At 28.5% G+C, this 61093-nt stretch overlaps 9 protein-coding genes across 10 annotated transcripts; all 9 read left to right on the forward strand.

Annotated features, from left to right (window-relative positions):
• The first annotated feature begins 681 nt into the window (after positions 1-681).
• LOC149514147 (beta-glucosidase 13-like) lies at positions 682-2983 on the forward strand. The gene is made up of 3 exons (XM_089745842.1): positions 682-1312; positions 1432-1652; positions 1731-2983. Exons 1-3 carry the CDS (start codon positions 1164-1166, stop codon positions 1916-1918), a joined length of 558 nt encoding a protein of 185 aa, XP_089601968.1. The 5' UTR covers positions 682-1163; the 3' UTR covers positions 1919-2983.
• A 5543-nt stretch (positions 2984-8526) lies between these two features.
• LOC149514148 (beta-glucosidase 24-like) lies at positions 8527-10218 on the forward strand. Its single transcript, XM_089745768.1, has 8 exons — positions 8527-8620; positions 8718-8839; positions 8954-9023; positions 9131-9189; positions 9330-9405; positions 9501-9578; positions 9669-9756; positions 9954-10218. Exons 1-8 carry the CDS (start codon positions 8527-8529, stop codon positions 10216-10218), a joined length of 852 nt encoding a protein of 283 aa, XP_089601894.1.
• On the forward strand, positions 9786-12087 carry LOC149514149 (beta-glucosidase 13-like). Its single transcript, XM_089745843.1, has 3 exons — positions 9786-10416; positions 10536-10756; positions 10835-12087. The coding sequence occupies exons 1-3, from the start codon at positions 10268-10270 to the stop codon at positions 11020-11022; spliced, it is 558 nt and encodes a 185-aa protein (XP_089601969.1). The 5' UTR covers positions 9786-10267; the 3' UTR covers positions 11023-12087.
• Positions 12088-17639: 5552 nt separating this feature from the next.
• LOC111284861 (beta-glucosidase 24-like) lies at positions 17640-19331 on the forward strand. Its single transcript, XM_089745769.1, has 8 exons — positions 17640-17733; positions 17831-17952; positions 18067-18136; positions 18244-18302; positions 18443-18518; positions 18614-18691; positions 18782-18869; positions 19067-19331. Exons 1-8 carry the CDS (start codon positions 17640-17642, stop codon positions 19329-19331), a joined length of 852 nt encoding a protein of 283 aa, XP_089601895.1.
• Positions 18899-21200, forward strand: LOC149514150 (beta-glucosidase 13-like). Its single transcript, XM_089745844.1, has 3 exons — positions 18899-19529; positions 19649-19869; positions 19948-21200. The coding sequence occupies exons 1-3, from the start codon at positions 19381-19383 to the stop codon at positions 20133-20135; spliced, it is 558 nt and encodes a 185-aa protein (XP_089601970.1). The 5' UTR covers positions 18899-19380; the 3' UTR covers positions 20136-21200.
• Positions 21201-26755: 5555 nt separating this feature from the next.
• LOC149514151 (beta-glucosidase 24-like) lies at positions 26756-28447 on the forward strand. The gene is made up of 8 exons (XM_089745770.1): positions 26756-26849; positions 26947-27068; positions 27183-27252; positions 27360-27418; positions 27559-27634; positions 27730-27807; positions 27898-27985; positions 28183-28447. The coding sequence occupies exons 1-8, from the start codon at positions 26756-26758 to the stop codon at positions 28445-28447; spliced, it is 852 nt and encodes a 283-aa protein (XP_089601896.1).
• Positions 28015-30316, forward strand: LOC149514152 (beta-glucosidase 13-like). Its single transcript, XM_089745845.1, has 3 exons — positions 28015-28645; positions 28765-28985; positions 29064-30316. Exons 1-3 carry the CDS (start codon positions 28497-28499, stop codon positions 29249-29251), a joined length of 558 nt encoding a protein of 185 aa, XP_089601971.1. The 5' UTR covers positions 28015-28496; the 3' UTR covers positions 29252-30316.
• Positions 30317-35317: 5001 nt separating this feature from the next.
• On the forward strand, positions 35318-37581 carry LOC149514153 (beta-glucosidase 12-like). 2 transcript variants are annotated; one of them, XM_089746691.1, is made up of 3 exons: positions 35318-36923; positions 37014-37101; positions 37299-37581. In XM_089746691.1, the coding sequence occupies exons 2-3, from the start codon at positions 37037-37039 to the stop codon at positions 37561-37563; spliced, it is 330 nt and encodes a 109-aa protein (XP_089602817.1). In that variant the 5' UTR covers positions 35318-36923; positions 37014-37036; the 3' UTR covers positions 37564-37581. The 2 variants fall into 2 exon arrangements, with proteins under 2 accessions (XP_089602817.1, XP_089602816.1); XM_089746690.1 differs by having other exon boundaries at positions 35318-37101.
• Positions 37582-37884: 303 nt separating this feature from the next.
• LOC149514154 (furostanol glycoside 26-O-beta-glucosidase-like) lies at positions 37885-38367 on the forward strand. Its single transcript, XM_089746689.1, has 2 exons — positions 37885-38101; positions 38180-38367. Exons 1-2 carry the CDS (start codon positions 37885-37887, stop codon positions 38365-38367), a joined length of 405 nt encoding a protein of 134 aa, XP_089602815.1.
• Positions 38368-61093: the final 22726 nt, after the last annotated feature.

Raw genomic sequence — 61093 nt, forward strand, 5'->3', positions numbered from 1 at the left:
TTGAAATATTTATGGTTTTCATGCAGAGAAAATAATAGACAAAAGTACCTTGGAGGTAGCAATCGATTCATACAAGCGCTACAAGGTAACACATCCCTCATCATAGGCTTACATGTTTTCATTTGGTATTTCAGGCTATCAGGATTTGGTTCTGATCACTAGAATTAAGAATCCAGTACTCTATCAACATACTCGCATTTAAAGAAATGGTAAATATATTTGCAGGAGGATGCATTGGCTTTGAAGGACCTTGGACTAGACGCTTATAGATTTTCCATCCCCTGGACCAGGATTTTGCCTGGTAATATTTTCTTCATCAAACTCTTTGTTTCTTGGTTCAAAAGTGAACAAAAAAGGAAAAGCATAGTTGACCACTTTACAATTTTTCTCCTGTAGATGGAACTTTGAGCGGTGGAATAAATCGGGAGGGTATCAACCACTACAACAGTCTCATTGACGAGTTGATTAAACATGGTGATTAATTAGAGGCTTACTGCAATTATGTTTAGAATTTCTTTTGTATGGTATTTTGGCTAATTCCTTTTTATGTTTCATCAATTGAAGGCATCAAGCCCTTTGTGACACTAATGCACTTTGACTCACCGGAGGCCCTTGAAAACAAGTATGGAGGCTTCCTAAATCACACTGTCGCGTAAGTTCCACTCTAACATCTAGTACTGTCCAAGGCTCCATTAGGGTGCGTGCTGGCAGCATTCTCACCGAACAAGAGAATGCATTTTATGATTGGACCCTCCTAAATTGAGCCTTAAGTCCATGGCTCTATCCAACTTGTAATTAGTGTAGTTCATGGTCGCTGATCTGTCATTAATGTGTGCTTTCTCTTTTCAGGAAGGATTTCAGGGACTATGCTGAAATTTGTTTTAAAACATTTGGAGATCGGGTGAAAAATTGGATTACAATCAATGAACCGCTAATTATTGCTAAATTCGGGTATACCATGGGAGTGGCTCCACCAGGCAGATGTTCAGATAGAACAACATGTCCTGAAGGTAATGCGGCCACAGAACCTTACATTGCTGCACATAACCTTCTTCTTGCCCATGCAGCGGCTGCGAAGCTTTACAAAGAGAAGTACCAGGTGACTGAGCCATAGAATGCCCTCCTTCGGTGTATTTTAGGACCATATATCTGCTTTTATATATATGTTTACTTATTGTTTGAATTTGGTTGGCCAGGCAGCACAAGGGGGGCAAATTGGATTGACCCTTGTTGGACAGTATAGTGAGCCCTATTCAAACACATTGCTTGATAGAAATGCAGCAAAAAGATCCATGGATTTCGAGTTGGGATGGTTAGTAAAATAACTTTCTTATGAACAATTTCTCAAGTAATTTATCACTTTCCACTTGACAGTGACACTCACATAAACCAGTGATCGAATGCATTGTTATCTTGTCTGGTGGCTTCCAGGTTTATGGAACCACTGCTGCTAGGACAGTACCCAGTAAGCATGAGAAGATTGGTGAAGGACAGGCTACCACTTTTCACGGCTAAGGAGAAAGAGCTGGTCAAAGGATCTTTTGATTTCATTGGCATCAACTACTATACCTCGAGATATGCTAAGCACATTCCAATTAATCCACAAGCTGCACCAGTGAGCTACTTGGTAGATCAACATGTCAATTCCACAGGTAACGTTAAATTTATCTTTACTGAAATAAACAAGGGCTTTTATTCCTCTGAAGGATGATGCTGTGTTGTTGTGGCAGTGGACAAAGATGGAGTTCTTATTGGTCCAAATGCTGGAGGGAGTGCTTTCATTTACGTTTATCCCCAAGGGCTGTACAAACTTTTGAAGTTTATTACGGAGCACTACAATAAAAACCTTACAATCTACATTACTGAGAATGGTTCGGAAATCTGGCTCCTCCATGCTCCCTTTCTGTTGAATTCTTAGACACTATATTTAGTTATCGCTAATACATCTGCATAACCACTTTGAATAGGTTTTACGGAGAAAAATGACGACAGCATTCCAATTCCTCAGGCATTAAACGATCAAGATAGAATTGAATTTGTTCAGAAACATTTGTTCCAAACACGCAGGGCAATCAAGTGAGCTTTTTTACTGTGTTTATACAAGTATTCATTCTTTTGTATCCTTCACACTAGCTTGGAAAACTGATCAATGTGCTTTATGTTGCCTATTACGCAGCAATGGCATGAATGTCAAAGGATATTTCTATTATAGTTTATTTGACGACTTTGAATGGTCAGAAGGCTTCACCATCCGCTATGGACTTTACTATGTTGATTTCCAGAACCTCAAGCGCATCCCCAAGAAATCTGCTAAATGGTACCATGATTTTGTACAAGGTGACCAAAAATAAGCATGCCAAAGATCGAGTTTACCATGGTTATAGCAAATTTATACTATACATTCGTCAACGAAAAGAGAGAAGGAAGAAAAAGGACTCAGCTTTGTGGTTGATAGCTAGCATCCGTTAGCTCCTTGTATCGGCCTTCCAGTATATATAATTGTGCTGTACGTAATTGTAGATTAACTTCTGCAATTTATGTTGATGGACCGAGAACTGTATCTCACAAACTGCTGTCATTATTGCTTCTGAGCTCAGTTCGAGCCTAAAATTTCGTAGAGATTATAGACATGATCTTGCCTCGAGTTCTTACACTTTCCTTTTGTTAGTACCATTCCATTAGTTGCTATATTTTTCGGCAATGACTGTGTAACTTGCAAAATATATGTATTTAAGAAAAAAAAAACTCTGCTTCTAAATTTCTTGGAAAAGATAGATCAAAGCACAAGTGGAATGATATCATTATACTCGGGATTCTTTGATCAACGTTGGACAAGATGGAAACTGGATCATGCTCTAACAAAATAGCAACGGTTGAATGGCTTAGGCAATCACTGTAAGCCACCATGAAAATAGAATGAACAAAATGCTATACAGGATTTTAGTGTAAAGGAGAAAACAACAAATGCTTTTCAGATGTTTTACAATCAAATACTGAAAATTTGTATATTAGAGTAAACAAATGCTTTTCATTGTTTGACCTAGTAATTCATGTATTTGTATAATATAAAATATGAATAATTCATATATTCGTATTATATTTTACAAGAAAATGATATGTCACAATTTTTATCGGTACGAAAATATAAAATATAATTTTTTATTTTATTAAATCTATTTATGATTTTTTTAAAATTTTAAATTATATTATTTTCACATTTTTTATTCATATAATTATTATATTGTGTCATCACATCGTATTTGATATTGTCAAATATAAATATAAATGTGTGTGTGGGACTCGCTTTATGAGTGTAGAACGAGGCATAAAGTTTACTTTGAATCATAGTATAAGCTTTTCCATGTCATGTGAGAATGTGTAAATATTGATTATATAGAATTTTACGATTGTTAGAATTACCATGGTTTTAATAAATGATGTATTTTGATAAAAAAATTAAATTCATACAATTTTCGCTAGATAACAAAAAAATTAAACAAAATAAAAATAATAAAAAATAAATATCAAAATAATTTATATATAAAGTTGAACCTAGAATAATAAATATACTTATTAATTTTTATACACAATCTAATATCTACTCCATATATTTATATATGTGTATATTATATTATATTACAACATACATGATTATCATATAATAATCATTGATGTAGACACTTACGCGAACAGTTTCTTTTTTCGATATATAAGATAATTCTTAAAACTTCTCATTATGATGACACATAAGATATTTATTAATTTTAATTATTTATAAAAAATATATTTTAAAAATTATTAAATTATCTAAAATTTTAAAATTTAATTAAAAATCAATTTAAATTTTAATAAAATCTTTTTCTCCGACATATCACCTTATCTCAATTTAAAGATAATTTTTTAAAAAAATTATCTTTTTCAATTTATGTGGAGTTAGCATGAGTATTTAAATTTATCATAACTTTTAAAAATATTATTTAATATCTTTAATTTTTTTTATAAATAATCTTTACATTATCTTCATCTTTTAAATATATTTCACAATGAAAATGTGAAAAAATATATATATAAATACTAGAACAACTTTAAGAGAGTTTCTCCTATATATAACCTGATGTCAATTTAAAACCAATTTTAAAGTAATATTTCTTTATCAATATATCTGCAGTTAACATGATTATTTAAATTTATCATAACTTTAAAAAATATTATTTAATATCTTTAATATTTTTTATAAATAATCCCTACATTATCTTCAGCTTTTAAATATATTTCAAAAAAGAATGTGAAAAGAAATTTATAAATACCAAAATAACTTCAAAAAAATTTTTCTTATACATGAAATTTCTCTTGTGCATCACATCATTTCAATTTAAAACCAATTATAAAGTAATTTATTTTTTTAATTATATGCAGTTAATATGAATATTTAAATTTATCACAACTTTTGAAAACATTATTTAATATCTTTAATTTTTTATATATATAATACTTGCATTATCTTCAGCTTTTAAATATATTTGACAAAAAAAATGTGAAAAAATATATATAAATATTAGAACAACTTAAGAAAAGCCTTCATTACTGGTAGTTCTTAGTTATATAGCTTTCTAAATGTCCCACTGAGCTAAACATATTTTTCCTTACTATTAATTTAGTCTCTCTTTCTATTAGTCTATTCTTGCTATAGGAATTAACATGCTTTTTCTCATGATAAGTATTATTTTAGTAAACATACTATTCACTTCATCAGGTAGAATATATATTTTTTTCAAATAAGCTGTAATTTTTTACAAAAACTACAAAAACACATATATTCTTATATTTTACTTGTGTTGTTTGCAGACTTTTTATTTTTTATTTTTTTGTGAATTCTTCACTTAATTAGGTAATATATTTTATCTTTTAATTTATTATTTATTCAATATTTTCCATTCATATGAAATAAAAATGATGCTCTGATTAATTGATATAATTAAGTTATGTGCCTTAAACAGAAACTTATATGCCAGTTGTATATTCAAAGAGTGAATAATTTCTCAACTCATATCCCTATTGTGAAACATATAATATAATTTCAAATTAAGAGATTATTTTTCATAAAAAAAATTAAAAAAAAATAATTTAGGGATTGTCTCATCAGTAGTATTAATTTCAAGTTCATTTATATCTTACTTTAAAAAAATCTCAAAACCATAAAAAATTTCACCAAAATTTCTGAAAAAGAAGATATGAATCTATGATAACTCTACAATTGTGGAATAAAGGATTCCTTATTGCCTTCAACAAAATTTAAAAAGAAAACTTTATTTTTATTATGATTTAATATTTTAATTATATTATTTATTTTTGGGTAACTATTTAAATTCAAATCAAACTCTATCAAAAATTAAAAATTTTACATAAAATTTTAATTTAAATATATTAAATCATAATTTATCTTTTCTTTTCAAATTTAATCATTACTTTACACACACACACACACACACATATATATACTTATATATGTATATATGTGTATGTGTAAACTTAATAAATTTTTATTTACTAAAATTAAAATCTCAAAACAAAAATAATGAGCTTATTAAGTGAGATGTTCACGCTCTAACCGACGTTATTTTATTTGTTATTATTAGATTTTGAAATTGAAGAATACAATTTTTTTTATTTGACGATTATGGTTTATGAGTTTTGACAGGAATGGATAAAAGCTGGAAAAAATAATAATCACATCATACTCATGAACAAATAAATTCATTTTGTGCCTTTATTATTATTTTATTTCTTTTAGTTTTATTTTTTAATTTTAAAAATAAGTTTGTGATGGTGTTGGATTTTTTTTATAATATTGATTTTTTTTATATTTCAATAATGAGAGAAAAATAAGTGCACATTTGGATTGGTTTCAATTAGGTAATATGTATAATTCATTATTTTTTTCATATTCTATTTTTTTTATTTTTTTCCTCTGTTTTTTTCTTCAGACTTTATTTGCATTATATGATATATATATATATATATAGTTAGACTGGATATTTATCATGCATAAGTACAAGAGATCTAAATTATATATATGTTTTTAATTTGTATATTTGGTCAAATCAAAATTTATAAAATATTAAAAATTTTACATAAATTTTAAATTTAAATATATTAAATTATAAATTATCTTTCTTTTTTAATGTAATCATAACTCCAAATATATATAGGCTTAATAAACTTTTATCTTTGTCACATAATTTTATTTAATAAATTATATAAATTTAATATTTTTGGATAACTATTTAAATTCAAATCAAACACTATCAAAAATTAAAAATTTTACATAAAATTTTAATTTAAATATACTAAATCATAATTTATCTTTTCTTTTCAAATTTAATCATAACTCTACATATAGCTATACATATATTTATATATGTGTGTGTGTGTGTATGTGTAAACTTAATAAATTTTTATTTGTCGAAAACAAAATCTCAAAATAAAAATAAAAAACTCATAAAGTGAGAGCATCACCCCCTAACTAATGTTATTAGAACAATAACTACATCATATTCATGAATAAGTAAATTCATTTTATACCTTTATTATTCTTTTATTTCTTTTATTTTTTTAGTTTTAAAAAAAAAAAACTTGTGATGGTGTTGGATTGTTTTTTTTTTCTTTTTTATTTTTGTAATATTGATTTTATTTTTTTGGATTCAATAATGTAAGAAAAGTGAGCCCATATTTGGCTTCGTTTCAACTAATTAATAGGTATAGTTCATTACTTATTTTATATTCTATTTCTTTTTTATTTTTTTTCTCTATTTGTTTGTTTCTTCAATTAAACTTATTATTTGGTTTTATCTGCATTATATGATATATACAATTAACTTTGATTTATTCTAAAAAAAATTGTTTCATATGTTTTTATATAAATAGTTAAACTGGATATTTGTTATGCATAAGTACAAGAGATCTAAATTATATATAATTCTTAATTTGTATATTTGGTTTATGTTCTAATAAAAAACAACTATGGATATTAATGTATATATGTAAAAAAAATAAGGAATAAAAAGCAAATGGTTATGACCAAATTAATAATTATGCTTTGTAGTTCAATCAAATATATTATTATTATTATTATTATTATTATTATTATTATTATTATTATTTTATGTTTTATTTCTGGTTTAGCTTTATAAGATTTAATAATTTATGAATATTTTGCTAATATAAATGTTTTTCACAATTTAATCAAAATGATATATTTTTTATATATTCATATCAACATATATATAATTATTAATCTTGACTATTTTCTTTTTAATAGGCCAAAGTAAAATTTTATTAAAAGTAATGAAATGGTTATAAATATCCAACCACAATTAAGGGTATAATAGAGGGTAGAAAGAATATAAACCTAAAGAAATTTTACCAACATCATTTGAGGAATCTAAAAGCATAGATAATAACATCTCTAACACTCGAAAAACCATATAAACCAACAATAAAAATCTTTATTGTTTAAAACTGAACATTGCTTTTTTAATCGAACAAGAAAAAATGAGGAGCAAAATTTTCATTGTTTAGTAAATGAATTGAAAAAATAATTTTTTATGAAAAAAATTTTATAATTCTTTGAAATTTTGCAAAAGTTTAGACTTTGAAAGAGTATTACAATATGTATAAACTCTTATTTAGTTGTATCTTAACATTTATAAATGTATGATTATATATAAAAAATCAATAAAAAATTTACATAATTTTTTATTAAAGTAATATTAAAAATTAAGATTAAAATTATTTAAATTATGAAAATTAATTCAAAAATTTCATGCATGACACAAGTTAAAAAGTTAATTAGATTATAAAATAATTATTTTCTATCTTCAAATTTTATGGGCATATTATCGTTTAAATTTGATCGTCTTTCTCTCAAGACAAATAGATAATTAATCATTTTCTGATGTAAAATTAAATAATTAATCAACTAAAAAAGCGTTGGCTTTTTCTTTTTATCAAAATTTTTTAGTTCAAACGGATTTGTTTCAACATTCTACCCAAAAGCAAACTCGTAGCTGTCCCTTAATGTAGATCTAGAAATTGAAAAAAACTGAATATAATAGGTAACAAAACGGCCTATTTTGGGGACAAATTTGATAAGAAATTGACGTTCAGATTTTATTTGGATCGTCGATGAAAAAGATTGAAGGTCTAATGTCAAAGAAACGCTAAGATAGTAATTTTTTCCTACCGATCATAATGAACATATGATCAGTGGGAATATTGTTTCATTCAGGGTTATCACATTGATATTCTTAGCCAATAATGAACATTAAATTAGATTTCTTGTTAGATGGTTTTGGTGGGTACTCTTGTATATAAGAAAGAGGCGCAATCCTTGTATTTTTACACATTTAATTTTCACTTCGTAAAATTAAAACCTAAGGCTCAGACACCTTCAAATCTTGTCTTCACGAAGTAGCTGAATCTTTTTCTATACTTGTTAAAGAAACAGCAGAGGCTACAAGGTCAAGAATGTTGCCAATTTCATCACCTGGGAATTCTCAGCAGATTCTGATCAGAATCTCTGCCTTTGTTTTGCTTGTTTGCTTGTCTGCGCATGGCCAAAGTTTGTCCGGCTTTCTTGCTTTTCTTATGGTTTTTGTTTTCACTTGTTTTTTGGCTTGTTTTGTCTCTAACACGCTAAAATTTTGATCTATATGCAGTAACTCAAGCATCCCAGAAAAAGGTAGATTCAGCTTTATCAAACTCTACACAATATTTGAATGTTAAGAGATCCAACTTTCCAAGTGATTTTGTTTTTGGAGCATCGACTGCTGCTGCTCAGGTAAGCTAAATCTGATGTCACTGACTATCAAATGATATATGATGCAATTAAACTGATACAAGTAATAGTATTTCCCTCTTATACCGATAACACAAGTAATTAAACTGAGTGCAGATTGAAGGATCAACGAAATCTGGAGGGAAAGGGCCGAGCGTTTGGGACCAATATGTTCGAAAATTCCCAGGTTGGCAACATGCTTCTTTGTTGTTAATTATACTGTCAGATTACTGGAATTTTGATAGCAGCTAAAAATTTGGATTCTCATTTGAAATATTTATGGTTTTCATGCAGAGAAAATAATAGACAAAAGTACCTTGGAGGTAGCAATCGATTCATACAAGCGCTACAAGGTAACACATCCCTCATCATAGGCTTACATGTTTTCATTTGGTATTTCAGGCTATCAGGATTTGGTTCTGATCACTAGAATTAAGAATCCAGTACTCTATCAACATACTCGCATTTAAAGAAATGGTAAATATATTTGCAGGAGGATGCATTGGCTTTGAAGGACCTTGGACTAGACGCTTATAGATTTTCCATCCCCTGGACCAGGATTTTGCCTGGTAATATTTTCTTCATCAAACTCTTTGTTTCTTGGTTCAAAAGTGAACAAAAAAGGAAAAGCATAGTTGACCACTTTACAATTTTTCTCCTGTAGATGGAACTTTGAGCGGTGGAATAAATCGGGAGGGTATCAACCACTACAACAGTCTCATTGACGAGCTGATTAAACATGGTGATTAATTAGAGGCTTACTGCAATTATGTTTAGAATTTCTTTTGTATGGTATTTTGGCTAATTCCTTTTTATGTTTCATCAATTGAAGGCATCAAGCCCTTTGTGACACTAATGCACTTTGACTCACCGGAGGCCCTTGAAAACAAGTATGGAGGCTTCCTAAATCACACTGTCGCGTAAGTTCCACTCTAACATCTAGTACTGTCCAAGGCTCCATTAGGGTGCGTGCTGGCAGCATTCTCACCGAACAAGAGAATGCATTTTATGATTGGACCCTCCTAAATTGAGCCTTAAGTCCATGGCTCTATCCAACTTGTAATTAGTGTAGTTCATGGTCGCTGATCTGTCATTAATGTGTGCTTTCTCTTTTCAGGAAGGATTTCAGGGACTATGCTGAAATTTGTTTTAAAACATTTGGAGATCGGGTGAAAAATTGGATTACAATCAATGAACCGCTAATTATTGCTAAATTCGGGTATACCATGGGAGTGGCTCCACCAGGCAGATGTTCAGATAGAACAACATGTCCTGAAGGTAATGCGGCCACAGAACCTTACATTGCTGCACATAACCTTCTTCTTGCCCATGCAGCGGCTGCGAAGCTTTACAAAGAGAAGTACCAGGTGACTGAGCCATAGAATGCCCTCCTTCGGTGTATTTTAGGACCATATATCTGCTTTTATATATATGTTTACTTATTGTTTGAATTTGGTTGGCCAGGCAGCACAAGGGGGGCAAATTGGATTGACCCTTGTTGGACAGTATAGTGAGCCCTATTCAAACACATTGCTTGATAGAAATGCAGCAAAAAGATCCATGGATTTCGAGTTGGGATGGTTAGTAAAATAACTTTCTTATGAACAATTTCTCAAGTAATTTATCACTTTCCACTTGACAGTGACACTCACATAAACCAGTGATCGAATGCATTGTTATCTTGTCTGGTGGCTTCCAGGTTTATGGAACCACTGCTGCTAGGACAGTACCCAGTAAGCATGAGAAGATTGGTGAAGGACAGGCTACCACTTTTCACGGCTAAGGAGAAAGAGCTGGTCAAAGGATCTTTTGATTTCATTGGCATCAACTACTATACCTCGAGATATGCTAAGCACATTCCAATTAATCCACAAGCTGCACCAGTGAGCTACTTGGTAGATCAACATGTCAATTCCACAGGTAACGTTAAATTTATCTTTACTGAAATAAACAAGGGCTTTTATTCCTCTGAAGGATGATGCTGTGTTGTTGTGGCAGTGGACAAAGATGGAGTTCTTATTGGTCCAAATGCTGGAGGGAGTGCTTTCATTTACGTTTATCCCCAAGGGCTGTACAAACTTTTGAAGTTTATTACGGAGCACTACAATAAAAACCTTACAATCTACATTACTGAGAATGGTTCGGAAATCTGGCTCCTCCATGCTCCCTTTCTGTTGAATTCTTAGACACTATATTTAGTTATCGCTAATACATCTGCATAACCACTTTGAATAGGTTTTACGGAGAAAAATGACGACAGCATTCCAATTCCTCAGGCATTAAACGATCAAGATAGAATTGAATTTGTTCAGAAACATTTGTTCCAAACACGCAGGGCAATCAAGTGAGCTTTTTTACTGTGTTTATACAAGTATTCATTCTTTTGTATCCTTCACACTAGCTTGGAAAACTGATCAATGTGCTTTATGTTGCCTATTACGCAGCAATGGCATGAATGTCAAAGGATATTTCTATTATAGTTTATTTGACGACTTTGAATGGTCAGAAGGCTTCACCATCCGCTATGGACTTTACTATGTTGATTTCCAGAACCTCAAGCGCATCCCCAAGAAATCTGCTAAATGGTACCATGATTTTGTACAAGGTGACCAAAAATAAGCATGCCAAAGATCGAGTTTACCATGGTTATAGCAAATTTATACTATACATTCGTCAACGAAAAGAGAGAAGGAAGAAAAAGGACTCAGCTTTGTGGTTGATAGCTAGCATCCGTTAGCTCCTTGTATCGGCCTTCCAGTATATATAATTGTGCTGTACGTAATTGTAGATTAACTTCTGCAATTTATGTTGATGGACCGAGAACTGTATCTCACAAACTGCTGTCATTATTGCTTCTGAGCTCAGTTCGAGCCTAAAATTTCGTAGAGATTATAGACATGATCTTGCCTCGAGTTCTTACACTTTCCTTTTGTTAGTACCATTCCATTAGTTGCTATATTTTTCGGCAATGACTGTGTAACTTGCAAAATATATGTATTTAAGAAAAAAAAAACTCTGCTTCTAAATTTCTTGGAAAAGATAGATCAAAGCACAAGTGGAATGATATCATTATACTCGGGATTCTTTGATCAACGTTGGACAAGATGGAAACTGGATCATGCTCTAACAAAATAGCAACGGTTGAATGGCTTAGGCAATCACTGTAAGCCACCATGAAAATAGAATGAACAAAATGCTATACAGGATTTTAGTGTAAAGGAGAAAACAACAAATGCTTTTCAGATGTTTTACAATCAAATACTGAAAATTTGTATATTAGAGTAAACAAATGCTTTTCATTGTTTGACCTAGTAATTCATGTATTTGTATAATATAAAATATGAATAATTCATATATTCGTATTATATTTTACAAGAAAATGATATGTCACAATTTTTATCGGTACGAAAATATAAAATATAATTTTTTATTTTATTAAATCTATTTATGATTTTTTTAAAATTTTAAATTATATTATTTTCACATTTTTTATTCATATAATTATTATATTGTGTCATCACATCGTATTTGATATTGTCAAATATAAATATAAATGTGTGTGTGGGACTCGCTTTATGAGTGTAGAACGAGGCATAAAGTTTACTTTGAATCATAGTATAAGCTTTTCCATGTCATGTGAGAATGTGTAAATATTGATTATATAGAATTTTACGATTGTTAGAATTACCATGGTTTTAATAAATGATGTATTTTGATAAAAAAATTAAATTCATACAATTTTCGCTAGATAACAAAAAAATTAAACAAAATAAAAATAATAAAAAATAAATATCAAAATAATTTATATATAAAGTTGAACCCAGAATAATAAATATACTTATTAATTTTTATACACAATCTAATATCTACTCCATATATTTATATATGTGTATATTATATTATATTACAACATACATGATTATCATATAATAATCATTGATGTAGACACTTACGCGAACAGTTTCTTTTTTCGATATATAAGATAATTCTTAAAACTTCTCATTATGATGACACATAAGATATTTATTAATTTTAATTATTTATAAAAAATATATTTTAAAAATTATTAAATTATCTAAAATTTTAAAATTTAATTAAAAATCAATTTAAATTTTAATAAAATCTTTTTCTCCGACATATCACCTTATCTCAATTTAAAGATAATTTTTTAAAAAAATTATCTTTTTCAATTTATGTGGAGTTAGCATGAGTATTTAAATTTATCATAACTTTTAAAAATATTATTTAATATCTTTAATTTTTTTTATAAATAATCTTTACATTATCTTCATCTTTTAAATATATTTCACAATGAAAATGTGAAAAAATATATATATAAATACTAGAACAACTTTAAGAGAGTTTCTCCTATATATAACCTGATGTCAATTTAAAACCAATTTTAAAGTAATATTTCTTTATCAATATATCTGCAGTTAACATGATTATTTAAATTTATCATAACTTTAAAAAATATTATTTAATATCTTTAATATTTTTTATAAATAATCCCTACATTATCTTCAGCTTTTAAATATATTTCAAAAAAGAATGTGAAAAGAAATTTATAAATACCAAAATAACTTCAAAAAAATTTTTCTTATACATGAAATTTCTCTTGTGCATCACATCATTTCAATTTAAAACCAATTATAAAGTAATTTATTTTTTTAATTATATGCAGTTAATATGAATATTTAAATTTATCACAACTTTTGAAAACATTATTTAATATCTTTAATTTTTTATATATATAATACTTGCATTATCTTCAGCTTTTAAATATATTTGACAAAAAAAATGTGAAAAAATATATATAAATATTAGAACAACTTAAGAAAAGCCTTCATTACTGGTAGTTCTTAGTTATATAGCTTTCTAAATGTCCCACTGAGCTAAACATATTTTTCCTTACTATTAATTTAGTCTCTCTTTCTATTAGTCTATTCTTGCTATAGGAATTAACATGCTTTTTCTCATGATAAGTACTATTTTAGTAAACATACTATTCACTTCATCAGGTAGAATATATATTTTTTTCAAATAAGCTGTAATTTTTTACAAAAACTACAAAAACACATATATTCTTATATTTTACTTGTGTTGTTTGCAGACTTTTTATTTTTTATTTTTTTGTGAATTCTTCACTTAATTAGGTAATATATTTTATCTTTTAATTTATTATTTATTCAATATTTTCCATTCATATGAAATAAAAATGATGCTCTGATTAATTGATATAATTAAGTTATGTGCCTTAAACAGAAACTTATATGCCAGTTGTATATTCAAAGAGTGAATAATTTCTCAACTCATATCCCTATTGTGAAACATATAATATAATTTCAAATTAAGAGATTATTTTTCATAAAAAAAATTAAAAAAAAATAATTTAGGGATTGTCTCATCAGTAGTATTAATTTCAAGTTCATTTATATCTTACTTTAAAAAAATCTCAAAACCATAAAAAATTTCACCAAAATTTCTGAAAAAGAAGATATGAATCTATGATAACTCTACAATTGTGGAATAAAGGATTCCTTATTGCCTTCAACAAAATTTAAAAAGAAAACTTTATTTTTATTATGATTTAATATTTTAATTATATTATTTATTTTTGGGTAACTATTTAAATTCAAATCAAACTCTATCAAAAATTAAAAATTTTACATAAAATTTTAATTTAAATATATTAAATCATAATTTATCTTTTCTTTTCAAATTTAATCATTACTTTACACACACACACACACACACATATATATACTTATATATGTATATATGTGTATGTGTAAACTTAATAAATTTTTATTTACTAAAATTAAAATCTCAAAACAAAAATAATGAGCTTATTAAGTGAGATGTTCACGCTCTAACCGACGTTATTTTATTTGTTATTATTAGATTTTGAAATTGAAGAATACAATTTTTTTTATTTGACGATTATGGTTTATGAGTTTTGACAGGAATGGATAAAAGCTGGAAAAAATAATAATCACATCATACTCATGAACAAATAAATTCATTTTGTGCCTTTATTATTATTTTATTTCTTTTAGTTTTATTTTTTAATTTTAAAAATAAGTTTGTGATGGTGTTGGATTTTTTTTATAATATTGATTTTTTTTATATTTCAATAATGAGAGAAAAATAAGTGCACATTTGGATTGGTTTCAATTAGGTAATATGTATAATTCATTATTTTTTTCATATTCTATTTTTTTTATTTTTTTCCTCTGTTTTTTTCTTCAGACTTTATTTGCATTATATGATATATATATATATATATATAGTTAGACTGGATATTTATCATGCATAAGTACAAGAGATCTAAATTATATATATGTTTTTAATTTGTATATTTGGTCAAATCAAAATTTATAAAATATTAAAAATTTTACATAAATTTTAAATTTAAATATATTAAATTATAAATTATCTTTCTTTTTTAATGTAATCATAACTCCAAATATATATAGGCTTAATAAACTTTTATCTTTGTCACATAATTTTATTTAATAAATTATATAAATTTAATATTTTTGGATAACTATTTAAATTCAAATCAAACACTATCAAAAATTAAAAATTTTACATAAAATTTTAATTTAAATATACTAAATCATAATTTATCTTTTCTTTTCAAATTTAATCATAACTCTACATATAGCTATACATATATTTATATATGTGTGTGTGTGTGTATGTGTAAACTTAATAAATTTTTATTTGTCGAAAACAAAATCTCAAAATAAAAATAAAAAACTCATAAAGTGAGAGCATCACCCCCTAACTAATGTTATTAGAACAATAACTACATCATATTCATGAATAAGTAAATTCATTTTATACCTTTATTATTCTTTTATTTCTTTTATTTTTTTAGTTTTAAAAAAAAAAAACTTGTGATGGTGTTGGATTGTTTTTTTTTTCTTTTTTATTTTTGTAATATTGATTTTATTTTTTTGGATTCAATAATGTAAGAAAAGTGAGCCCATATTTGGCTTCGTTTCAACTAATTAATAGGTATAGTTCATTACTTATTTTATATTCTATTTCTTTTTTATTTTTTTTTCTCTATTTGTTTGTTTCTTCAATTAAACTTATTATTTGGTTTTATCTGCATTATATGATATATACAATTAACTTTGATTTATTCTAAAAAAAATTGTTTCATATGTTTTTATATAAATAGTTAAACTGGATATTTGTTATGCATAAGTACAAGAGATCTAAATTATATATAATTCTTAATTTGTATATTTGGTTTATGTTCTAATAAAAAACAACTATGGATATTAATGTATATATGTAAAAAAAATAAGGAATAAAAAGCAAATGGTTATGACCAAATTAATAATTATGCTTTGTAGTTCAATCAAATATATTATTATTATTATTATTATTATTATTATTATTATTATTATTATTATTATTTTATGTTTTATTTCTGGTTTAGCTTTATAAGATTTAATAATTTATGAATATTTTGCTAATATAAATGTTTTTCACAATTTAATCAAAATGATATATTTTTTATATATTCATATCAACATATATATAATTATTAATCTTGACTATTTTCTTTTTAATAGGCCAAAGTAAAATTTTATTAAAAGTAATGAAATGGTTATAAATATCCAACCACAATTAAGGGTATAATAGAGGGTAGAAAGAATATAAACCTAAAGAAATTTTACCAACATCATTTGAGGAATCTAAAAGCATAGATAATAACATCTCTAACACTCGAAAAACCATATAAACCAACAATAAAAATCTTTATTGTTTAAAACTGAACATTGCTTTTTTAATCGAACAAGAAAAAATGAGGAGCAAAATTTTCATTGTTTAGTAAATGAATTGAAAAAATAATTTTTTATGAAAAAAATTTTATAATTCTTTGAAATTTTGCAAAAGTTTAGACTTTGAAAGAGTATTACAATATGTATAAACTCTTATTTAGTTGTATCTTAACATTTATAAATGTATGATTATATATAAAAAATCAATAAAAAATTTACATAATTTTTTATTAAAGTAATATTAAAAATTAAGATTAAAATTATTTAAATTATGAAAATTAATTCAAAAATTTCATGCATGACACAAGTTAAAAAGTTAATTAGATTATAAAATAATTATTTTCTATCTTCAAATTTTATGGGCATATTATCGTTTAAATTTGATCGTCTTTCTCTCAAGACAAATAGATAATTAATCATTTTCTGATGTAAAATTAAATAATTAATCAACTAAAAAAGCGTTGGCTTTTTCTTTTTATCAAAATTTTTTAGTTCAAACGGATTTGTTTCAACATTCTACCCAAAAGCAAACTCGTAGCTGTCCCTTAATGTAGATCTAGAAATTGAAAAAAACTGAATATAATAGGTAACAAAACGGCCTATTTTGGGGACAAATTTGATAAGAAATTGACGTTCAGATTTTATTTGGATCGTCGATGAAAAAGATTGAAGGTCTAATGTCAAAGAAACGCTAAGATAGTAATTTTTTCCTACCGATCATAATGAACATATGATCAGTGGGAATATTGTTTCATTCAGGGTTATCACATTGATATTCTTAGCCAATAATGAACATTAAATTAGATTTCTTGTTAGATGGTTTTGGTGGGTACTCTTGTATATAAGAAAGAGGCGCAATCCTTGTATTTTTACACATTTAATTTTCACTTCGTAAAATTAAAACCTAAGGCTCAGACACCTTCAAATCTTGTCTTCACGAAGTAGCTGAATCTTTTTCTATACTTGTTAAAGAAACAGCAGAGGCTACAAGGTCAAGAATGTTGCCAATTTCATCACCTGGGAATTCTCAGCAGATTCTGATCAGAATCTCTGCCTTTGTTTTGCTTGTTTGCTTGTCTGCGCATGGCCAAAGTTTGTCCGGCTTTCTTGCTTTTCTTATGGTTTTTGTTTTCACTTGTTTTTTGGCTTGTTTTGTCTCTAACACGCTAAAATTTTGATCTATATGCAGTAACTCAAGCATCCCAGAAAAAGGTAGATTCAGCTTTATCAAACTCTACACAATATTTGAATGTTAAGAGATCCAACTTTCCAAGTGATTTTGTTTTTGGAGCATCGACTGCTGCTGCTCAGGTAAGCTAAATCTGATGTCACTGACTATCAAATGATATATGATGCAATTAAACTGATACAAGTAATAGTATTTCCCTCTTATACCGATAACACAAGTAATTAAACTGAGTGCAGATTGAAGGATCAACGAAATCTGGAGGGAAAGGGCCGAGCGTTTGGGACCAATATGTTCGAAAATTCCCAGGTTGGCAACATGCTTCTTTGTTGTTAATTATACTGTCAGATTACTGGAATTTTGATAGCAGCTAAAAATTTGGATTCTCATTTGAAATATTTATGGTTTTCATGCAGAGAAAATAATAGACAAAAGTACCTTGGAGGTAGCAATCGATTCATACAAGCGCTACAAGGTAACACATCCCTCATCATAGGCTTACATGTTTTCATTTGGTATTTCAGGCTATCAGGATTTGGTTCTGATCACTAGAATTAAGAATCCAGTACTCTATCAACATACTCGCATTTAAAGAAATGGTAAATATATTTGCAGGAGGATGCATTGGCTTTGAAGGACCTTGGACTAGACGCTTATAGATTTTCCATCCCCTGGACCAGGATTTTGCCTGGTAATATTTTCTTCATCAAACTCTTTGTTTCTTGGTTCAAAAGTGAACAAAAAAGGAAAAGCATAGTTGACCACTTTACAATTTTTCTCCTGTAGATGGAACTTTGAGCGGTGGAATAAATCGGGAGGGTATCAACCACTACAACAGTCTCATTGACGAGCTGATTAAACATGGTGATTAATTAGAGGCTTACTGCAATTATGTTTAGAATTTCTTTTGTATGGTATTTTGGCTAATTCCTTTTTATGTTTCATCAATTGAAGGCATCAAGCCCTTTGTGACACTAATGCACTTTGACTCACCGGAGGCCCTTGAAAACAAGTATGGAGGCTTCCTAAATCACACTGTCGCGTAAGTTCCACTCTAACATCTAGTACTGTCCAAGGCTCCATTAGGGTGCGTGCTGGCAGCATTCTCACCGAACAAGAGAATGCATTTTATGATTGGACCCTCCTAAATTGAGCCTTAAGTCCATGGCTCTATCCAACTTGTAATTAGTGTAGTTCATGGTCGCTGATCTGTCATTAATGTGTGCTTTCTCTTTTCAGGAAGGATTTCAGGGACTATGCTGAAATTTGTTTTAAAACATTTGGAGATCGGGTGAAAAATTGGATTACAATCAATGAACCGCTAATTATTGCTAAATTCGGGTATACCATGGGAGTGGCTCCACCAGGCAGATGTTCAGATAGAACAACATGTCCTGAAGGTAATGCGGCCACAGAACCTTACATTGCTGCACATAACCTTCTTCTTGCCCATGCAGCGGCTGCGAAGCTTTACAAAGAGAAGTACCAGGTGACTGAGCCATAGAATGCCCTCCTTCGGTGTATTTTAGGACCATATATCTGCTTTTATATATATGTTTACTTATTGTTTGAATTTGGTTGGCCAGGCAGCACAAGGGGGGCAAATTGGATTGACCCTTGTTGGACAGTATAGTGAGCCCTATTCAAACACATTGCTTGATAGAAATGCAGCAAAAAGATCCATGGATTTCGAGTTGGGATGGTTAGTAAAATAACTTTCTTATGAACAATTTCTCAAGTAATTTATCACTTTCCACTTGACAGTGACACTCACATAAACCAGTGATCGAATGCATTGTTATCTTGTCTGGTGGCTTCCAGGTTTATGGAACCACTGCTGCTAGGACAGTACCCAGTAAGCATGAGAAGATTGGTGAAGGACAGGCTACCACTTTTCACGGCTAAGGAGAAAGAGCTGGTCAAAGGATCTTTTGATTTCATTGGCATCAACTACTATACCTCGAGATATGCTAAGCACATTCCAATTAATCCACAAGCTGCACCAGTGAGCTACTTGGTAGATCAACATGTCAATTCCACAGGTAACGTTAAATTTATCTTTACTGAAATAAACAAGGGCTTTTATTCCTCTGAAGGATGATGCTGTGTTGTTGTGGCAGTGGACAAAGATGGAGTTCTTATTGGTCCAAATGCTGGAGGGAGTGCTTTCATTTACGTTTATCCCCAAGGGCTGTACAAACTTTTGAAGTTTATTACGGAGCACTACAATAAAAACCTTACAATCTACATTACTGAGAATGGTTCGGAAATCTGGCTCCTCCATGCTCCCTTTCTGTTGAATTCTTAGACACTATATTTAGTTATCGCTAATACATCTGCATAACCACTTTGAATAGGTTTTACGGAGAAAAATGACGACAGCATTCCAATTCCTCAGGCATTAAACGATCAAGATAGAATTGAATTTGTTCAGAAACATTTGTTCCAAACACGCAGGGCAATCAAGTGAGCTTTTTTACTGTGTTTATACAAGTATTCATTCTTTTGTATCCTTCACACTAGCTTGGAAAACTGATCAATGTGCTTTATGTTGCCTATTACGCAGCAATGGCATGAATGTCAAAGGATATTTCTATTATAGTTTATTTGACGACTTTGAATGGTCAGAAGGCTTCACCATCCGCTATGGACTTTACTATGTTGATTTCCAGAACCTCAAGCGCATCCCCAAGAAATCTGCTAAATGGTACCATGATTTTGTACAAGGTGACCAAAAATAAGCATGCCAAAGATCGAGTTTACCATGGTTATAGCAAATTTATACTATACATTCGTCAACGAAAAGAGAGAAGGAAGAAAAAGGACTCAGCTTTGTGGTTGATAGCTAGCATCCGTTAGCTCCTTGTATCGGCCTTCCAGTATATATAATTGTGCTGTACGTAATTGTAGATTAACTTCTGCAATTTATGTTGATGGACCGAGAACTGTATCTCACAAACTGCTGTCATTATTGCTTCTGAGCTCAGTTCGAGCCTAAAATTTCGTAGAGATTATAGACATGATCTTGCCTCGAGTTCTTACACTTTCCTTTTGTTAGTACCATTCCATTAGTTGCTATATTTTTCGGCAATGACTGTGTAACTTGCAAAATATATGTATTTAAGAAAAAAAAAACTCTGCTTCTAAATTTCTTGGAAAAGATAGATCAAAGCACAAGTGGAATGATATCATTATACTCGGGATTCTTTGATCAACGTTGGACAAGATGGAAACTGGATCATGCTCTAACAAAATAGCAACGGTTGAATGGCTTAGGCAATCACTGTAAGCCACCATGAAAATAGAATGAACAAAATGCTATACAGGATTTTAGTGTAAAGGAGAAAACAACAAATGCTTTTCAGATGTTTTACAATCAAATACTGAAAATTTGTATATTAGAGTAAACAAATGCTTTTCATTGTTTGACCTAGTAATTCATGTATTTGTATAATATAAAATATGAATAATTCATATATTCGTATTATATTTTACAAGAAAATGATATGTCACAATTTTTATCGGTACGAAAATATAAAATATAATTTTTTATTTTATTAAATCTATTTATGATTTTTTTAAAATTTTAAATTATATTATTTTCACATTTTTTATTCATATAATTATTATATTGTGTCATCACATCGTATTTGATATTGTCAAATATAAATATAAATGTGTGTGTGGGACTCGCTTTATGAGTGTAGAACGAGGCATAAAGTTTACTTTGAATCATAGTATAAGCTTTTCCATGTCATGTGAGAATGTGTAAATATTGATTATATAGAATTTTACGATTGTTAGAATTACCATGGTTTTAATAAATGATGTATTTTGATAAAAAAATTAAATTCATACAATTTTCGCTAGATAACAAAAAAATTAAACAAAATAAAAATAATAAAAAATAAATATCAAAATAATTTATATATAAAGTTGAACCCAGAATAATAAATATACTTATTAATTTTTATACACAATCTAATATCTACTCCATATATTTATATATGTGTATATTATATTATATTACAACATACATGATTATCATATAATAATCATTGATGTAGACACTTACGCGAACAGTTTCTTTTTTCGATATATAAGATAATTCTTAAAACTTCTCATTATGATGACACATAAGATATTTATTAATTTTAATTATTTATAAAAAATATATTTTAAAAATTATTAAATTATCTAAAATTTTAAAATTTAATTAAAAATCAATTTAAATTTTAATAAAATCTTTTTCTCCGACATATCACCTTATCTCAATTTAAAGATAATTTTTTAAAAAAATTATCTTTTTCAATTTATGTGGAGTTAGCATGAGTATTTAAATTTATCATAACTTTTAAAAATATTATTTAATATCTTTAATTTTTTTTATAAATAATCTTTACATTATCTTCATCTTTTAAATATATTTCACAATGAAAATGTGAAAAAATATATATATAAATACTAGAACAACTTTAAGAGAGTTTCTCCTATATATAACCTGATGTCAATTTAAAACCAATTTTAAAGTAATATTTCTTTATCAATATATCTGCAGTTAACATGATTATTTAAATTTATCATAACTTTAAAAAATATTATTTAATATCTTTAATATTTTTTATAAATAATCCCTACATTATCTTCAGCTTTTAAATATATTTCAAAAAAGAATGTGAAAAGAAATTTATAAATACCAAAATAACTTCAAAAAAATTTTTCTTATACATGAAATTTCTCTTGTGCATCACATCATTTCAATTTAAAACCAATTATAAAGTAATTTATTTTTTTAATTATATGCAGTTAATATGAATATTTAAATTTATCACAACTTTTGAAAACATTATTTAATATCTTTAATTTTTTATATATATAATACTTGCATTATCTTCAGCTTTTAAATATATTTGACAAAAAAAATGTGAAAAAATATATATAAATATTAGAACAACTTAAGAAAAGCCTTCATTACTGGTAGTTCTTAGTTATATAGCTTTCTAAATGTCCCACTGAGCTAAACATATTTTTCCTTACTATTAATTTAGTCTCTCTTTCTATTAGTCTATTCTTGCTATAGGAATTAACATGCTTTTTCTCATGATAAGTATTATTTTAGTAAACATACTATTCACTTCATCAGGTAGAATATATATTTTTTTCAAATAAGCTGTAATTTTTTACAAAAACTACAAAAACACATATATTCTTATATTTTACTTGTGTTGTTTGCAGACTTTTTATTTTTTATTTTTTTGTGAATTCTTCACTTAATTAGGTAATATATTTTATCTTTTAATTTATTATTTATTCAATATTTTCCATTCATATGAAATAAAAATGATGCTCTGATTAATTGATATAATTAAGTTATGTGCCTTAAACAGAAACTTATATGCCAGTTGTATATTCAAAGAGTGAATAATTTCTCAACTCATATCCCTATTGTGAAACATATAATATAATTTCAAATTAAGAGATTATTTTTCATAAAAAAAATTAAAAAAAAATAATTTAGGGATTGTCTCATCAGTAGTATTAATTTCAAGTTCATTTATATCTTACTTTAAAAAAATCTCAAAACCATAAAAAATTTCACCAAAATTTCTGAAAAAGAAGATATGAATCTATGATAACTCTACAATTGTGGAATAAAGGATTCCTTATTGCCTTCAACAAAATTTAAAAAGAAAACTTTATTTTTATTATGATTTAATATTTTAATTATATTATTTATTTTTGGGTAACTATTTAAATTCAAATCAAACTCTATCAAAAATTAAAAATTTTACATAAAATTTTAATTTAAATATATTAAATCATAATTTATCTTTTCTTTTCAAATTTAATCATTACTTTACACACACACACACACACACACATATATATACTTATATATGTATATATGTGTATGTGTAAACTTAATAAATTTTTATTTACTAAAATTAAAATCTCAAAACAAAAATAATGAGCTTATTAAGTGAGATGTTCACGCTCTAACCGACGTTATTTTATTTGTTATTATTAGATTTTGAAATTGAAGAATACAATTTTTTTTATTTGACGATTATGGTTTATGAGTTTTGACAGGAATGGATAAAAGCTGGAAAAAATAATAATCACATCATACTCATGAACAAATAAATTCATTTTGTGCCTTTATTATTATTTTATTTCTTTTAGTTTTATTTTTTAATTTTAAAAATAAGTTTGTGATGGTGTTGGATTTTTTTTATAATATTGATTTTTTTTATATTTCAATAATGAGAGAAAAATAAGTGCACATTTGGATTGGTTTCAATTAGGTAATATGTATAATTCATTATTTTTTTCATATTCTATTTTTTTTATTTTTTTCCTCTGTTTTTTTCTTCAGACTTTATTTGCATTATATGATATATATATATATATATATATAGTTAGACTGGATATTTATCATGCATAAGTACAAGAGATCTAAATTATATATATGTTTTTAATTTGTATATTTGGTCAAATCAAAATTTATAAAATATTAAAAATTTTACATAAATTTTAAATTTAAATATATTAAATTATAAATTATCTTTCTTTTTTAATGTAATCATAACTCCAAATATATATAGGCTTAATAAACTTTTATCTTTGTCACATAATTTTATTTAATAAATTATATAAATTTAATATTTTTGGATAACTATTTAAATTCAAATCAAACACTATCAAAAATTAAAAATTTTACATAAAATTTTAATTTAAATATACTAAATCATAATTTATCTTTTCTTTTCAAATTTAATCATAACTCTACATATAGCTATACATATATTTATATATGTGTGTGTGTGTGTATGTGTAAACTTAATAAATTTTTATTTGTCGAAAACAAAATCTCAAAATAAAAATAAAAAACTCATAAAGTGAGAGCATCACCCCCTAACTAATGTTATTAGAACAATAACTACATCATATTCATGAATAAGTAAATTCATTTTATACCTTTATTATTCTTTTATTTCTTTTATTTTTTTAGTTTTAAAAAAAAAAAACTTGTGATGGTGTTGGATTGTTTTTTTTTTCTTTTTTATTTTTGTAATATTGATTTTATTTTTTTGGATTCAATAATGTAAGAAAAGTGAGCCCATATTTGGCTTCGTTTCAACTAATTAATAGGTATAGTTCATTACTTATTTTATATTCTATTTCTTTTTTATTTTTTTTCTCTATTTGTTTGTTTCTTCAATTAAACTTATTATTTGGTTTTATCTGCATTATATGATATATACAATTAACTTTGATTTATTCTAAAAAAAATTGTTTCATATGTTTTTATATAAATAGTTAAACTGGATATTTGTTATGCATAAGTACAAGAGATCTAAATTATATATAATTCTTAATTTGTATATTTGGTTTATGTTCTAATAAAAAACAACTATGGATATTAATGTATATATGTAAAAAAAATAAGGAATAAAAAGCAAATGGTTATGACCAAATTAATAATTATGCTTTGTAGTTCAATCAAATATATTATTATTATTATTATTATTATTATTATTATTATTATTATTATTATTATTTTATGTTTTATTTCTGGTTTAGCTTTATAAGATTTAATAATTTATGAATATTTTGCTAATATAAATGTTTTTCACAATTTAATCAAAATGATATATTTTTTATATATTCATATCAACATATATATAATTATTAATCTTGACTATTTTCTTTTTAATAGGCCAAAGTAAAATTTTATTAAAAGTAATGAAATGGTTATAAATATCCAACCACAATTAAGGGTATAATAGAGGGTAGAAAGAATATAAACCTAAAGAAATTTTACCAACATCATTTGAGGAATCTAAAAGCATAGATAATAACATCTCTAACACTCGAAAAACCATATAAACCAACAATAAAAATCTTTATTGTTTAAAACTGAACATTGCTTTTTTAATCGAACAAGAAAAAATGAGGAGCAAAATTTTCATTGTTTAGTAAATGAATTGAAAAAATAATTTTTTATGAAAAAAATTTTATAATTCTTTGAAATTTTGCAAAAGTTTAGACTTTGAAAGAGTATTACAATATGTATAAACTCTTATTTAGTTGTATCTTAACATTTATAAATGTATGATTATATATAAAAAATCAATAAAAAATTTACATAATTTTTTATTAAAGTAATATTAAAAATTAAGATTAAAATTATTTAAATTATGAAAATTAATTCAAAAATTTCATGCATGACACAAGTTAAAAAGTTAATTAGATTATAAAATAATTATTTTCTATCTTCAAATTTTATGGGCATATTATCGTTTAAATTTGATCGTCTTTCTCTCAAGACAAATAGATAATTAATCATTTTCTGATGTAAAATTAAATAATTAATCAACTAAAAAAGCGTTGGCTTTTTCTTTTTATCAAAATTTTTTAGTTCAAACGGATTTGTTTCAACATTCTACCCAAAAGCAAACTCGTAGCTGTCCCTTAATGTAGATCTAGAAATTGAAAAAAACTGAATATAATAGGTAACAAAACGGCCTATTTTGGGGACAAATTTGATAAGAAATTGACGTTCAGATTTTATTTGGATCGTCGATGAAAAAGATTGAAGGTCTAATGTCAAAGAAACGCTAAGATAGTAATTTTTTCCTACCGATCATAATGAACATATGATCAGTGGGAATATTGTTTCATTCAGGGTTATCACATTGATATTCTTAGCCAATAATGAACATTAAATTAGATTTCTTGTTAGATGGTTTTGGTGGGTACTCTTGTATATAAGAAAGAGGCGCAATCCTTGTATTTTTACACATTTAATTTTCACTTCGTAAAATTAAAACCTAAGGCTCAGACACCTTCAAATCTTGTCTTCACGAAGTAGCTGAATCTTTTTCTATACTTGTTAAAGAAACAGCAGAGGCTACAAGGTCAAGAATGTTGCCAATTTCATCACCTGGGAATTCTCAGCAGATTCTGATCAGAATCTCTGCCTTTGTTTTGCTTGTTTGCTTGTCTGCGCATGGCCAAAGTTTGTCCGGCTTTCTTGCTTTTCTTATGGTTTTTGTTTTCACTTGTTTTTTGGCTTGTTTTGTCTCTAACACGCTAAAATTTTGATCTATATGCAGTAACTCAAGCATCCCAGAAAAAGGTAGATTCAGCTTTATCAAACTCTACACAATATTTGAATGTTAAGAGATCCAACTTTCCAAGTGATTTTGTTTTTGGAGCATCGACTGCTGCTGCTCAGGTAAGCTAAATCTGATGTCACTGACTATCAAATGATATATGATGCAATTAAACTGATACAAGTAATAGTATTTCCCTCTTATACCGATAACACAAGTAATTAAACTGAGTGCAGATTGAAGGATCAACGAAATCTGGAGGGAAAGGGCCGAGCGTTTGGGACCAATATGTTCGAAAATTCCCAGGTTGGCAACATGCTTCTTTGTTGTTAATTATACTGTCAGATTACTGGAATTTTGATAGCAGCTAAAAATTTGGATTCTCATTTGAAATATTTATGGTTTTCATGCAGAGAAAATAATAGACAAAAGTACCTTGGAGGTAGCAATCGATTCATACAAGCGCTACAAGGTAACACATCCCTCATCATAGGCTTACATGTTTTCATTTGGTATTTCAGGCTATCAGGATTTGGTTCTGATCACTAGAATTAAGAATCCAGTACTCTATCAACATACTCGCATTTAAAGAAATGGTAAATATATTTGCAGGAGGATGCATTGGCTTTGAAGGACCTTGGACTAGACGCTTATAGATTTTCCATCCCCTGGACCAGGATTTTGCCTGGTAATATTTTCTTCATCAAACTCTTTGTTTCTTGGTTCAAAAGTGAACAAAAAAGGAAAAGCATAGTTGACCACTTTACAATTTTTCTCCTGTAGATGGAACTTTGAGCGGTGGAATAAATCGGGAGGGTATCAACCACTACAACAGTCTCATTGACGAGCTGATTAAACATGGTGATTAATTAGAGGCTTACTGCAATTATGTTTAGAATTTCTTTTGTATGGTATTTTGGCTAATTCCTTTTTATGTTTCATCAATTGAAGGCATCAAGCCCTTTGTGACACTAATGCACTTTGACTCACCGGAGGCCCTTGAAAACAAGTATGGAGGCTTCCTAAATCACACTGTCGCGTAAGTTCCACTCTAACATCTAGTACTGTCCAAGGCTCCATTAGGGTGCGTGCTGGCAGCATTCTCACCGAACAAGAGAATGCATTTTATGATTGGACCCTCCTAAATTGAGCCTTAAGTCCATGGCTCTATCCAACTTGTAATTAGTGTAGTTCATGGTCGCTGATCTGTCATTAATGTGTGCTTTCTCTTTTCAGGAAGGATTTCAGGGACTATGCTGAAATTTGTTTTAAAACATTTGGAGATCGGGTGAAAAATTGGATTACAATCAATGAACCGCTAATTATTGCTAAATTCGGGTATACCATGGGAGTGGCTCCACCAGGCAGATGTTCAGATAGAACAACATGTCCTGAAGGTAATGCGGCCACAGAACCTTACATTGCTGCACATAACCTTCTTCTTGCCCATGCAGCGGCTGCGAAGCTTTACAAAGAGAAGTACCAGGTGACTGAGCCATAGAATGCCCTCCTTCGGTGTATTTTAGGACCATATATCTGCTTTTATATATATGTTTACTTATTGTTTGAATTTGGTTGGCCAGGCAGCACAAGGGGGGCAAATTGGATTGACCCTTGTTGGACAGTATAGTGAGCCCTATTCAAACACATTGCTTGATAGAAATGCAGCAAAAAGATCCATGGATTTCGAGTTGGGATGGTTAGTAAAATAACTTTCTTATGAACAATTTCTCAAGTAATTTATCACTTTCCACTTGACAGTGACACTCACATAAACCAGTGATCGAATGCATTGTTATCTTGTCTGGTGGCTTCCAGGTTTATGGAACCACTGCTGCTAGGACAGTACCCAGTAAGCATGAGAAGATTGGTGAAGGACAGGCTACCACTTTTCACGGCTAAGGAGAAAGAGCTGGTCAAAGGATCTTTTGATTTCATTGGCATCAACTACTATACCTCGAGATATGCTAAGCACATTCCAATTAATCCACAAGCTGCACCAGTGAGCTACTTGGTAGATCAACATGTCAATTCCACAGGTAACGTTAAATTTATCTTTACTGAAATAAACAAGGGCTTTTATTCCTCTGAAGGATGATGCTGTGTTGTTGTGGCAGTGGACAAAGATGGAGTTCTTATTGGTCCAAATGCTGGAGGGAGTGCTTTCATTTACGTTTATCCCCAAGGGCTGTACAAACTTTTGAAGTTTATTACGGAGCACTACAATAAAAACCTTACAATCTACATTACTGAGAATGGTTCGGAAATCTGGCTCCTCCATGCTCCCTTTCTGTTGAATTCTTAGACACTATATTTAGTTATCGCTAATACATCTGCATAACCACTTTGAATAGGTTTTACGGAGAAAAATGACGACAGCATTCCAATTCCTCAGGCATTAAACGATCAAGATAGAATTGAATTTGTTCAGAAACATTTGTTCCAAACACGCAGGGCAATCAAGTGAGCTTTTTTACTGTGTTTATACAAGTATTCATTCTTTTGTATCCTTCACACTAGCTTGGAAAACTGATCAATGTGCTTTATGTTGCCTATTACGCAGCAATGGCATGAATGTCAAAGGATATTTCTATTATAGTTTATTTGACGACTTTGAATGGTCAGAAGGCTTCACCATCCGCTATGGACTTTACTATGTTGATTTCCAGAACCTCAAGCGCATCCCCAAGAAATCTGCTAAATGGTACCATGATTTTGTACAAGGTGACCAAAAATAAGCATGCCAAAGATCGAGTTTACCATGGTTATAGCAAATTTATACTATACATTCGTCAACGAAAAGAGAGAAGGAAGAAAAAGGACTCAGCTTTGTGGTTGATAGCTAGCATCCGTTAGCTCCTTGTATCGGCCTTCCAGTATATATAATTGTGCTGTACGTAATTGTAGATTAACTTCTGCAATTTATGTTGATGGACCGAGAACTGTATCTCACAAACTGCTGTCATTATTGCTTCTGAGCTCAGTTCGAGCCTAAAATTTCGTAGAGATTATAGACATGATCTTGCCTCGAGTTCTTACACTTTCCTTTTGTTAGTACCATTCCATTAGTTGCTATATTTTTCGGCAATGACTGTGTAACTTGCAAAATATATGTATTTAAGAAAAAAAAAACTCTGCTTCTAAATTTCTTGGAAAAGATAGATCAAAGCACAAGTGGAATGATATCATTATACTCGGGATTCTTTGATCAACGTTGGACAAGATGGAAACTGGATCATGCTCTAACAAAATAGCAACGGTTGAATGGCTTAGGCAATCACTGTAAGCCACCATGAAAATAGAATGAACAAAATGCTATACAGGATTTTAGTGTAAAGGAGAAAACAACAAATGCTTTTCAGATGTTTTACAATCAAATACTGAAAATTTGTATATTAGAGTAAACAAATGCTTTTCATTGTTTGACCTAGTAATTCATGTATTTGTATAATATAAAATATGAATAATTCATATATTCGTATTATATTTTACAAGAAAATGATATGTCACAATTTTTATCGGTACGAAAATATAAAATATAATTTTTTATTTTATTAAATCTATTTATGATTTTTTTAAAATTTTAAATTATATTATTTTCACATTTTTTATTCATATAATTATTATATTGTGTCATCACATCGTATTTGATATTGTCAAATATAAATATAAATGTGTGTGTGGGACTCGCTTTATGAGTGTAGAACGAGGCATAAAGTTTACTTTGAATCATAGTATAAGCTTTTCCATGTCATGTGAGAATGTGTAAATATTGATTATATAGAATTTTACGATTGTTAGAATTACCATGGTTTTAATAAATGATGTATTTTGATAAAAAAATTAAATTCATACAATTTTCGCTAGATAACAAAAAAATTAAACAAAATAAAAATAATAAAAAATAAATATCAAAATAATTTATATATAAAGTTGAACCCAGAATAATAAATATACTTATTAATTTTTATACACAATCTAATATCTACTCCATATATTTATATATGTGTATATTATATTATATTACAACATACATAGTTATTAGATAATAATTATTGACGTGGATGCTTATGCGAACAGCTTCTTTTTTCGATATATAAGATAATTCTTAAAACTTCTCATTATGATGACACATAAGATATTTATTAATTTTAATTATTTATAAAAAATATATTTTAAAAATTATTAAATTATCTAAAATTTTAAAATTTAATTAAAAATCAATTTAAATTTTAATAAAATCTTTTTCTCCGACATATCACCTTATCTCAATTTAAAGATAATTTTTTAAAAAAATTATCTTTTTCAATTTATGTGGAGTTAGCATGAGTATTTAAATTTATCATAACTTTTAAAAATATTATTTAATATCTTTAATTTTTTTTATAAATAATCTTTACATTATCTTCATCTTTTAAATATATTTCACAATGAAAATGTGAAAAAATATATATATAAATACTAGAACAACTTTAAGAGAGTTTCTCCTATATATAACCTGATGTCAATTTAAAACCAATTTTAAAGTAATATTTCTTTATCAATATATCTGCAGTTAACATGATTATTTAAATTTATCATAACTTTAAAAAATATTATTTAATATCTTTAATATTTTTTATAAATAATCCCTACATTATCTTCAGCTTTTAAATATATTTCAAAAAAGAATGTGAAAAGAAATTTATAAATACCAAAATAACTTCAAAAAAATTTTTCTTATACATGAAATTTCTCTTGTGCATCACATCATTTCAATTTAAAACCAATTATAAAGTAATTTATTTTTTTAATTATATGCAGTTAATATGAATATTTAAATTTATCACAACTTTTGAAAACATTATTTAATATCTTTAATTTTTTATATATATAATACTTGCATTATCTTCAGCTTTTAAATATATTTGACAAAAAAAATGTGAAAAAATATATATAAATATTAGAACAACTTAAGAAAAGCCTTCATTACTGGTAGTTCTTAGTTATATAGCTTTCTAAATGTCCCACTGAGCTAAACATATTTTTCCTTACTATTAATTTAGTCTCTCTTTCTATTAGTCTATTCTTGCTATAGGAATTAACATGCTTTTTCTCATGATAAGTATTATTTTAGTAAACATACTATTCACTTCATCAGGTAGAATATATATTTTTTTCAAATAAGCTGTAATTTTTTACAAAAACTACAAAAACACATATATTCTTATATTTTACTTGTGTTGTTTGCAGACTTTTTATTTTTTATTTTTTTGTGAATTCTTCACTTAATTAGGTAATATATTTTATCTTTTAATTTATTATTTATTCAATATTTTCCATTCATATGAAATAAAAATGATGCTCTGATTAATTGATATAATTAAGTTATGTGCCTTAAACAGAAACTTATATGCCAGTTGTATATTCAAAGAGTGAATAATTTCTCAACTCATATCCCTATTGTGAAACATATAATATAATTTCAAATTAAGAGATTATTTTTCATAAAAAAAATTAAAAAAAAATAATTTAGGGATTGTCTCATCAGTAGTATTAATTTCAAGTTCATTTATATCTTACTTTAAAAAAATCTCAAAACCATAAAAAATTTCACCAAAATTTCTGAAAAAGAAGATATGAATCTATGATAACTCTACAATTGTGGAATAAAGGATTCCTTATTGCCTTCAACAAAATTTAAAAAGAAAACTTTATTTTTATTATGATTTAATATTTTAATTATATTATTTATTTTTGGGTAACTATTTAAATTCAAATCAAACTCTATCAAAAATTAAAAATTTTACATAAAATTTTAATTTAAATATATTAAATCATAATTTATCTTTTCTTTTCAAATTTAATCATTACTTTACACACACACACACACACACACATATATATACTTATATATGTATATATGTGTATGTGTAAACTTAATAAATTTTTATTTACTAAAATTAAAATCTCAAAACAAAAATAATGAGCTTATTAAGTGAGATGTTCACGCTCTAACCGACGTTATTTTATTTGTTATTATTAGATTTTGAAATTGAAGAATACAATTTTTTTTATTTGACGATTATGGTTTATGAGTTTTGACAGGAATGGATAAAAGCTGGAAAAAATAATAATCACATCATACTCATGAACAAATAAATTCATTTTGTGCCTTTATTATTATTTTATTTCTTTTAGTTTTATTTTTTAATTTTAAAAATAAGTTTGTGATGGTGTTGGATTTTTTTTATAATATTGATTTTTTTTATATTTCAATAATGAGAGAAAAATAAGTGCACATTTGGATTGGTTTCAATTAGGTAATATGTATAATTCATTATTTTTTTCATATTCTATTTTTTTTATTTTTTTCCTCTGTTTTTTTCTTCAGACTTTATTTGCATTATATGATATATATATATATATATATATAGTTAGACTGGATATTTATCATGCATAAGTACAAGAGATCTAAATTATATATATGTTTTTAATTTGTATATTTGGTCAAATCAAAATTTATAAAATATTAAAAATTTTACATAAATTTTAAATTTAAATATATTAAATTATAAATTATCTTTCTTTTTTAATGTAATCATAACTCCAAATATATATAGGCTTAATAAACTTTTATCTTTGTCACATAATTTTATTTAATAAATTATATAAATTTAATATTTTTGGATAACTATTTAAATTCAAATCAAACACTATCAAAAATTAAAAATTTTACATAAAATTTTAATTTAAATATACTAAATCATAATTTATCTTTTCTTTTCAAATTTAATCATAACTCTACATATAGCTATACATATATTTATATATGTGTGTGTGTGTGTATGTGTAAACTTAATAAATTTTTATTTGTCGAAAACAAAATCTCAAAATAAAAATAAAAAACTCATAAAGTGAGAGCATCACCCCCTAACTAATGTTATTAGAACAATAACTACATCATATTCATGAATAAGTAAATTCATTTTATACCTTTATTATTCTTTTATTTCTTTTATTTTTTTAGTTTTAAAAAAAAAAAACTTGTGATGGTGTTGGATTGTTTTTTTTTTCTTTTTTATTTTTGTAATATTGATTTTATTTTTTTGGATTCAATAATGTAAGAAAAGTGAGCCCATATTTGGCTTCGTTTCAACTAATTAATAGGTATAGTTCATTACTTATTTTATATTCTATTTCTTTTTTATTTTTTTTCTCTATTTGTTTGTTTCTTCAATTAAACTTATTATTTGGTTTTATCTGCATTATATGATATATACAATTAACTTTGATTTATTCTAAAAAAAATTGTTTCATATGTTTTTATATAAATAGTTAAACTGGATATTTGTTATGCATAAGTACAAGAGATCTAAATTATATATAATTCTTAATTTGTATATTTGGTTTATGTTCTAATAAAAAACAACTATGGATATTAATGTATATATGTAAAAAAAATAAGGAATAAAAAGCAAATGGTTATGACCAAATTAATAATTATGCTTTGTAGTTCAATCAAATATATTATTATTATTATTATTATTATTATTATTATTATTATTATTATTATTATTTTATGTTTTATTTCTGGTTTAGCTTTATAAGATTTAATAATTTATGAATATTTTGCTAATATAAATGTTTTTCACAATTTAATCAAAATGATATATTTTTTATATATTCATATCAACATATATATAATTATTAATCTTGACTATTTTCTTTTTAATAGGCCAAAGTAAAATTTTATTAAAAGTAATGAAATGGTTATAAATATCCAACCACAATTAAGGGTATAATAGAGGGTAGAAAGAATATAAACCTAAAGAAATTTTACCAACATCATTTGAGGAATCTAAAAGCATAGATAATAACATCTCTAACACTCGAAAAACCATATAAACCAACAATAAAAATCTTTATTGTTTAAAACTGAACATTGCTTTTTTAATCGAACAAGAAAAAATGAGGAGCAAAATTTTCATTGTTTAGTAAATGAATTGAAAAAATAATTTTTTATGAAAAAAATTTTATAATTCTTTGAAATTTTGCAAAAGTTTAGACTTTGAAAGAGTATTACAATATGTATAAACTCTTATTTAGTTGTATCTTAACATTTATAAATGTATGATTATATATAAAAAATCAATAAAAAATTTACATAATTTTTTATTAAAGTAATATTAAAAATTAAGATTAAAATTATTTAAATTATGAAAATTAATTCAAAAATTTCATGCATGACACAAGTTAAAAAGTTAATTAGATTATAAAATAATTATTTTCTATCTTCAAATTTTATGGGCATATTATCGTTTAAATTTGATCGTCTTTCTCTCAAGACAAATAGATAATTAATCATTTTCTGATGTAAAATTAAATAATTAATCAACTAAAAAAGCGTTGGCTTTTTCTTTTTATCAAAATTTTTTAGTTCAAACGGATTTGTTTCAACATTCTACCCAAAAGCAAACTCGTAGCTGTCCCTTAATGTAGATCTAGAAATTGAAAAAAACTGAATATAATAGGTAACAAAACGGCCTATTTTGGGGACAAATTTGATAAGAAATTGACGTTCAGATTTTATTTGGATCGTCGATGAAAAAGATTGAAGGTCTAATGTCAAAGAAACGCTAAGATAGTAATTTTTTCCTACCGATCATAATGAACATATGATCAGTGGGAATATTGTTTCATTCAGGGTTATCACATTGATATTCTTAGCCAATAATGAACATTAAATTAGATTTCTTGTTAGATGGTTTTGGTGGGTACTCTTGTATATAAGAAAGAGGCGCAATCCTTGTATTTTTACACATTTAATTTTCACTTCGTAAAATTAAAACCTAAGGCTCAGACACCTTCAAATCTTGTCTTCACGAAGTAGCTGAATCTTTTTCTATACTTGTTAAAGAAACAGCAGAGGCTACAAGGTCAAGAATGTTGCCAATTTCATCACCTGGGAATTCTCAGCAGATTCTGATCAGAATCTCTGCCTTTGTTTTGCTTGTTTGCTTGTCTGCGCATGGCCAAAGTTTGTCCGGCTTTCTTGCTTTTCTTATGGTTTTTGTTTTCACTTGTTTTTTGGCTTGTTTTGTCTCTAACACGCTAAAATTTTGATCTATATGCAGTAACTCAAGCATCCCAGAAAAAGGTAGATTCAGCTTTATCAAACTCTACACAATATTTGAATGTTAAGAGATCCAACTTTCCAAGTGATTTTGTTTTTGGAGCATCGACTGCTGCTGCTCAGGTAAGCTAAATCTGATGTCACTGACTATCAAATGATATATGATGCAATTAAACTGATACAAGTAATAGTATTTCCCTCTTATACCGATAACACAAGTAATTAAACTGAGTGCAGATTGAAGGATCAACGAAATCTGGAGGGAAAGGGCCGAGCGTTTGGGACCAATATGTTCGAAAATTCCCAGGTTGGCAACATGCTTCTTTGTTGTTAATTATACTGTCAGATTACTGGAATTTTGATAGCAGCTAAAAATTTGGATTCTCATTTGAAATATTTATGGTTTTCATGCAGAGAAAATAATAGACAAAAGTACCTTGGAGGTAGCAATCGATTCATACAAGCGCTACAAGGTAACACATCCCTCATCATAGGCTTACATGTTTTCATTTGGTATTTCAGGCTATCAGGATTTGGTTCTGATCACTAGAATTAAGAATCCAGTACTCTATCAACATACTCGCATTTAAAGAAATGGTAAATATATTTGCAGGAGGATGCATTGGCTTTGAAGGACCTTGGACTAGACGCTTATAGATTTTCCATCCCCTGGACCAGGATTTTGCCTGGTAATATTTTCTTCATCAAACTCTTTGTTTCTTGGTTCAAAAGTGAACAAAAAAGGAAAAGCATAGTTGACCACTTTACAATTTTTCTCCTGTAGATGGAACTTTGAGCGGTGGAATAAATCGGGAGGGTATCAACCACTACAACAGTCTCATTGACGAGCTGATTAAACATGGTGATTAATTAGAGGCTTACTGCAATTATGTTTAGAATTTCTTTTGTATGGTATTTTGGCTAATTCCTTTTTATGTTTCATCAATTGAAGGCATCAAGCCCTTTGTGACACTAATGCACTTTGACTCACCGGAGGCCCTTGAAAACAAGTATGGAGGCTTCTTAAATCACACTGTCGCGTAAGTTCCACTCTAACATCTAGTACTGTCCAAGGCTCCATTAGGGTGCGTGCTGGCAGCATTCTCACCGAACAAGAGAATGCATTTTATGATTGGACCCTCCTAAATTGAGCCTTAAGTCCATGGCTCTATCCAACTTGTAATTAGTGTAGTTCATGGTCGCTGATCTGTCATTAATGTGTGCTTTCTCTTTTCAGGAAGGATTTCAGGGACTATGCTGAAATTTGTTTTAAAACATTTGGAGATCGGGTGAAAAATTGGATTACAATCAATGAACCGCTAATTATTGCTAAATTCGGGTATACCATGGGAGTGGCTCCACCAGGCAGATGTTCAGATAGAACAACATGTCCTGAAGGTAATGCGGCCACAGAACCTTACATTGCTGCACATAACCTTCTTCTTGCCCATGCAGCGGCTGCGAAGCTTTACAAAGAGAAGTACCAGGTGACTGAGCCATAGAATGCCCTCCTTCGGTGTATTTTAGGACCATATATCTGCTTTTATATATATGTTTACTTATTGTTTGAATTTGGTTGGCCAGGCAGCACAAGGGGGGCAAATTGGATTGACCCTTGTTGGACAGTATAGTGAGCCCTATTCAAACACATTGCTTGATAGAAATGCAGCAAAAAGATCCATGGATTTCGAGTTGGGATGGTTAGTAAAATAACTTTCTTATGAACAATTTCTCAAGTAATTTATCACTTTCCACTTGACAGTGACACTCACATAAACCAGTGATCGAATGCATTGTTATCTTGTCTGGTGGCTTCCAGGTTTATGGAACCACTGCTGCTAGGACAGTACCCAGTAAGCATGAGAAGATTGGTGAAGGACAGGCTACCACTTTTCACGGCTAAGGAGAAAGAGCTGGTCAAAGGATCTTTTGATTTCATTGGCATCAACTACTATACCTCGAGATATGCTAAGCACATTCCAATTAATCCACAAGCTGCACCAGTGAGCTACTTGGTAGATCAACATGTCAATTCCACAGGTAACGTTAAATTTATCTTTACTGAAATAAACAAGGGCTTTTATTCCTCTGAAGGATGATGCTGTGTTGTTGTGGCAGTGGACAAAGATGGAGTTCTTATTGGTCCAAATGCTGGAGGGAGTGCTTTCATTTACGTTTATCCCCAAGGGCTGTACAAACTTTTGAAGTTTATTACGGAGCACTACAATAAAAACCTTACAATCTACATTACTGAGAATGGTTCGGAAATCTGGCTCCTCCATGCTCCCTTTCTGTTGAATTCTTAGACACTATATTTAGTTATCGCTAATACATCTGCATAACCACTTTGAATAGGTTTTACGGAGAAAAATGACGACAGCATTCCAATTCCTCAGGCATTAAACGATCAAGATAGAATTGAATTTGTTCAGAAACATTTGTTCCAAACACGCAGGGCAATCAAGTGAGCTTTTTTACTGTGTTTATACAAGTATTCATTCTTTTGTATCCTTCACACTAGCTTGGAAAACTGATCAATGTGCTTTATGTTGCCTATTACGCAGCAATGGCATGAATGTCAAAGGATATTTCTATTATAGTTTATTTGACGACTTTGAATGGTCAGAAGGCTTCACCATCCGCTATGGACTTTACTATGTTGATTTCCAGAACCTCAAGCGCATCCCCAAGAAATCTGCTAAATGGTACCATGATTTTGTACAAGGTGACCAAAAATAAGCATGCCAAAGATCGAGTTTACCATGGTTATAGCAAATTTATACTATACATTCGTCAACGAAAAGAGAGAAGGAAGAAAAAGGACTCAGCTTTGTGGTTGATAGCTAGCATCCGTTAGCTCCTTGTATCGGCCTTCCAGTATATATAATTGTGCTGTACGTAATTGTAGATTAACTTCTGCAATTTATGTTGATGGACCGAGAACTGTATCTCACAAACTGCTGTCATTATTGCTTCTGAGCTCAGTTCGAGCCTAAAATTTCGTAGAGATTATAGACATGATCTTGCCTCGAGTTCTTACACTTTCCTTTTGTTAGTACCATTCCATTAGTTGCTATATTTTTCGGCAATGACTGTGTAACTTGCAAAATATATGTATTTAAGAAAAAAAAAACTCTGCTTCTAAATTTCTTGGAAAAGATAGATCAAAGCACAAGTGGAATGATATCATTATACTCGGGATTCTTTGATCAACGTTGGACAAGATGGAAACTGGATCATGCTCTAACAAAATAGCAACGGTTGAATGGCTTAGGCAATCACTGTAAGCCACCATGAAAATAGAATGAACAAAATGCTATACAGGATTTTAGTGTAAAGGAGAAAACAACAAATGCTTTTCAGATGTTTTACAATCAAATACTGAAAATTTGTATATTAGAGTAAACAAATGCTTTTCATTGTTTGACCTAGTAATTCATGTATTTGTATAATATAAAATATGAATAATTCATATATTCGTATTATATTTTACAAGAAAATGATATGTCACAATTTTTATCGGTACGAAAATATAAAATATAATTTTTTATTTTATTAAATCTATTTATGATTTTTTTAAAATTTTAAATTATATTATTTTCACATTTTTTATTCATATAATTATTATATTGTGTCATCACATCGTATTTGATATTGTCAAATATAAATATAAATGTGTGTGTGGGACTCGCTTTATGAGTGTAGAACGAGGCATAAAGTTTACTTTGAATCATAGTATAAGCTTTTCCATGTCATGTGAGAATGTGTAAATATTGATTATATAGAATTTTACGATTGTTAGAATTACCATGGTTTTAATAAATGATGTATTTTGATAAAAAAATTAAATTCATACAATTTTCGCTAGATAACAAAAAAATTAAACAAAATAAAAATAATAAAAAATAAATATCAAAATAATTTATATATAAAGTTGAACCCAGAATAATAAATATACTTATTAATTTTTATACACAATCTAATATCTACTCCATATATTTATATATGTGTATATTATATTATATTACAACATACATAGTTATTAGATAATAATTATTGACGTGGATGCTTATGCGAACAGCTTCTTTTTTCGATATATAAAATAATTATTAAAACTTCTCATTATGATGATACATAAAATATTTATTAATTTAAATATTTATAAAGAATATATTTTAAAAATTATTAAATTATCTTAAATTTTAAAATTTAATCAAAAACCAATTTAAATTTTAATAAAATCTTTTTCTCTAGTATATCACCTTATCTCAATTTGAAACTAATTTATCTTTTTCAATTTATGTGGAGTTAGCATAAGTATTTAAATTTATCATAACTTTTAAAAATATTATTTAATATCTTTAATATTTTTTTATAAATAATCCTTACATTATCTTCATCTTTTATATATATTTCACAAAGAAAATGTGAAAAAAATATAAATACCAGAACAACTTCAAGAGAGTTTCTCCTATATATAACTTTATCTCAATTTAAAATCAATTTTAAAGTAATATCTCATAATAAATATATCTGCAATTAATATGATTATTTAAATTTTTCATAACTTTAAAAAATATTATTTAATATCTTTAATATTTTTTATAAATAATCCCTACATTATCTTCAGCTTTTAAATATATTTCAAAAAAAAATGTGAAAAGAAATATATAAATACCAAAACAACTTTAGAAAAATTTCTCTTGTACATCACATCATTTCAATTTAAAACCAATTATAAAGTAATTTACTTTTGCTAATTATCTGCCATTAATATGAATATTTAAATTTATCACAACTTTTAAAAGTATTATTTAATATCTTTAATTTTTTTTATATACAATACTTGCATTATCTTAGGCTTTTAAATATACTTCACAAAAGAAATGTGAAAAAAATATATAAATATTAGAACAACTTAAGAAAAGCCCTCATTATTAGTAGTTCTTAGTTATATAGCTTTCTCAATGTCCCATTGAGCTAAACATATTTTTCCTTTCTTTTAATTTAGTCTTTCTTTTTATTAGTCTATTCTTGCTATAGGAATTAACATGCTTTTTCTCATAATAAGTACTATTTTTGTAAACATACTATTCATTCCATCAAGTAGAATATATATATATATATATATATAAATATTTCAAATAATTTGTAATTTAAAAAAAAAAACTACAAAAATACATATATTCTTATATTTTTACTTGTGTTGTCTACAGGGCTTTTCTTTTTTTGTGAATTCTTTATTCAATTAGGTAATATATTTTATCTTTTAACTGATTATTTATTTAATATTTCTCATTCGTGTAAAATAAAAATGATGCTCTAATTAATTGATATAATTAAGTTATGTGTCCTAAACTAAAACTTATGTGTCAGTTATAAATTCAAATAGTGAATAATTTCTTAACTTATATTCCTATTATAAAACATGTAACATAATTTCAAATCAAGAGATTATTTTTCATAAAAAAATAAAATTAAAAAAAAATAATTCAAGGATAGTCTCATCATTAGTATTAATTTTAAGTTTTTTTATATCTTAGCTTAAAAAAACTTTAAAACCATAAAAAATTTTACCAAGATTCCTAAAAAAGAAGATATAAAATCTATGATAACTCTGTAATTATAGAATAGAGAATTCCTTATTACCTTTAGCAGAATTTAAAAAGAAAACTTCATTTTTATTATGATTTGATATTTTAATTATATTATTTATTTTTGGGTAACTATTTAAATTCAAATCAAACTCTATCAAAAATTAAAAATTTTTCATAAAATTTCAATTTAAATATATTAAATCATAATTTATATTTTTTTTTCAAATTTAATCATAGCATTACACACACACACATATATACATATATATATATGTATATATGTGTATGTGTAAACTTAATAAATTTTTATTTATTGAAATTAAAAAAATAATGAGCTCATTAAATGAGAGCATCGCCCTCTAACCAATGTTATTTTATTTGTTATTATTAGATTTAGAAATTGAAGAATATAATTTTTCTATTTGACGATTATGGTTTATAAGTTTTGACAAGAATGAATAAAAGTTGAAAAAAAAAAATCTCATCATACTCATGAACATGTAAATTCATTTTATACCTTCATTATTATTTTATTTCTTTTATTTTTATTTTTTAATTTTAAAAATAAGTTTGTGATGGTGTTGGATTTTTTTTATAATATTGACTTGTGTTTTTCTTTTTTTAAAAAAAATTTTCAATAATGAAAGGAAAATGAGCACACATTTGGATTGGTTTTAACTAGGTAATAAGTATAATTCATTATTTTTTTTCATTTTCATTTTCTATTTCTTTTTTTAAAATTTTTTCTTTATTTTTTTCTTCAAACCTTTTATTTGGTTTTATTTGCATTATATAATATATAGATTTAGATTTGGTCTATTCTAGAAAAAAATTGCTTCATATGTTGTTATATATATATATATATATATAGTTACACTGGATATTTATTATGCATAAATAAATCTAAATTATATATACGTTCTCAATTTGTATATTTAATCAAATCAAAATCTATAAAATATTGAAAATTTTACATAAATTTTATATTTAAATATATTAAATTATAAATTATCCTTCTTTTTGAATTTAATCATAACTCTAAATGTATATAGGCTTAATAAACTTTTTATCTTTGTCAAATAATTTTATTTAATAAATTAAATAAATTTAATATTTTTGGGTAACTATTTAAATTCAAATTAAATGCTACCAAAAATTGAAAATTTTACATAAATTTTGAATTTAAATATATTTAATCCTAATTTAACTTTTCTTTTCAAATTTAATTATAACTCTACATATAGCTATACATACATATATATAGATATATATGTGTATGTGTGTAAACTTAATAAATTTTTATTTGTCGAAATCAAAATTTTAAAATAAAAATAAAAAGCTCATAAAGTGAGAGCATCACCCCATAGCCAATGTTATTTTATTTGTTATTAATAGAATAATAACCATATCTTACTCATGAATAAGTAAATTTATTTTATACCTTTATTATTTTTTTTATTTCTTTTCTTTTTCTTTTAGTTTTAAAAATAAATTTGTAATGTGTTGGATTGTTTATTTTATAATATTTATTTTTGTTTAGATTTCAATAATGTAAGGAAAGTGAGCACACATTTGGCTTCGTTTTAATTAAGTAATAGGTATAGTTTATTACTTTTTTTATATTCGATTTCTTTTTTATATTTTTTTTCTATTTGTTTGTTTCTTCAATTAAACTTATTCTTTGGTTTTATTCACATTATATGATATACACATTTAGATTTGAATTATTCTAAAAAAAAATTGTTTCATATGTGTCATAACGTCTAGATCCGAGAATCTATCGCTAGACATTGACTTAAAGGAGTCGCCACCAATCTTTTTTATCTAGGTACGATTGACCACCTAAGGAATCTATCCTTTCAGGGAACACCTAAGCTTAAGGGTCTCTAAAAGAATAGATTGAGGTCTACTAACCAGAACAGGATTCGGGAGTTCGGTTACATGTGAGGAAAGATATAACACCCTCACAACACCCATCAAAATATGGTACCAACTTAATTTTGTGTTATCCAATAAGCTTTAAAATTTTACTAAATAATTAATTATTAGAAATTATTCTCAATTAACTCTAATACTTTTAGCAAAAAATTGAAAAAATTCCCTCACCTCAAAAGTATGCAAAAAAAACTATTGTTTCACTTGTACAGGCTCCATCGTTGGATTATTTGACATTAAAGAAAATTCAAGAAAATAAAAAAGAAAAAAAATGATTGCTTTTATACAGAAAAAATTGATACTTTCAACTTTTTCCCAAAATATTTTTTAGAAACTTTAATTTCAAGGAAAATTGATACTTTCAACTTTTCCTCAAAAATATTTTTTGAAACTTTTAATTTCGAGAAAAATTGATACTTTCAACTTTTTCTCAACAATTCACTTTTGAAAACTTGTTTCTAAGGAAAATTGATACTTTCAACTTTTTTTCAAAAATCCATTTTTGAAAACTTATTTTCAAGAAAAATTGATACTTTCAACTTTTTCCTAAAAATATATTTTTTTAGAAAGCTTATTTTCAAGGAAAATTGATACTTTCAACTTTTTCTCAAAAATATTTTTTAGAAAGTTTATTTTGAAGAAAAATTGATACTTTCAACCTTTTCACAAAAATATTTTTTGAATTTTATTTAAAGAAAATAAAATAAAATAATAAAATAAAAATAAAAATAAAAATAAAGAAAATTAAATTAAATTAAATTAAATTAAATTAAACAATTCTAATCTAATAATAATAATAAATAAATAAATAAAAACGAAAAAAAAAACATGGGAACGACTTGGCTTAGCGGCTCGACTTGAAGAAGAAAAAATGGCTTGGAGACACGGCTAGGGGTATCGACTCGGCTCGAGAAACGGCTTGGAGATGGGGGTTGCACGCGGGTCGAAAACAGGTTGACGCTCGGGTCAGGTCGCCTGACTTTAAAACGCGCGGATCCTCTGGGCACAGTAACGTCAAAACGATGTCGTTTTCAGCAGGTATAAAAGGATATCCCTTCTATTTTTTCAGCAGACCGATCCTCCCCTCTCTCTCTCTCTTCCTTTTTTTTCTTCTCCCCTCTCTCTAAACCACGAAGAACTCCGATTGAATCTCATCGAATTTTGAAAATTTTCGTCGGAATCTGAATTTTTCGTCAGAAGTTCGTCGAAAAACGATCGATTTCTGGAAATAGTCACCGAAAACTAGGAAGTTCGTCGAAAAATTCAAACTTGGCCAAAAAAGTCACCAAAAAATTCAAACCTCGCCAGAAAATTCAACCGAAATTTGAAAATTTTTCAAAAATTTCCAAAAAAAAAATTCACCAAAAATGCTAAAAAATTTCCACTAATTCCTAATGCTATTCTAACCCACAAAAACCCTTTTTTAGCTTCCCTTTCTTTTCTGTGTTTGCCTTTGTCTGTGTTCTTCCTTTGATCCGTGGGTCTTTTTATAGAGATTGATCAGAAAAGTTTTTGATCAATTTCAACTCCTCTTTAGATTGTGATTCAATCATTGAATCCGATATGGACTCTGATTGAATCCCCATTCACGGTAGGATTCCCCACAAACCAATCCAATCTAAGCCAAAAAAAAGAAAAAAAATAAAAATTAAATAAAAAATATTAATAGATAATTAAAAGAAAATAATCAGATAAATCAGAATATTAACAGATAAATTAAAAATAATAATAGATAAATTATAATATATAAATAGATAAATAATAATAAATATATAACTAGATAAATAAAATATATATAAATATTAACAGAAAAGAAAGAAAAAGAAAAAAAATAAAGATATATATATTAATAAATAGTAATAATAAATAAATAAATAATAAATACATAATATACAAATATAAAATAATAATAAAATATAAAATACAAAATAAAAAATAAAAATGGGCCTACCCATTTTGACCAAGCCCAATTGATCCGGGCCTGAACCAAATTAGGTGTCTACAGCTGCCCCTCTTTGCACATTTTCTGTAAAACAAAAATTACGTAAAGACGTAGACACCCATTCAAGACTCAACTCGACCTTTTTTTCTTTCATTTTTTTGTGTTTAAGATTTGATCAAGGTTCCTCTAAACAGAGGCTCAACGACTTTGAAAAACATAAACAATACTCCTCTAATCAGAGGCTCAACGACTTTGAAAAATGAATAAAGCTCCTCTAATCAGAGGCTCAAGGACTTTGAAAATGAATAAAGCTCATCTAATCAGAGGCTCAACGACTTTGAAAAATAAATAAAGCTCATCTAATCAGAGGCTCGACGACTTTTGAAAAGTAAATGACTCATTGACAATCATGTCCAAAGGAGTTAAAAATCGTGTTTGAAGGAATTTTAAGAGATTATGCCCGAAGGTCTTATAAATCAACCCTGATACTAAGAGACATCCTATTTCTAGGATTAGAAACTTACCTGACAAACTTTTTCTCAAATTTGAAAATGTCTTCACATCTGTCTTCTCTATGTGGGATGTTGGAATACACCTGCTTCTTGAATTTATGCATTATATTTTCTTAAATGCAATATATGTTATGTAATGCATGTGAAATTCAATGCATGTTATTCGAATGTTGGTTACTTGATTCCTATTCAATTGTGGTACTCAAATTTTTCAAGCTCTTTTCTCGGGCATCGAACCCTTTGATTCTTCAAAAATCAGATTACGCTTCTCTTCTAAGATCGAGCCAGTATAGCTCTCAATCATCTCTTCCACTCACATTTTTTCTATAAGAAATCTCTTTCCAAATTCAATGTCCTTATCAGGAACTGAACATCTCGATTCTGCTTTTATCACTCTTGACTTATTCAATGTAATGTAAAAATCTTTCATGCCATTATTCACTCATCAATCATTATTTCAAACTCAAAAAGTAAGAATGCATTTGCACATTTCTTCCATTGTAGAGTATTAAGAGAAAAAGAATAAGAACGGTTGAGAAACAGTCAACAGAATAGAGACACAAAGAGTGAAATAAAATGTCTTTTATTAACAACATGTTGGCAAACTTTGGCCCAGGGAAGAATTACAAGGATAAGTATGGGGACAAAGTATGGGGACAAAGCCCAAAAATGAACAATCAGATAATCATGATAACACATCTCAAAGTTTTTTTGCAAATCCAACCATCTGATATATTTAACAACTTAGAGCTCCTCCGAATTTGCTAGTCTTCATGCCAACGAATTTTCAAATTCGATGCTATATTCTCTTTTATCTAAGCTACCTTTTCAAGTTTTTAACTTAGACAAACCCCTTATGACTCAAACCATTTTTTTAGGGTTTTCGCCTTGAGTCCTCCTTTTTCATTCACTTTTTCTTTTTTTTTTCTTTTTTTTAATTTTTTTTTAATTTTTTAATTTTTTCATTTTTCATTTTCACTTTTTTTTCTTTTTCTTTATTTCAAGCATAATATTTCTTCACAGCATTAGAATTTATAGGATGAGGTAAATCATTTTCGTCCATCTCAGTCAGTATCAGCGCTCTATCCGAAAAAATTTGTCTCACCACACTCTTCTTCTCGAAAGCAACGGGGTCAAATTTTTTTATCATGAGCCCTCATCATTCTTCTTTACTATACTGATCATGGCACAGTGCAGTTAATTTTTTTTCTTTCATAAAATTTAACTGTTCATATCGTTCTCGAATCCATTCAGCTTCTTTCAACTCAACTTCTTTTAGAACCCTTAAGGAGGGGATCTCCACTTTCACTAGTAGTATAGCTTTCATCTTATAAAAAAAAAAAATAGGGTTACCCCAATAGAGGTGCGCACTGATGTTCGATATGCATGCAGTGCAAATGGTAACTTCTCATTTCAATCTTTATAAGTTTCAGTCATCTTCTCAAGAATTTTTTTTATGTTCTTATTGGCTGCCTCAATGTCCCATTCATTTTTGGACGGTATAGTACCGAGTTATGATGCTTGATCTTGTATTGAGCATATATTTCTTGCATCATCTTACTATTTAGATTCTTGGCATTGTCTAAAATAATTTTCTTTAAAAATTTATATCTACAGATGATCTCTCTCTTTATGAACTTACAAACCACAGATCTTGTTACACTTACATATAAGGCTGCTTCCACCCACTTTGTGAAGTAATTTATCATCACAAAAATAAATTTATGTCCATTAGAAGCCTTTGGGGTGATAGGACTAATGACATCCATGTCTCACATTGAGAATGGCCAAGGTGGTGCCATAACATGTAAAGCAGATGACGAAACATGAATCTTATCAGCATATATCTAGCATTTATGGCACTTACGAGCATAATCAATGCAATCACTCTCTATTATCAACCAGTAATATCCTACTCTCATAATCTGTATCGTCATCATATGTCCACTGGTATGTGCCTCACATATTCTATCATGTACCTCTTCAATGATTTTTTTCGCTTCAGCCTTACTTACGTACCTTGTTAATACTTGATCCCGACTTCTTTTATACAGAACATCCCCATCCAGAAAAAAAACTCATAACCAATCTTCGGATGATCTTTTTATCATTTTATGTTGCTTGAACTGGGTATTGCTGATCCTTAATATACTGTAGGATATCATAATACCAGGGTTTCCCATCTTTCTCTTCTTCTATATTAGAGTAATGAGTTGGCATATCTTTAACATCTAGCCTGATGGATTGAATGTCTGTATTATCATTAATTCAAATCATTACAGCCAGAGTAACCAATGCATCAGCAATCAGATTCTCTTCTCGAGGTAAATGATCAAACTGGATATCTTTAAATTATTTCATCAACTCTAGAATATACTTATGATATGGAACGAGTTTTGAATCTCTCGTTTCCCATTCTCCTTTCAACTGATATATAACTAAAGCTGAGTCTCTAAACACTTTCAGTGCTTTCACTCTTCTATCTATAATAGCTTGTAAGCCCATGATACATGCCTCATATTCAGCGATGTTATTTGTACAATTGAAATTTAATCTTGTTGTTACAGGGCAGTATTATTCTTCGGAGAGATCAGAATTACCTCAATTCCATGTCTTAAGGCATTGACAGCTCCATCAAAATGCATTCTCCAATATTTTTCTCCATGCTCTTCTTTGTTTAGTTAGAAAATAGTCATTAGATCTTTATCAGAAAATTTTAACTTCATTAGTTCATACTCTTTAGCAGCACGGTCTGTAAGGAACTCTGCTATAGCACCCCCTTTTAATACCTTTTAGCTCACATATATAATATCATACTCCAAGAGCATTATTTGCCATTTAGCAATTCTTTCAGACAAAGAAAATTTCTCGAAGATATATTTAATTGGATCCAGTTTTGCTATGAGCCATGTGGTATGATAGAGCATATACTTTCTAAGTCTTTTGGCAGTCCACGTTAATGCACAACACATTTTCTCCAATGAGAAATACTTGGATTCGTATTCTGTGAACTTTTTACTCAGATAATAAATAGCTTTCTCTTTTCGGCTAGACTCATTTTGCTGTCTCAATACACATCTCATTTAATTTTTACATACTGTTAAGTTAAAATTAAAGGTTTCCCTGGAACAGGTGGCACCAACACTTGAGGGTTTGATAAGTATTGCTTAATTTTATCAAAAGCCTCTTGACATTTCTCATTTCATTTTCCAGGATTATTCTTACGAAAAAGCTTAAATATGGGATCACATTTATAGGTAAACTGAGAAATGTAGTTCAATCTTCTCAAAAAACTTTAAACTTTCTTTGGTGTACTTGGAGGTGACAAATTTTGAATAGCCCATATCTTATCTGGATCGACTTCAATTTCTCGTTCACTAACCACAAAGCCTAGTAACTTTCCTGACTTTACCCCAAAGGTGCACTTGGCTGGGTTTAACTTGAGTTGGAACCTTCTCAATCGCTCAAATAACTTTCTGAAGCTGGTGACATGATCTTCATTCTCATAAGATTTTGTAATCATATCGTCTACATACACTTCGATCTCTTTGTGCATCATGTCATAGAAAAGTGTTACCATGGTCCTTTGATATGTTACCTCAGCATTCTTTAACCCAAAAGGTATGACCTTGTAGCAAATGGCTCCCCACATAGTCATAAAAATGGTCTTTTTCATATCATCTGTAGCCATTTTTATGTGATTATATCCTGAAAAACCATTCATAAAGGAGAAAATTGAATGCCTAGCCATATTATCTAACAGTGTGTCGATATGAGGTAAAAAAAAGTTATTTTTTAGACTAGCCTTATTCAAGTCACGATAGTCTACACACATTCGTACCTTTTTATCTTTTTTAAAAATGGATAGTATATTGGCTACCCACTCTGGATACTTAGCCACTTGTAAAAAACTTGCATCAAACTATTTTTTCACTTTTTCTTTGATCTTTAGTAGCATTTCAAGCTTCATCCGTCTCAGTTTCTGTTGAATCGACTTACATTTTGACTTTAAAGGTAATCTGTGCTCCACTATCTCTGTGCTTAGCCTTGACATATCTTGGTAAGACCAAGAAAATACATCTACGAATTCATAAAGTAGGTCTATCAAATGTTGTCTATCTCCTGATGAAAGTGAAGTGCCAATTTTGATATCTTTCTTATTTTCTTCATCTCCTAGATTCACTAAGTCAACTATCTCCTGATGAGGCTCAATTGGCTTATTTTCTTGTTCAATCAATCTCATTAGGTTCGGAGACATAACATATTCTTCAAAATTCTCTTCATTGTCAAGTTCATCAGTGTTAATTGAATTATAAAAACTAACATCTTGAATGTTATCATAATTATCTTCATGTTCATTTAAAGATCTGAAATCGAATGAAATGGGATATGTTGGTAAGATGTGCTTGAAAAGATGGAAATAATGAAGACACAAGAAGAAATGAATGAAAATGCATCCTTTCTAATTTTTATTAAAAATAATAAAAGATAAATAGCCCAAACAAGAAAGATCACCCCACTGCCTTAGGCAATAGCTATTGGGATGTTACAATTACATTGTATTAGTTTCAAAAATCATAAGCATCTCGATGGCACTCCAATTATTCAGCTCATAATCTGGCAGACAAAGGCGAACTCACCCCTCTTGATTAAGCCTCACTTTATCTTCAATAGCATTAATGGTTAACTGAGCAAAAGTCTTTTCTATACTTTTTCTTGTATCTGGGTACATGAATCCTCCAAGTCTGAAAGTCTCATACAGGTGTGAGATGACCATTAGTCTTACTATTTTTTTTGCTGGCCTTCTCTTGATCTCCTATTCTACTATCTCATAGCCTAGGCCTAACCTGTCGCTATTATCTATCACCGTCGGGGGTTCTTTTATTTCTTGTAAATTTTTGCCTAGCCCTAGTCTTGGATACCAGCCCTTATTGATAACTTGGCTCATCACTATCCTTGAAAAAGGTTAATTTTTAAGTCCTTCACCTATAGAATTAACTAATTCAAAATATCGATAGGAGCATTCTAATGCTTCTTTGGCAGTCTCTACATATGGAGTATTCAACGGTTGGGTTACTAGCATGTCTTCATCCCTAACTACCACTACTAATTGACCTTCTACATTAAACTTGATCTTTTGGTGCAAGGTAGAGGGTACAGCTCCTACCATGTGAATCCATGGCCTTTCCAATAGACAGCTGTAGGATGGAGAGATATCCATCACTTGAAACTTCACATTAAAAGTGCATGGCCCAATTTACAAAGGTATTTCGATATCCCTCAGGACTTTTCTTTTGGTCTTATCAAAAGCTCTTACGATCATCTGATTGTCTTTCATATTAGAGTAGTCAATGGGTAGCCTCACCAAAATTGACACAGGCATGACATTGATAGCAAAGCCATTATCAATAAGGACTTTGGCTATGATATGGCTCTTGCACTTGACTGTGATATGCAGAGCTTTGGCATTTTTTTTTCCTCCAAAGAAATCTCATCATCGCTGAACGAAATGTGATTCGACATGACTAGATTTTCAGTCAGGTGATTCACATATTCAACAGATACATTAGTGCCACATATGCCTGGTTCAATACTTTCAGCAGGGCATTTCGGTATGGCTCTGAGTTTAATAGCAATGATAGTAATGAGATTCGAGTTGGTATTTTATTCAATTGTTCAACAACTGAAGACTCACTATGTTTTACCAGCTTCAAGAATTTACAAATCTCTTTTTTTGATATCGACTTCGGGTGATCTTTTTTGGGTTTTATTTCAAGATTATTTCATCCTTCTCTTTTCTTGGCCTTCTTTCTTCTAGCCTTCTTCAACATTTTTAGAGTGTAGCACCTTTCACTTTGGGTAATACCTCCTACACCAATTATATTAGAAGCATCAGCTTTAAAGACATCCTCTTCTTGCCCCTAAACTACTGTGTCACAGCCATATCTCTAGGGTATAGCTTTATCATCCTTGTATGGGAAGGGAGTCGAAACTTTAAAAGTTACCAACCTAAGAATGAGTTTGTCTATGATTGACTTTGGCTTGTTCCCACAATAGATTATCACCTGCTTTGGAAACAGCTTTGTAGGCTTATCAGTCATGGATACCTCAACACTTCTTAAGTCTTCTCTTCTTTCATAGACCTCCATCTGGTATGAATCTAAGAGTTTTTGTACCTCTTAGTAAAATTGCTCACAGGTTTCAATAGAATGGCTTATTGCCTCACTATGATATTTACAACTAGTGTCAGCTACATATACTCCATGATAACTGTGTGGACTCACTAGTTGTATCATGTCAACTTTCCATAAAATATCAAATAGTTGACTAAGAGGTATCTTAATATCCGTCACTTTTTTCTTTACATGGCACTCATGTTCTTCACTTATAGCATTCACATTATGATTTGGTAAGGGATTGCCACTAACATTCGATGCAGTCACCCCTTTCGTATCAAAACAAATCATTCCATCCTTGATCAATCGTTGCACTTTGTGTTTCAGGACAGTGTAATTTTTGGTCGAGTGACCAGCAATCCCATAATGGTAGTCACAGTGGGTTATGGGATCCATTTGGGGTAAGGTGGCTTGAGGGGCTCTAATGTACTAGGAGCAATCAAATAATTGTTGTAAAGCTCCCTATATAATTCTGTATAAGTCATTAGAATTGGGTCAAATATAAATTTTTCACGGGTAGTTTGTTGCTCCTGTGAACCACCTATAGGGTTAGTTGGATGATTCTGGGATCTTGGGATAGGTTAAGTGTTAGGACTATATGTGGTATTATGAGGCCTAAAAAGAGGTTGATATGTTTGGGGATAAAATGACTATACAAATGGTTGGTATAGGTAAGGAGAAGTGTTATTTACAATAAGGTAATATGGCAAGTATCCTTATGGTAAGTAGGATTGATAACCCCTAAATTACTATCTATTAAAGTTCATAGCCTGAGCTTCAATCTTTTTTTTTTTCGAGACTCTCTTGCTAGATGCTTCACTTCCTTCTAGCTTATCATTCTTGATGGTACTCTTGATAATTTCTCCTAAAATTATAATATCAATAAAATTTTTTATTGCATTCCTTATCATTTTTTCATAATATGGAGGTTTTAAAGTGCTAACAAATAGCACTATAGTCTCTATCTCAGTCAGAGGAGGTTGTACCTGAGAAGCTATATCCTTTCATCTCTGGGCGTATTCTTTGAAAAACTCATTTACCTTTTTCTCCAGGTTCTATAAAGACAAATGATTAGGAGCCAAATCGATAATATATCGATATTGACTGATGAAGTCATGAGCCATATCGCTTCAAGAGCAAATACAAGTTCTATCTAGCTGAACATACCACCTGATAGCAGAGCCTGTAAGGCTATCTTGAAAAACATGCATCAGAAGTTTTTCATCATGAGCATGAGCTATCATCTTCCGATAATGCATGGTGATATAAGTTTTTGGGCACTTGGTACCATCATATTTTTCAAATTTTGGTACTTTAAACTTAGGAGGAATGACCACATCAGGGACTAAGTAAAGCCCAGCTGTATCAACTGAACCATAGAAATCAATTCCTTCCACAGCCCGTAGCTTTTGTTCTAGCATACTAATTTTAGAGCTTTCTTAAGTTTTCACTCTTATCTTTTCTTTCTCTTTCTCTTTTAAATCATCTAGATCAGGAATCAATTCTACTATTTTTTCAGTAAAGACAAGATTTACATAGCTATGATAATGCCTTGGGTTGAAAGTTGATGGTATTCCAAGATATGTAGGATATGTGAAGTGTTACGGTGAAACCTCTTGTACAGACTGGGCTTGAGTTAGACCAAAACTTGAAAGGTACAAAGGGTCAGCCATTTTTTGTAATGGAGGAACTTGTTGGCTTGTATTTTCTTCAACTTTTTTTCCCTTATTCAGCTTATTGAGAGCATCCAAAATTTTGCTCAACTTATATTCAATCTTCTTTTGTGCTTTTTCTAGCTTTTTAAATTTGTGAAAAATTTTTTGCTCTATTTGTCTAGCTCTTGATCTTGTGTTGTATCGATGGACAGGGTTCTCACTAGATAACGTTATCCTTGAACCTTGAATACCATATCTTACAATTAGTAAATTTGCATGACTATCACATGGTTAGTTTGTTAAGTGTAATGAATGAGAATGCAATGAATGAAAAATGCATGTATGCAAAGAACATTTACCTTAAAGACGATATTTAACTAAAAGATTTCATTTATTCCAAAAAATCTTTATTTACATTGAGTTTATGATCCTAGAATTATAATCATAAAATTGTTTGATCTGTTTATACTGGGCCTTGGCTTCTTCGATGAAGTTTAACAGATGCTGTCCATATTCTCCTACTGGAGCCACCACTTATTTCAATGCCTCTGCCTCCTCCACCATCTTTCTTGCCTTGCATACCCCTCTATAAATTTGGGTTGTTAGGTGCTCAATGTATTTCTGTCTTCCTAAGTTCTCTCTTTTACCACATCAGACTTGGTATGATAACTCTTTATGCTCCCTAACCAATGTAGCAATGTGGCATTCTTATTCATTCAACTTTTATCTTAGCCTGCTTAGATAACTGTTTAGCATGTTATTTTTTGTCTGTACTTGGGTACTTTCTTCTTCTAATTCAGCATACTCTTACTTCAATCTTGCATTCTCCTCAGTCAGCTCAACAATGGTTATTTCTTTGGCCCTCTCTCTCACACATAACCTTTTATGCTCCTGGTGTAGCTCTGCTAAGTCCTCAACAGTTATATCACGCTCTCTAGCAATCTTATGAACTCTAACTTCATGACTTTCAACTCTATCTTTCCATTGGTCTTTTTTTTCTTGAAGCTTCTAGATTTCTTGCTTTAACTTACCCTTTTCAAACTCAAATTCTTTTGTTACAAGCTCTAATTCTGATGGTGTCTCTTCAAGTTTTTCTTCTATTGGTGGTTGAAAGCTTTCATAAGTAAATACCATTTTCTTGTCTTCGTTTTACTCTTCAAACCAAATACCATGAAGTGACTTTATCAGTAAATGATCCAAGACTCACTCTTCGAGGATTTTTTTCATGCTTTAATAATCACATTCATCTTCCGAAATGCTTTAGGCTCACTGTAAGAGAAATCTAACTGATGAAGCCTATAAGTCATAGGAATGAACTGTTCTGCCCTAAACTACCTTCTTACTAAGAGTGGTACATAATTTATCGCTCCCCATAAACTCAAAAGTGGGACCATTGTATTATCCCCACATTGATACAACATAGGCTCACGATTCATCCATAAAGCCAACCATCTTACATCGATACTGGTCAACCTTTGTAGGAAAGTTATCCATTCTTTTTTAGACTTTCATTCTAACTACCCACTTTCATAAAATTCTTTGATCAAAGCTCAATTATAGATATAAAGCTTCGAGAAAGCACCATTTTCCCATTCAAAATGGCTTTTCATCTATAAGTACAATAACTGTATGCAACCTATAAAGCACCCTTCATTCTGACGATAGTAACTTAAAGATCTAATAGTCTCTGCTAATATTACGTTAAAAGATTACAGCCATTGATCACACTTTCGAAGAAGTCAACCACTGCTATCTCAATATAACCCAAAATCTTTGGAAAGATCACCATTCCGTATATGGCTAAGGTAAATATATCTAACCCCCGTTCTTCGTTGGCATATTGCACTAGAAACTCATGAAAGAACTTTCAAGGTAGGCAAACCTGTTTTGTTTCTTCTTTGTATGAAAATCCATAACTTCCTTGTCTATCCCCATGAGTTGAGCCAAACCCTTATGAAATCTTGACTTGTGTTTTTTGACATATATCTTATCAGGAGCCTTGAGGTGCAAACCCAATAAAATCAAATATTTTTCGATGGTGGGAATCATATTAGCTTCATTAAAGATGAAACACTTGTATGCAGGATCTCAGAATTATGCTACAGCTCTGATTAGTTGATCATCAACAACTACTGCTAAAAGGTGTGCTATATGTCCATGTCTTTGACAGAACTGCTCTTGTCTTGACGGACTCATCTTCTTTCAGATATCAATCAAATCCTCTAGATTATTCTGTTTGAAGAGGATAAATGTTTCTTGAGACAAGGTAGAATCATATCCGATTAGTAAACAATTCCTCATCTTTAGTTGAATCTTTTTTTACTAGACCCTTACTTCGTTGGGTGTCTCACAAGGTGCTAATACGGATGAAGAATAAATTAGTCGTTCAGAGAAGTCCATGAAAAATTTTTTGTTGAAGATCATCTTTCAAGCAAATGTTCTTTATGCAACTGTATGATATGAGCATGAACCAATGCAGAAGAATGAGAAAAAAGGTTAGTATGCCCAGAAAAAAGAAATAAATAAATAACTAAGTAAATTTAAACATCACACAGAATAAGAGAAATGAATCATATGCTTTTGGTCAATTCTAAAAGGGAAGAGTGATGGCTCTATCTATAGGTTAGGCACTCTTAAGGTTCACTATATGTGGTTTAAGGTCAAAGTCTAAAGGTTCCCAAATTGCTCATTACATCCTTGTCTATCACAGACTAGTAAGGCACCCTAATCCTTACCCATTACAGGTTACAAGCGAAAAAGGTTCAATTTGAGTGGGAGTATTTCGCTAGCCACTGTGGAGGTATTAGACCTCACGAAAGCAATAAGTACTTTACTCCCTCCTAGAAGGACGGAGTTCGGGTGTAGAACTCATATTATGCACATGCATATGAATGACATAATTAATAAAGTAAATAAACATGAATGAATAAAATATATACAAAAGGTTCAATTTTATTAGGCTTTTGGATAACATAAATTTATTTGCTAGCCTGACTCTTAAAGTTTTCCCAGTGGAGTCGCTAAAGTTGTCATAACATCTAGATCCAGGGATCTATCGCTAGACATTGACTTAAAGAAGTCGCCACCAATCTTTTTTATCTAGGCGCGATTGGCCACCTAAGGAATCTATCCTTTCAGGGAACACCTAAGCTTAAGGGTCCCTAAAAGAATAAGTTGAGGTCTACTAACCAGAACAGGGTTCGGGAGTTTGGTTACGTGTAAAGAAGGTTATAGCACTCTCACAACACCCATCAAAAGATGGTACTAGCTTAATTTTATGTTATCCAATAAGCCTTAAAAATTTACCAAATAATTAATTATTAGAAATTATTCTCAATTGACTCTAATACTTTTAGCAAAAAATTGAGAAAATTTTCTCACCTCAAGAGTATGCAAAAAAAACTACTGTTTCACTTGTAGAGGCTCCATCGTCGAATTATTTGACATTAAAAAAAATTCAAGAAAAAAAAAAGAAAAAAATGATTGCTTTTATACAGAAAAAATTGATACTTTCAACTTTTTCTCAAAATATTTTTTAGAAACTTTAATTTCGAGGAAAATTGATACTTTCAACTTTTTCTCAAAAATCCATTTTTAAAAACTTCTTTTTAAGAAAAATTGATACTTTCAATTTTTTCCCAAAAATATTTTTTAAAACTTTTAATTTCGAGAAAAATTGATATTTTTAACTTTTCCTCAAAAATTCACTTTTGAAAATTTATTTCTAAAAAAAATTGATACTTTCAACTTTTTCTCAAAAATCCATTTTTGAAAACTTATTTTCAAGGAAAATTGATACTTTTAACTTTTCTTCAAAAATATTTTTTTTAGAAAGCTTATTTTCAAGAAAAATTGATATTTTCAACTTTTCCTCAAAAATATTTCTTAGAAAGTTTATTTTCAAAGAAAATTGATACTTTCAACTTTTTCTCAAAAATATTTTTTTGAATTTTATTTAAAGAAAATAAAATAATAAAATAAAATGAAAATGAAAGTGAAAATAAAAATAAAGAAAAATAAAATAAAAATTAAAAAATATTAAACAATTCTAATCTAATAATAATAATAATAATAATAATAATAAATAAAAACAAAAAAAAACCTGGGAACGGCTCGGCTTAGCGACTCGACTCGACTCGGCTAGAGGAAGAAAAAATGGCTCGGAGACGCGGCTAAGGGTGTCAGCTCTGTTCGGAGACCTAGGTCGCACGCAGGTTAAAAGCGGATTGACGCTTGGATCGAGTCACCTGACTTCAAAACACGCGGATCCTCTGGGCACATTAACGTCAAAACGACGTCATTTCAGCAGGTATAAAAGGCTATCCCTTTTATTTTTTCAACAGACCGATCCTCTTCTCTCTCTCTTCCCTTCTTTTTCTCTCTCCTCTCTCTAAACCACGAAGAACTTCGATTGAATCTCGTCGAATTCTAAAAATTTTCGTCAAAATCTGAGTTTTTAGCCTAAAGTTCGTCAGAAAATGATCGATTTCTGGAAATAGTCACCGAAAACTGGAAAGTTGATCGAAAAATTCAAACTTGGCCGAAAAAATTCAATCGAAATTTGAAAATTTTCCAGAAATTTTCAAAAAAAAATTTTGTCAAAAATTTTAAAAAATTTTCACCGATTCCTAATGCTATTCTAACACACAAAAATCTTTTTTTAGCTTCGTTTTTTTCTCTGTGTTTGCCTCTGTTTGTGTTCTTCCTTTGATCCGTGGGTCTTTTTATAGAGATTGATTAGAAGAGTTTCTGATCAATCCAAACTCCTCTTTGGATTGGGATTCAATCATTGAATCCAATATGGACTCTGATTGAATCCCTATTCACGGTAGGATTCCCCACAAACCAATCCAATCTCAGCAAAAAAAAAAATAAAAATCAAATAAAAAATATTAATAGATAATTAAAAGAAAATAATAAGATAAATCAGAATATTAACAGATAAATTAAAAATAATAATAGATAAATTATAATATATAAATAGATAAATAATAATAAATATATAACTAGATAAATAAAATATATATATATATAAATATTAACAGAAAAGAAAGAAAAAGAAAAGAAAAAAATAATAAAAATAAAAATATATATTAATAAATAGTAATAATAAATACATAAGACACAAATATAAAATAAAAATAAAAATAATAAAATATAAAATACAAAATAAAAAGCAAAAATGAGCCTACCTATTTGGATCATGCCCAATTGATCCGGACTTGGACCAAATTAGGTGTCTACAATATGTTTTTATATAAATAGTTAAACTAGATATTTGCTATGCATAAGTACAAGAAATCTAAATTATATATAATTATCAATTTGTGTATTTGGTTTATAATCTAATAAAAAACAACTATGTATGTTAATGTATATATGTAAAAAAAATAAGAAACAAAAAGCAAATGGTTATGAACAAATTAATAATTATGCTTTGTAGTTCAATCAAATATATTATTATTATTATTATTATTATTATTATTATTTAATGTTTTATTTCTAGTTTAGCTTTATAAGATTTAATAATTTATGAATATTTTGCTAATATAAATGTCTTTCACAATTTAATCAAAATGATATATTTTTTATATATTCATATCAACATATATATAATTATTAATCTTGACTATTTTCTTTTTAATAAACCAAAGTTAAATTTTATTAAAGGTAGTGAAATGATTATAAATATCCAACCACAATTAAGAGTATAATAGAGCACAAAAAGAATATAAACCTAAAGAAATTGTACCAATATTACTTGAGGAATCCAAAAGCTTAAATAACAACATATCTAACACTTGAAAAAATATATAAACCAATAATAAAAATCTTAATTATTTAAAACTGAACATTGCCTTTTTAATCGAATAAGAAAAGATGAGCAGCAAAATTTTCATTGTATAGTAAATGAATTGAAAAAAATAATTTTTTATGAAAAAAAAAAGATTTTTATAGTTCTTTGAAATTTCACAAAAGCTTTTGACTTTGATAGAGTATTACAATATGTATAAACTCTTATTTAGTTGTACTTTAATATTTAAAAATGTATGATTATATATAATAAATTAGTAAAAGCTTGCATATTCTTTAATTAAGGAAATATAAAAATTAAGATTAACAACAAAAATTTTTAATTATGAAAAATAATACAAAAATTCTGAGCATGGCACAGATTAAAAAACTAGTTAGATTATAAAAATAAGTATTTTCTATCTTTAAATTTTATGGGCACGTTATCTCTTAAATTTGATCATCTTTCTTTGAAAGAAAACAGATAATTAATCATTTTTTAACCTAAAATAAAATAATTAATCAATTAAAAAACGTTGGTTTTATTTTTTTTAAGATCAACAAAACTTTTCAGTTCAAACAGATTTGTTTCAACATTCTAACAAGAAGTAAACTAATAGTTGTCCCTTAATGTAGATCATTGCTAGAAACTGAAAAACACTGAATATAATAGATAACAAAACGGTCTATTTTGGGGATAAAATTGGTAAGAAATTGACGCTTGGACTTTATTTGGATCACCGATGAAAAAGATTAAAGGTCTGGGATAGTAAGATAATAATCTTTTCCCACCGATCATAATGAACATAAGATCAGTGGGAATATTGTTTCATTCATGGTTGTTACATTGATATTCTTAGCCAACAATGAACATTAAATTAGATTTCTTTTTAGATGGTTTTGGTGGGTTCTTTTGTATATAAGAAAGAGGTGCAATCCTTGTATTTTTACAGATTCAGTCTTCACCTCTTAAAACCCAAGGCTAAGGCACCTTCAAATCTTGCCTTCAGGAAGTAGCTGAATCTTTGTCTATACGTGTTAAAGAAACAGCAGAGGCTAGAAGGTCAAGAATTTTGCCAATTTCATCAGCTGGGAATTGTCAGCAGATTTTGATCAGGATCTCTGCCTTTGCTTTGCTTGCCTGCTTGTCTATGTATGGCCAAAGTTTGTCCATCTTTCTTGCTTTTCTTATGGTTTTTGTTTTCACTTGTTTTTTGGCTTGTTTATCTCTAACACACTAAATTTTGATCTATATGCAGTAACTCAAGCATCCCAGAAAAGGGTAGGCTCAGCTTTATCAAACTCTACAGAATATTTGAATGTCAAAAGATCCAACTTTCCAAGTGATTTTGTTTTTGAAGCATCGACAGCTGCTGCGCAGGTGAGCTAAATCTGATGTCACTGAATATCAAATGATATATG

Source organism: Durio zibethinus, chromosome 17 (genome assembly GCF_047325235.1).
Source record: "Durio zibethinus cultivar Kanyao isolate XHJ-2024 chromosome 17, ASM4732523v1, whole genome shotgun sequence".
Classification (NCBI taxonomy): domain Eukaryota; kingdom Viridiplantae; phylum Streptophyta; class Magnoliopsida; order Malvales; family Malvaceae; genus Durio; species Durio zibethinus.

Excerpts from the sequence above, each read along its gene's own strand:
- LOC149514148 (XM_089745768.1), top strand. The coding sequence starts at position 8,527 with ATGTTGCCAATTTCATCACCTGGGAATTCTCAGCAGATTCTGATCAGA. Across the intron at positions 9,406-9,500 it reads CTGGACCAGGATTTTGCCTG|ATGGAACTTTGAGCGGTGGA; the intron begins GTAATATTTTCT and ends TTTCTCCTGTAG. Across the intron at positions 9,579-9,668 it reads TGACGAGCTGATTAAACATG|GCATCAAGCCCTTTGTGACA; the intron begins GTGATTAATTAG and ends CATCAATTGAAG.
- LOC149514153 (XM_089746690.1), top strand. The coding sequence starts at position 36,971 with ATGGTATTTTGGCTAATTCCTTTTTATGTTTCATCAATTGAAGGCATC. Across the intron at positions 37,102-37,298 it reads TTCTTAAATCACACTGTCGC|GAAGGATTTCAGGGACTATG; the intron begins GTAAGTTCCACT and ends TTCTCTTTTCAG.
- LOC149514149 (XM_089745843.1), top strand. The coding sequence starts at position 10,268 with ATGTTTACTTATTGTTTGAATTTGGTTGGCCAGGCAGCACAAGGGGGG. Across the intron at positions 10,417-10,535 it reads ATGGATTTCGAGTTGGGATG|GTTTATGGAACCACTGCTGC; the intron begins GTTAGTAAAATA and ends GGTGGCTTCCAG. Across the intron at positions 10,757-10,834 it reads TCAACATGTCAATTCCACAG|TGGACAAAGATGGAGTTCTT; the intron begins GTAACGTTAAAT and ends TTGTTGTGGCAG.
- LOC149514152 (XM_089745845.1), top strand. The coding sequence starts at position 28,497 with ATGTTTACTTATTGTTTGAATTTGGTTGGCCAGGCAGCACAAGGGGGG. Across the intron at positions 28,646-28,764 it reads ATGGATTTCGAGTTGGGATG|GTTTATGGAACCACTGCTGC; the intron begins GTTAGTAAAATA and ends GGTGGCTTCCAG. Across the intron at positions 28,986-29,063 it reads TCAACATGTCAATTCCACAG|TGGACAAAGATGGAGTTCTT; the intron begins GTAACGTTAAAT and ends TTGTTGTGGCAG.
- LOC149514151 (XM_089745770.1), top strand. The coding sequence starts at position 26,756 with ATGTTGCCAATTTCATCACCTGGGAATTCTCAGCAGATTCTGATCAGA. Across the intron at positions 27,069-27,182 it reads CATCGACTGCTGCTGCTCAG|ATTGAAGGATCAACGAAATC; the intron begins GTAAGCTAAATC and ends AACTGAGTGCAG. Across the intron at positions 27,635-27,729 it reads CTGGACCAGGATTTTGCCTG|ATGGAACTTTGAGCGGTGGA; the intron begins GTAATATTTTCT and ends TTTCTCCTGTAG.
- LOC149514154 (XM_089746689.1), top strand. The coding sequence starts at position 37,885 with ATGGAACCACTGCTGCTAGGACAGTACCCAGTAAGCATGAGAAGATTG. Across the intron at positions 38,102-38,179 it reads TCAACATGTCAATTCCACAG|TGGACAAAGATGGAGTTCTT; the intron begins GTAACGTTAAAT and ends TTGTTGTGGCAG.
- LOC149514147 (XM_089745842.1), top strand. The coding sequence starts at position 1,164 with ATGTTTACTTATTGTTTGAATTTGGTTGGCCAGGCAGCACAAGGGGGG. Across the intron at positions 1,313-1,431 it reads ATGGATTTCGAGTTGGGATG|GTTTATGGAACCACTGCTGC; the intron begins GTTAGTAAAATA and ends GGTGGCTTCCAG. Across the intron at positions 1,653-1,730 it reads TCAACATGTCAATTCCACAG|TGGACAAAGATGGAGTTCTT; the intron begins GTAACGTTAAAT and ends TTGTTGTGGCAG.
- LOC149514150 (XM_089745844.1), top strand. The coding sequence starts at position 19,381 with ATGTTTACTTATTGTTTGAATTTGGTTGGCCAGGCAGCACAAGGGGGG. Across the intron at positions 19,530-19,648 it reads ATGGATTTCGAGTTGGGATG|GTTTATGGAACCACTGCTGC; the intron begins GTTAGTAAAATA and ends GGTGGCTTCCAG. Across the intron at positions 19,870-19,947 it reads TCAACATGTCAATTCCACAG|TGGACAAAGATGGAGTTCTT; the intron begins GTAACGTTAAAT and ends TTGTTGTGGCAG.
- LOC111284861 (XM_089745769.1), top strand. The coding sequence starts at position 17,640 with ATGTTGCCAATTTCATCACCTGGGAATTCTCAGCAGATTCTGATCAGA. Across the intron at positions 17,734-17,830 it reads CTTGTCTGCGCATGGCCAAA|TAACTCAAGCATCCCAGAAA; the intron begins GTTTGTCCGGCT and ends ATCTATATGCAG. Across the intron at positions 17,953-18,066 it reads CATCGACTGCTGCTGCTCAG|ATTGAAGGATCAACGAAATC; the intron begins GTAAGCTAAATC and ends AACTGAGTGCAG.